The sequence below is a fragment of the Xyrauchen texanus genome, chromosome 18 (genome assembly GCF_025860055.1).
Source record: "Xyrauchen texanus isolate HMW12.3.18 chromosome 18, RBS_HiC_50CHRs, whole genome shotgun sequence".
NCBI lineage: Eukaryota > Metazoa > Chordata > Actinopteri > Cypriniformes > Catostomidae > Xyrauchen > Xyrauchen texanus.
In genome coordinates this window covers 21,081,131-21,142,078 of record NC_068293.1, presented here as the reverse complement: position 1 = coordinate 21,142,078, position 60,948 = coordinate 21,081,131, and the positions used below count along the sequence as shown (strand labels likewise).

The 60,948-nt window shown below is 39.7% G+C and overlaps 1 protein-coding gene across 1 annotated transcript; it reads right to left on the bottom strand.

Annotated features, from left to right (window-relative positions):
* Positions 1-7,731: 7,731 nt before the first annotated feature.
* LOC127659150 (transmembrane protein 163-like) lies at positions 7,732-50,798 on the bottom strand. Its single transcript, XM_052148820.1, has 8 exons — positions 50,457-50,798; positions 47,628-47,747; positions 25,343-25,386; positions 23,229-23,320; positions 18,575-18,671; positions 16,740-16,851; positions 11,726-11,867; positions 7,732-11,401 (listed from the first exon to the last, which is right to left on the bottom strand). Exons 1-8 carry the CDS (start codon positions 50,644-50,646, stop codon positions 11,341-11,343), a joined length of 858 nt encoding a protein of 285 aa, XP_052004780.1. The 5' UTR covers positions 50,647-50,798; the 3' UTR covers positions 7,732-11,340.
* Between the last annotated feature and the right edge of the window lie 10,150 nt (positions 50,799-60,948).

Sequence of the window (60,948 nt, the reverse complement as noted above, 5' to 3'; positions counted from 1 at the left end):
TCTGTCTGGGGTCTAGCCAATGACACCTGATTCTCATGAGCATGGTGCAGAACATCTGAGGCTTCAAGAAAAGATGATCAAGGAAACTGCATTTTGTGATAGTTTGGTGGAAGATCGACTACTTAACCTACTTTTGACAAAGTACAGAATACCTCACATCAGGACATGTGGCTACAAAGAACCGCAAGTACTAATCAAAACAGGAGCTGACACTATAAAACAATTGCGTTGAAATTGCTTGCATTCAAGATGCTGTGAAGGCCGTAAACAGGATTAATAGTACAATCGTACTGTCCCATTCAAAAGGATTTATTATATACCTGTTAGCTTTTTTATTTTACTCGCCCCCTCATGGGTGCTGCCAAGTTCAGAGCACATGACACTATCATGCAATTGATTGAGTAAAATAGTATAGTCCAGAATGATAATATTGATTAGCAGGCATGTGATCCACCAGATAGTCCAAACAGAATGAGTAAAAGTGAAAATATATATTGTCCAAAAAAACGGGACCCTGCTGAAGTCATGAAACAAACAAGTGCAAGTGTAGAAGTGTAGTACACTTTTTTTTTATTGAATATGAACTTTTCTATGTTTTATTTTTTGTTTTTGTTTTTTGCAATTGTCAATATGCAATTATTAATAATAATAAGTTAATACCACTAATAATGACAATAATAATATTATGTTTACTTTATAGGCTATAACACTTTTAGTCAATGCTTAGAAATAAAAGTACATGAAAACAAAACAAGCAAACCAAAAAAATAAAACAACAAACACAATATACTTATAGACAACAACAGAGCCCAAATCAACAGTAAAACAGTATAGTCGGGGACCTGGGTAGTAAAGATGCAGACTACCACCCCTGGAGTCGCAAGTTCAAATCCAGGGCATGCTGATGACTCCAGCCAGGTCTCCTAAGCAACCAAATTGGCCCGGTTGCTAGGGAGGGTAGATTCACATGTGTTAACCTCCTCGTGGTCACTATAATGTGGTTCTCGCTCTCTGTGGGGCGCATGATGAGTTGTGCGTGGATGCCTGGGTCTTCCCCGAGGACTCCTCCCAGCTGGAGGTGCCTGAAACACCTCCCTAGGGTCATCCTTACCAGTTGCCCAAACCACCTCAACTGGCTCCTTTCGATGCAAAGTTGCAGCTGCTCTTCTCCAGGCTCCTCACGGATGACAGTGCTCCTCACCCTATCTCTAAGGGAGAAGCCCGCCACCCTTCTGAGGGAACCCATTTTGGCCGCTTGTACTCATGACCTAGTTCTTTCAGTCATGACCCAGCCTTCATGACCATAAGTGAGGGTAGGAACGAAAATTGACCGGTAGATAGAGAGCTTTGCCTTCCGGCTCAGCTCTCTTTTCGTGACAACGGTGCGATAGAGCAGGTGCAATACCGCCCACGCTGCCTCGATTCTCCGGCCAACCTCCCGCTCCATTGTCCCCTCACTCGTGAACAAGACCCTGAGGTACTTGAACTCCTTCACTTGTGGTAATACCTCCTCCCCTACCCGGAGTATGCTCTCCATCAGTTTCCTGCTGAGAACCATGCCTCAGATTTAGAGGTACTAGTCCTCATCCCAGCCGCTTCAAAGTCAACTGCCAAGCGATCCAGTGAGAGCTGAAGGTCATGGACCGATGATGACATGAAGACCACATTATCTACAAAAAGCAGCGACGAGATCCCCAGCCCATCGAACCACACCCCTTCCTCACCCAGACTACGCCTTGATATCCTGTCCATGAATATAACAAACAGGATTGGTGACAAAGCGCAGCCCTGGCGGAGACCAACCCCACATGGAAAGAACTCGGTACGAACTAGGAACTAGGTCACGAGTACTTAGTGCCGAGGACCCGGACACAGCTCTCGCTTTGGACGTACAGGGATTGGATCGCCTAAGAAGGGACCCCTCCACCCCATACACCTGCAGCACCTCCCACAGTATCTCCTGGAGGGGCCCGGTCATACGTCTTCTCCAGATCCACAAAACACATGTAGACTGGATGGGCATGCTCCCAGGTCCCCTCCAGGATCCTTGCGAGAGTAAAGATCTGGTCTGTCGTTCCATGGCCAGGACAGAACCCACATTGTTCCTCTTCAATCTGAGGTTTGACAATCGGCCAAACCCTCCTCTCCAGCACCTTGGAGTAAACTTTACCAGGGAGGCAGAGAAGTATGATAACCCTGTAGTTAGCACACACTCTCTGGTCCACCTTTTTGAAGAGGCGAACCACCACCATGTTCTGCCATTCCTTGGGCTATGTCCCAGACTTCCACGCAATGTTGAAAAGGCATGTCATCCATGACACCCCCTCCACATCCAAAGCTTTCAGCATTTCTGGTCGGATCTCATCAATCCCCGGGGGTTTGCCACTGCAGATTTGTTTGACTACCTCAGTGACCTACCCCAAAAAATGTTATCTGATGATGTGGAGTGGTGGTGGTGCAGTGGGCTAAAGCACATATCTGTTAATCAGAAGGTCATTGGTTTGATCCCCCACAGCCACCACCATTGTGTCCTTGAGCAAGGCACTTAACTCCAGGTTTCTCTGGGGGGATTGTCCCTGTAATAAGTGCACTGTAAGTCGCTTTGGTTAAAAGCGTCTGCTAAATGTAAATGTAAATGTAAATGATCCCCCATCATCCTCCGGCTCTGCCTCTAGCATAGAGGGTGTGTTGGGATTTAGGTGTTCTTCAAAGTGTTCCTTCCACCACCCAATAACTTCCTCGGTTGAGGTCAACAGCATCCCATCTTTGCTGTATACAGCTTGGATGGTTCCCTGTTTCCCCCTCCTAAGGTGGCGGATGGTTTTCCAGAAGCACTTTGCTGCGGACCGAAAGACCTTCTCCATGGCTTCTCAATTCCCACACCCACTGCTTTGCCTCCCTCACGTCAGAGGCTGCAGCCCTTCGGGCCTGTCGGTACCTTGCAACTGCCTCCGGAGACCTCCGGGACAACATATCCCAGAAGGCCTCTTTCATCAGTCGGATGGCTTCCCTGACCACCAGTGTTCACCACGGTGTTCGAGGGTTACCGCCCCTTGAAGCACCTAAGACCTTGAGGCCGCAGTTCTCCACCGTGGCTTCGGCAATGGAAGCTTTGAACATTGCCCACTCCGGTTCAATGTCACCAACCTCCACAGGGATGCCTGAAAAGCTCCGCCAGAGGTGTGAGTTGAAGATCTCACGGACAGGGGCCTCCTCCAAATGTTCCCAGTTCACCCACAGGTCTCACTTGGGCTTCCCAGGTCTGTCCAGAGTCTTTCCCCACCCCCTGACCTAACTCACCACCAGATGGTGATCGGTTGACAGCTCCACCCCTTTCTTCACCCAAGTGTCCAAAACATATGGCCTCAGATCCGACGACACAATTACAAAATTGATCATCGACCTTCGGCCTAGGGTGCTCTGGTACCACATACACTTATGAGCATCCTTATGTTCGAACATGGTGTTTGATATAGGTAGTCCATGGCTAGCACAGAAGCCTAACAAAAAACATCCATTTGGGTTCAGCTCGGGTAGGCCATTTTCTTCTCAAATCTTAATTTGTGTTCTGCAGTGGAAAGAAAGTCTGCGATGGCAAGAGGGTGAGTAATGATGAGATAATTTTCATTTCACTTTCTCTTTAAGACACTAAATTTAGAAGTCAGTTGACTGTAGCTTATTGGATCTGACAATGGAGGTTTAGACAAGGTCACAGGAGATGAAGGGGCAGACCTGCAGCTGTGAGCTGTAGCTCACATGATCTTGTGTTGTGGTATGCATCACATCACCTACAGAATGCTGTTGCATTCTCTGAACAAATCTTTAACCCTGCTTTTAGGTTCATACACATCAGAAGGGTGGGATCTACTGTAGCAGCCTTGGAACATATTGCAATGAGAAATGTAAACCACATAAACTGTACTTATTAGTCACATCAAAATGCATGTACTGTAAGCATATGTAGGGATGCACCACACCTCTGCTGAGTTAACTATGTTCTCAACCAACCAGCCTTTTGGATAAACAAAAACACAACATTTTAAAATATTACTATTTAAAAACATCAAATGAGTCTTCAAATGACTTAAAAATTAGTGCTTCATTCTTAGCTTAAAACAGCAAAAACATTTCTAAACTAAGTAACTTTGACATGAGTGGTGCAATCTGGATAAGTCAAAGACGGTTTTGCATATATAGAACCAGAGTCCAAAAACAACACTGAACAGCTGTAACAGTCATTTCAAACATGTCAGTCAGGGATTTACACTTGAGGCAGGCTTGTGGGGGAGGAATGGATTGAGAGATTCCAACCAATCCCTGTGACTTTGGGGCAACAATTGAAAGCTCGACTGCATTCTGAAGCCCACTTCCAATTGCCCAAGGGAATTATACTGCTGTAGACTGTCTGTTACCATGGCTCCAAGCTTTGGTGTCCAGTGAGAAATCTGTTCATTCTGCACAGGCTGTCTCCAAAATCACAGAGTTTCTTGCAGAAGTGCTCTGAAATCCATGTGCTGTTTATAAAATCATACTGAATCTGTATAAAATTAAAGTATAGGAAAAGGTACTTTTAAAAGTTGATAATTTCTCATTAGCATCTTAAAGGGATAGTTTACACAAAAAAAATCAATTCATTCATTATTTACTCACCCTCGTCTAGTACCACATGTCCTGTTGTGAGGTGTTCTGTACTTTTTTTTTTCTTTTTGGGTACACAAATGGAGAAGTTCAGAATACAATTTCTACTCGATGTCATACAATGGCAGTTACATTTACATTTACGCATTTGGCAAACACTTTTATCCAAAGCGACTTACAGAGACTTACAGAGCCCTTATCAGGGACAATCCCCCCAGAGCAACCTGGAGTTAAGTGCCTTGCTCAAGGACACAATGGTGGTGGCTGTGGGGATCAAACCAGCAACCTTACATTTACATTTTTATTTATGCATTTTGGCAGACGCTTTTATCCAAAGCGACTTACAGAGCCCTTATTACAGGGACAATCCCCCTGGAGCAACCTGGAGTTAAGGACACAATGGTGGTGGCTGTGGGGCTCAAACCAGCATCCTTCTGATTACCAGATTACCAGTTATGTGCTTAGACCACTACACCACCACCACTCCACCTTCTGATTACCAGTTTTAATAAAAAACATCCCTTAAGCCATAAAACATCATCATAACATTCCCTTCATGAATTTTTATGTGGTTTAGACCACTACACCACCACCACTCCACAAGCCTCTTCAAGCTTCAAAAAGGATGCAAAAGTATAATTCAGAAATATAATAAATTATTCACTGTGACTTATACGTACTCATTCATGCACAAGAGCAGCAATTACACTGCCCTCACCTGAGAGAAGGGGCGTTCAATCGAGAATCCGTTTGTATGGTACAATAGGATGATCACAGGAGACCACTTGTTTTTACTGAAAATTAACTGGAAGAACCGGAGAGAAAGGCAAAGGGCACCTGGACTGGACTGGTAATATAGCAGATAGGGCATTTTCTCAGTGGGCCGATGCACTTTGGGGCCGATCGGGGGCGGACTGGCCATCGGGAGAACCGAGCAGGCCGGCCGCGAAATGTGCTGAATGGGCCGCGATAAGCTAAACTGAGCCACCACGTTAGGCAGAACGGACCACAAAACAGTGCTGCGATATGAGCTCAACAAGTTTTGGGCCAGTTGCCATGTAAAATCCCAGGCCGATTTCTTTTCCCTGTCCAGCTCTGGGCACCGGTATGTGTCACATCTTCTCCATTCTGTACCAGTGTGTATGTGACAAAATTACCAACTGAAGAGAGCAAGACTCTTGGTAGGTGTAACATTCAAACATTCTTAATTTCAGCAGAATTGTTAGATGCAGGTCAATATAGTGTCATGATTTCGGACCAGTGCCAGTTCATAGTGGATGGGGTTACCCGCCATGATGCCGTTATTAGAAACCAAGAGATCGGCAGAATGTCCCATCACTCGTCACGACTGGTTAGGACAAAAACTCTGATTAACATAGAAAAGATACCTTTTATCGTGTGTGATGCTTTGTAGTACATGGTCTTACTATGGCTGTCTTAGCCTCTTCCATCTCTCATAGGATTTCTGAGTACTCCAGTTCATACAAAAAAGTCTTTTCTTTAGACATGTTTTGTAAGTTCAGTTCTCTGGTTTGTGTGCAGCTATATCCTGTGATGAATGATTGTACCAAACAAGGGAAATAATTTGTACGAAAATGCTAATTTGCTTTGAACTGTTTTCCTGCAGAGGTCATGTGTGAGACACAAATCTGTCATCTTTATTTTTCTGACTCCTACTGGCTGTATTAAAGATGCATTCTCAACCATTTATGCTTGAAGGGTTAGTTCACCCAAAATGAAAATTCTCTCATCATTTACTCACCCTCATGATATCCTAGGTGTATGACTTTCTTTTCTCAGCAGAACACATTTGAAGAAAAACTTCAAATTTAGCTCAGTAGGTCCTTAAAATGCAAGTGGATGGTGATCTGACATTTGAAGCTCCAAAAAAGAACAGAGTCAGCATAAACATCATCCATACGACTCCAGCGGATAAATGTATGTCTTCTAAAGTGACACGATCACTTTTGGTGTGAAAAATATAAATATTTAAGTACTTTTTAACTATAAATCATCGCTTCCAGCTAGCAGTTATATGCAGTTTTGACCTGTAAACAAACAGATTCAAATACAGATCTAAACCAAAACCAACGGAGCTTCTGTACGGCGTTCCTCCTCCTCAGTCATAAACAGCGATGCTCTTCCAGTTGTGATGCACGTGCATCAGTTCTCACGTGTTTCACATGCCAACACGATTATGTCACACATGCATATTGCTGCTGAATGGCAGCAACGTTTATAGTTAAAAAGTGGTTAAATATTGAACATGTTCACACCAAAAATTATCGTAGAAGACATTAATTTAGTCGTATGGAGTTATGATGACTGACTGAGATTTTTGGAGCTTCAAAGGTCTGATCATTATCCACTTGCATTTTAAGGACCTACATAGCTGAGATTCATTTTACATCAAAGGGCAATCCTGCCACTTTGTAGGGAGGTACTTTTATTGCATGATATAAAGAAGTCTTACCAATTTTATACAAAACTTAAGCTTCTCAAAACTACGGCCATGTAAAGTTTTTTGTTCCACAACTTTAGAACAAAGTGCTGTTTGGGAATTAACTTTCATTTAAGATAAAAGATCCGAATCCCTCAGTCAGGAGGTTTACACTCACTGGTTTACACTGTTATGTTGTCTGAAGACTATTATCTATGCCGTAAAATTGACAGTTTAGCTTATAAAACCCCGCCATCTAGTGACCAGAAATTAAAAGTGTAGAACACCAGCCGCCGTCGGAATTTCAACTAGGCTACTTCTTGAAAATCATCTCTCCCGATTACACTATAGCATGTGACCATGTAACAGTTGTGATTTTTTTTACACTGTGTTTATTAATGAGTAAGCTATATAACCTTAGTTATGAATGACTTTGCTCCATTGTCATGCAAAACTTTCATAAAAAGATTAAAGTATGTTCATAAAGCACAACTGTAAACTGTAGGCTATGCTTTTAATTTAAAAGAAAAATAATTTGATATTCTGTTAAACTATAATCTGATGTACATATATTTGTTAGTTCTTTCACAAAATACAAAAAAAACATGTTGTACAAATACACAGGCCTACATTGTTACTGTATGTCCTATGTGATTTATTATGTCTTTGCTTACAGTTTTTATGTCGTATGTCTTTGATTATGTTTGTTTATATTTGGTGTGGTCATTACTCAGTAGTATACAGGCAAAAAATAGGGATGATTAGACACATCTGAGTAGTCCTTTATGCTAAGCTAAAATGCTATTTCTAGCCTTTTCACATGCACTTGTTACCAGGCACGATCATATTTCAAGAAAATTCACGTTGCATCATAATTTCTTTTTTTTTTCTCTTAGTAATAACGTTGATATTAGGGCACAAATCGTATTCTTGATAATAATTTTTGTATTGTTTCCTAGTAAAAATATCTAAAAATCCTTAAAAACAAGATCAATTAGGTTTTTCAGAGAATGTATTTTTAACCTGTGTATTTTGTCTTACAGTACTGGCAGAGTTTTTATAGTCAAAACAAGCGAAAAAAATCTAACAGTGCTGAAGAAGTAATCCAAAGTATTTAGAATACGTTACTGACCTTAATTAATCTAACAGAATACATTACAAATTACATTTTACAGCATGTATTCTGAAATCTGTAGTGGAATACATTTCAAATGTAGGCTAACCCTCCCAACCCTGTATGTATGTATGTATATATTCAGTATTACATTTGAAATAAATATACATTTAGAACCTCTCATCTATGTGACAGACTTTTAGATTTTACATTAGAAACATGCTGTCAGTATTTGCTTGTGCATGCGTGTGCTTCTGTGTCAGTGTGTTTGCGCAGCATTGTGAGTTTCTTTTCCATGCAAAGCGAAGCAATGTTAACCGTTAACAATGAGTATTGCTTAAATGCTAAGACTATAGCATTAGAAAAGAGAGGTGTACTAAGTCGTTACACTAAAACGAGGTCTAAATGTTTTTAGAAGGTTAACAGTTTTTCTTTGGGATACAGACTGATTTGTGATGTGTTCAACCATCACAACCTAAACAAAAGCAACTAATGTGATTTAACACATTGTGTGACCCTTATGATCTTTATCATATAGCAACTATAGCCACTACAGTCTATGACCAGAAATCACCATTCTACTACATATCACATCATGGCCAAACACATGCTTACAGATTTACAAACTACAGTAGCACAATATGCTTGTTGATAATGAGAATCAAAATAATGCAAAATTACCAATAAAAAAATGCCCAACCCGCCAGTTGTAACCTGACATCTGAATATTGTAAGTATCAATACCAAATATTATGTAAACATAATACAGCATTCATTCAGCACAGTAACATATCAGTCACCAGTGGCAGTCTACATATACAGTCTGGTCAATACAGTTATTATAGGATTATGGAACTGGATAACAATGAGTTTTAAAATATTCAAGTAATTAAAACATATATAGAATGAACAGATTGAACAGATAAATTGATTTTAATTAACAACTTTTCCACAACAATAAAAAGACAACAAATATGTAATATTCAGCTTTAAATTTTCCCTCTTCAGATGAGATCACATTCATCAGTACACAAAAGGCATTGTGAGTATGTGCTGCAGTTATTGGTTGCATCATGATTGTCTGATAAAATCTTATCATAGACATTTACATTCAGTTACATGTCCCCAATGTATAAGAGACAAAAAACAAATGTTAATATAACTTACTAATGATTATTCTAAAGCATGAGAGTGTAGCATTTCTACTATGTTTCTTTTCAGTATTAAATATGCAAATTATGGAACCCTGTGTCTGATACTGTGCTTGTGATACAGTACAGAAACATTTCTCACAAATGCCCCTTTGCTTTTAACAAACACATGAGCTTTTCAAGAATCTGTTTAGCTGTCGCAGAAAGATAACGTGCTGTGCTTGTCAGAACAGATTGGGCAGTTATTGTATGTTGTAACAACATATCATTTTAAAATCTGAATTTTTAATCAATCAGTTAATTTAGTTAATAACAATTTATTAAGTCAAATCAATGTGCATTTACATTTGCAGATGTGTTCTTACATATGGATAAAATCAATAGATTTTTTAATATACTGAAGTTCACAAATGCTTGTGCAAACATTTGGCTTTTACTTTAATATCTGCCAAGAAACAAATAAAAGGTAAAAAAAAAATATTATATTTTACATTAGTATTGTTAAGCAGTGCCTGTTAAACACTTAAACCATGTAATCTACAAAAATGTGTTTTGTTTTTCCAATTTGTGTTCTCCATAGTGAAATAAACTGCCGTCCTCAAATCCACCATAATACATAATAAATGTCTGCTTGAGCCCAAATTAATCATTTCTAAACCAGATGATACTTCAGGCTATACTAATATCATTCTATCATGACAGAAGTTAGGACAAATAGAAAATCTGCTGACGTGAAACTGACATGAGCAGTGCTTGCCAAGTACTCTTACTTGGCAGATCCTCACCTAGCAAAACTCAGATTATTAGTTGTTTGAATAATAAGTCAAACTGTGTTGCTATATACAGTAGCTACTGAAGGTATTTTGCCTTGACTCAAACAGTACACAGTACAAATGGATAAGAACAAGTAAATGAAAGGAGTTGACAATCATATTCAAATCTCAAATTCAATAATATTTCTCAAATTCTGTAATCGTTTCATTGATTTTATATATAATATGGTATAAATGATTCAATGGGCAAGAAGTCCAAAAGCAGTCATGTGTGTAAAACTGTTTCCAAAAAATTGTGCACGCTTTATTTTAAATTGGTTTGTGCTGGTTAGTCGTGTCCACTATTAACATATAAGGGCTCAATGTATGCGGAGATACCCGTGGGCCTTTTCTGTATATATTAAAGCAGTTTATAGGCCATCTTGCTGCTCCTGAATTATTGTTTTAAGAATTCTTTAATTAGTGTCAACCTGTCTGGCCAGTACATGTTTGGGAATTTCAATGTGCTTTCTTCACTGAAGTAATTATTACCTACACTGGAAATGCCAAGAGGTTTTATGCAATATTTTACAGTAAAATATACACATACCTTACATAGTGTATTTCTAATTAAATAATTTGAGGGGTTGACAGATGGTAAGATATGGTGTAAGTTTGTTATGATATCAGGTGTTAACAGAGAAATGCCAGCTTGACCTCCAAAAGTGACCCAAAGTGCAATAGAGAGGGATATAGTTTCAAATACACACCTGTCAGGATTTATCACTACTCCAGACCAAAAAAATGAATGTTTTTAATCTTTAAGGTAAAAACTAGATAGTGAAAATGTGACAGAAAAGAATTTCAAGGTTGTGACAAATGATGATCTCTCGTACAAACCTGTGCCTCCATCCAGGAGGACTGTGCTTGTTGATCTCCTGATTTTTTTTAAAACCAAGTACCTGGATACTGATCCTCCTTCCAGCTCAGTATTCTTCTTCATTCCTCCATCCTTCACCTCCAATAAGATGCTGTGCTGATTTAAAGACTTGGAGGACAGCAAGAGCTGGTGTGAATGGTGATGGTGAGTCTAAAAGTTCATGAGGCTGAACTGGATGACAGCAGACTTTATTCCGAGATGTGTTTGGGTATGTGTGTTGAGAGAGGGTCAGAGCAAGAAGAGAGAGGTATGGGTGTCACATCATGGATAGGTCCATACCATTGCCTTTAATCTCTGGACTATCATTACTCAAAACGCTCATATGGTCGAGTTTGTCTTACTCGTGGTATCATATCAATTAACAGCCTGTAATAGAAAGGAAAAATGGTCAATTTCCACGAGAGGCACACTGCAGAGAAAATTAACAATGCTATTTTTCCAGTGGTAACATACTTAAATGTTTCTCCTGTCCTAGCCTAATGTTCAGACTGAGACAACTATAAGCCATTAGTAGGTTGATTTCCTTGAAAAGTGTAAACACTAGGGGTCTGTGGCACTATCAAAACGTTGCTCTGTTTTTTTAAGCATCCTGACCAACCCAACATAGCAACATTGACCAAACTATTCTGCCTTATAGACACTAATGGTATGTTTTGTATGTAAAAAGATGATTGCATTGAATACACTTACTTGATCCCATAAGCTAGAATGATAAGTCCAATCAAGACCCCAATAGTTCCATCCAGGTACCAAACAGTTGAATTATGTTTAAACACCTCAGCACTAATGAGGATGGAAAAGCCCATGATGCCCCCAACCATAGAGTTAAAGCCTACAGAAAAAAATTATATAATTAGTATTTGAAAGATGAAAAGCCATATAATTACATTTTCTGTTTAGTCATAAAGTTCTGTGTGGAGTTTAGGAATCAAACAGATTCTAAATTACCATGTAAGTATATAAGTAAGTAAATAAATGCTAAATGAACAGCATCAGGCAATGATGTTTGATACTATTTACATACACTGCAATCGAATATGAGTGTGGATATGAATGGACATGAAATGTGAGACAAACGCATTTTTATTCTCAAACTAAGACTTTCTCGACACGTTTCATGTTTGGTCACTCCTCTAAACTAAATCCCACCACAAGTGGACAGAGGAGACACATTTAGGATGCATGTACATACCACGGGTAAACGGCAATCTGTCTCAGCTAACCAGTTTTGGTTTGATTTGTTCACCTGAGATGAATGTAAATACCAGGTGTAAACAGGGCCAAAGAGAAATGGTTAGGTTTTGCGGCCATATCTTTAGAAGTGTTTTTATCCCATAGAGATGTCCATGTTTTCTCTAGATCTCATTTGACAAAAGCAGTAGGCTAATTCTAGGTTGCATATAAACCATTTCAAGGATGTTAACAATAACAAAGGAATTAGAATGATACTGACCCTGAAGCACTTCTGGTATCATTACCGGATCCCTTAAATAAAGCTCTGAGTCAACATATTTTTTCAAAGAACATCAAACGTTTACCTGAAGTGACTAATCCAGATGTGCTGTTGATACTGAGTGTCTACACAAGAGAGGTGAAGAAATTGTATTGTAGATTAAATGCTTACAATTGTTTTCTCAGCGGACAGATCAGGAATATTGGATTGCTCCTATTATAATCAAGGAAGCCATTCAATAACGCTGTCTGCATAACCTGCAGACAAGATAAAGATTTATTTTCTTCTTTTTTTGTATTCTGACATAAAATGGTCCACATTTTAATATTTATATTTTATGACGATCGTGTTAACATAAGTAACGTTAATAGTGTTAAAGTCACTATTAATGAAGTGCCTCCCACTGTTGTTTTGAATGAGTTTGATTACTAGCAGTGCACTGAAGAAAGCTATGGGCTGAAACATTTTTTACTGGTCTGTTTTTAACTCTTTGCACTTTGCACTTTTTCACTATGCAAGTCTAAATTTAAAAAAAAATGTATTTTTTGATAGACCTTCTTGGTCTGCTCTTCATTTAGTGTGCGGACCACACGTGTTGTGGATTTTGATTACTATCGGGAAATGTTCAAGGAACAAAGACGCTACTTCCTTAAAACGATGAATATACCTTGAAAATGTCTATAAGCCTACATAATAGATGACTGAACAAAAGAGTCAAAAAGAGATAATTGGTTGACATTGGTCTCTATGACCATTTTTCATGAATATTATCTTTATGACACCTTCTCAGGTAAGAGTTTCAGAGACTTTTTTCTCTTCGATTCCACAGTTTGACAGTTATTTTTCTTCATTTTCGTTTATCTGGCTCTCCTAAATGACTTATGTGTTCAATTCCAGCATAAAAATAATAAATATTTCCTATTATATCTCAATGGAAAAAAGAAAAGAAAACTTTAAAAAGATTTCTGGGCTAATATTTTTGCAAGACTTTGTGTGTGTTTTGGTATATATCAGGGGAATTTACTTAAAGTTCCAAGAGGTCCAGTCTCTACATTTCCTATCCAGCAAATATCTGGACAATAACTTACATTTACATTTATGCATTTGGCAGACACTTTTATCCAAAGCGACTTACAGTGCAATTATTACAGGGACAACCAGAACAACCTGGAGTTAAGTGCCTTGCTCAAGGACACAATGGTGGTGGCCGTGGAGTTATAACCTGCGACCTTCTGATTAACAGCCCTGTGCTTTAGCCACTACGCCACCACCACTCCAACACAACTTACATGGTGTCAGTATGATCATTAATTTAAATAATTATTATATATTTCCAAGTTGACAGCATTAGTACTTTGTAAAAGAAGAAAAAAAAATCTTAAAGTCAAAACATTCTTGTAACAATTCAGTGATGGAAAGGAAGAAGCTGGGACTGCCTTGACAAACATGAAGACTTTTAATAAACACTTTTCAGTGTATAACATCTCTCTCTCCCATCTGATACCAGATACCAGTGTGTGGACATCTGCACTGTGGATTTTACTTTGTGGATTATTATCCGAGCAGTGTTTACCTGTGGATTACTTACCTGGTTCCAGCCACCTTTGCTCCTGTCCACATTGATCTGCATCGTCACCATTACCCTCATATTGACTGTTTGTTTCTCCTCTTGCCATCATCGTGCAGATTTATTCTGTTTTGTTCTGTGTGCTTATCAATAAACTGAACTCATTTATTCACCACATCCTTGGGCCTTTCTGACATTTCTGAAAGTTTTCTGCATTGTGTTTTAGCGAAAGATGTCAGTTTCCATCTATATTACTTTTCCTTGTTTCTCCGCTGCGGCCGTTAAAATACTCTGCACGTGGCCCCACATGTCTAATAACGCATGCGGAGTGTGAAAGTGTATAAATGAAACCTGTTCTGTAATAGAAAAAATATTCAAGTATACACAGCTCAGTTGTTTTGTCTCAAGGTTAGAAATGGTAAGACAGGGCAGCCAATGTCATGAAGTCTTGCGGTCCAAATGGAAACACACTGAGGTCCGGATCCGGACAGCATACCGCTTATTGGTGACCGCTGGTATACAGTGTATCTGGAAAGGATTCACAGCGCTTCACTTTTTCCACATTTTGTTGTTACAGCCTTATTCCAAAATTGATTAAATTAATTATATTCCTCAAAATTCTACAAACAATACCACATAATGACAATGTGAAAGAAGTTTATTTGAAATCTTTGCAAATTTATTAAAAATAAAAACGAAAAAAAATCACATGTACATAAGTATTCACAGCCTTTGCTAAATACTTTGTTGAAGCACCTTTGGCACCAATTACAGCCTCAAGTCTTTTTGTGTATGATGCTACAAGCTTGGCACTCCTATTTTTGGGCAGTTTCTCCCATTCTTCTTTGCAGGACCTCTCAAGCTCCATCAGGATGGATGGGAGTGTCAGTGCACAGCCATTTTCAGATCTCTCCAGAGATGTTCAAGTCGGCTCTGGTTGGACCACTCAAGGGCATTCAGAGAGTTGTCCCGTAGCCACTCCTTTGTTATCTTGGCTGTGTGCTTAGGGTCGTTGTCCTGTAAGAAGATGAATCTTCACCACAGTCTGAGGTCCTGAGGTCCTGAGGTCCAGAGCTCTGGAGCAGGTTTTCATCAAGGATGTCTCTGTACATTGTTGCATTCATCTTTCCCTCGATCCTGACTAGTCTCCCAGTTCCTGCCACTGAAAAACATCCCCACAGCATGATGCTGCCACCACCATGCTTCACTGTAGGGATGGTATTGGCCAGATGATGAGTGGTGCCTCATTTCCTCCAGACATGATGCTTGCCATTCAGGCCAAAGTGATCAATATTTGTTTCATCAGACCAGAGAACTTTGTTTCTCATGGTCTGAGAGTCCTTCAGGTGCCTTTTGGCAAACTCCAGGCGGGCTGTCATGTGCCTTTTACTGAGGACTGGCTTCCGTCTGGCCACTCTACCATACAGGCCTGATTGGTGGAGTGCTGCAGAGATGGTTGTTCTTCTGGAAGGTTCTCCTCTCTCCACAGAGAAACGCTGGAGCTCTGTCAGAGTCTCCATCAGGTTCTTGGTCACCTCCCTGACTAAGGCCCTTGTCCCCCGATTGCTCAGTTTGGCCAGGCGGCCAATTCTAGGAAGAGTCCTGGTGGTTCCAAACTTCTTCCATTTATGGATGATGGAGGCCACTGTGCTCATTGGGACCTTCAATGCTGCAGAAATGTTTCTGAACCCTTCCCCAGATCTGTGCCTACAATCCTGTCTCGGAGGTCTACAGACAATTCCTTGGACTTCATGGCTTGTGCTCTGACATGCACTGTTAACAGTGGGACCTTATATAGACAGGTGTGTGCCTTTCCAAATCATGTCCAATCAACTGAATTTACCACAGGTGGACTCCAATTAAGTTGTAGAAACATCTCAAGGATGATCAGTGGAAACAGGATGCACCTGAGCTTAATTTTGAGTGTCATGGCAAAGGCTGTGAATACTTATGTACATGTGATTTTTTCATTTATTATTTGTAATAATTTTTCAAAGATTTCAAACAAACTTCTTTCACGTTGTCATTATCGGGTATTGTTTGTAGAATTTTGAGGAAAATAATGAATTTAATAAATTTTGGAATAAGGCTGTAGCATAACAAAATGTGGAAAAAGTGAAGTGCTGTGAATACTTTCCGAATGCACTGTATATGGTTTACGAGGAAACTTTATTAGGTCACATACAGGTAATTACGAAGGCTATAAACATGGTTTATGAGAACACCCCATAGTGCAGGGCCACCCATAAAAGGGGAAAAAGGGGACAGCTTTCAGGGGCCCAGACACTAAGGTGGCCCAAGAGAGATAGATCAACACCCCCGATAGTGCTATGATGTCCGGAGTTCGCCCGGTACAGATTGCATGAGCGTGCATTGCCTGTGACAAATACCAGCGCTCCAACATATAATGCCGCAATATATGATAATATCCCAAACTTTAAATGTGTGTGTCTGTTTATGAGTACATGGTTTTATGCTATAAATGTGGTTTATGAGGACGTTTCTAGTATCCATAATTCAAATTGCTTAAAAAACATACAAAACAATGTTTTTCTTTTACTTTTGTGAGGGGTAGGTTTAGGGTTAAGGGATAGAATATATAGTTCATACAGTATAAAAATTAAGTCTATGGAGAGTCCTCATAAAGATAGTCGCACCAACATGCGTGTGTGTGTGTGTCATACCATCAGTGATTAGGGCTCTGCTGGTCAAAACCCTGCCCAACATGAACTTGGCAACAGCAAGAACGACACATGTGAAGCCACTGACAATGGAAACACTAAATAGGAAATCATCCTGACAGAGAGACAGATAATAACAAGATAAAAATTAAAACTTTAATTTTCATGTGATAGCAGAAATGTTGCAGTGATAGATTTCAAAATTGATTTCAAGAGAAAGTGTCCATATGTCAAAATCATAAATGTTCACATAAAAGCCAGAAGCCTTGAAGGCTAGTGGAAGTAAAAGAGCAATACATAGGTACCCCTTTATAAGAAAATTTAAGCAATATAATACTAGCAATATAAAAAAAAGACTTTAAGTTCTGCACCTTTGAAAGGGAATACTCAAAGCTTAAAAAGCTATTACAGATAATCCAAATGCATAAATGACCCCCATTTTCAGGTGCATCAGAGATTAACTACTGCTATTATTTGTCACTTTTGCTTCTCCATTGTATTTTCTCTTCAGACTAAGAATGTCTACTTTCCACCCACACAAAATCCAGAACCATTTCTCCCACATTTCTAATCAGACTGTCTGTTCAGTGGCCTTTATCTCTGAGTAACAGCTAAGAGCTAAATTCAGAGTCAATAGTTGAGACTTTCCTCTCATAAGCTGTAGACTGTCTAGATTAGTCTGCCAATTTAGATGAATTGGATTACACAGCTATTTAAAAAGGACACATCAGAGATTCAGAGTGGTGGCCATATCAAAGGTGCTGAAATGGAGAGGCCAGGTGATTAAATTAAAATAGTAATGAATGTTAGAAAGGAACTGCAAGACGATTGAATAAAAAAAAAGACAGGGTATTAGGGGTGGAAGCCCATTTCCTAATCATCCATCCCCAGTGGATAGATGAAATAGATGGCTTACAGCCAGCAGAAATTCACCATTAAAGCAGCTGCACTGCAGTGTCATTAGCTCTAATGGGGCAAAACAACATGGTCTGAATGAAAATATGAAAATGCCAATGTCTTTTCATTATCCCCTTTAAAGTTGTTGTTAAAGGAATAATTTACCCAAAAAGGTAAATGCTGTGATCACTTACTCACCCTTATCTTGTTCCAAACCTGTATGACTTTTTTCTTCTACTGTAGAAATCAGATGGAGATGTATGGCAGCTTGAAAGCCTCAGCAACCATTCACTTTCATTAAATTAAAAGGCTTGACTGAGACTGATAACTATCTACAGTTATTTCTCCCTTTGTATGATCCACAGAAGGAAGGAAGTCATACAGGCTTGGAACAACATAAGGGTGAGTAAATGTTGAGAGAATACCATTTTTTGGGTGAGTTATCCCTTAAAGATTGACTCATACCTTAGTCTTGACCCCCAAGCTGTGCTGCTGCATTATTGCAGATCCCTGAAACCTAATGTTTACCACAAACAGTGACCTGTCACTGACATCTACTGTATGTCTGCCTTCAGATTATTGCCATTTCCTTGAGTTTATTAGTATTTCAGGCTGAGGAGATGAAAACAGTGAGAAGTGCCAAGAGAAATAAATACAGAGTAAAAACACTTTGTAAAAAATGCTAAATTTAGACTTTCTCTGACTAATCACAATGAAGGTTATAAATATATATTGGAATGGAGCCAGTCTTTCATTTATTAATGGAAAATGACTAAACATGATGCTGTAACCTGAGACTGTAAAATCCACATCTGCCCTGATTTACAGTGTCTGTAGTGCACTGTAGCAGTCTCAAACATTTTCTCTGTGTCACTTGCATCATTATATTCACTGAAGGAAAAGTAAGAAATACTTAGTAATACCATGTACTATGAACTTACCACTTCAGGAAGAAGTTTGGTGGCCAGGTCATGGATGGCCTTTCCCAAAATACACATAGAGGACAAGATAAAAATCACTCCCAGGATCACACAAGCTCTGAGGATGAAAAAAGCAGAAAACTATAACATACATTCAATTAAATGCATGAGTTTTTCTGTAATATATGAATTTCACCACACAAAAAAAGTCAGTGTTTGTGTATTTTTGTCTAAACATATATCCAAATATACTGTACATCTGTTAAATAATATACATTTATGTGAGAAGCAGAATTGTGTAGATCATTTCAGAGAATCAGAATCAGAATCAGAATCAGAATCAGCTTTATTGCCAAGTATGCTTACACATACAAGGAATTTGTCTAGGTGACAGGAGCTTCCAGTCAACAACAATACAAACAATACCAAAAAAAACAGCAGCAAGGCATAGGTAATTAAAAACAAAAAAGAACACAAAATAAATAATTATACATATACGTACATAAACTCACCTTCATACATACCCACATACACACACGTAGTGCAAATCTAATACAATCTGTATATAAAGAACAAAAAACAGTATATTATGTACAGAGCAATGTAAGTAATGGCAGAAGTGGATAAGTTGGATAATATAATTTAAATTAAAATTAAACTGTGTATTGCACATAATTATTGCTCAATGGGGGTAATTTAACTGTTCATTAGATGGATGGCCTGAGGGAAAAAACTGTTCCTGTGTCTGACGGTTCTGGTGCTCAGTGCTCTGAAGCGCCGGCCAGAAGGCAACAGTTCAAAAAGGTAGTGGGCAGGGTGAGTGGGGTCCAGAGTGATTTTACCAGCCTTTTTCCTCACTCTGGAAGTGTATAGTTCTTGAAGGGAGGGCAGGGGGCAACCAATAATCCTCTCAGCAGACCGAACTGTCCTTTGTAGTCTTCTGATGTCTAATTTCGTGGCTGCACCAAACCAGACAGTTACTGAAGTGCAGAGGACAGACTCAATGACCGCTGAGTAGAACTGTTTCAGCAGCACTGGTGGCAGGTTGAATTTCCTCAGTTGGCGAAGGAAGTACAACCTCTGCTGGGCCTTTTTCACAATGGAGTCGATGTGTATCTCCCACTTCAGGTCCTGTGAGATGGTAGTGCCCAGGAACCTGAATGACTCCACTGCTGACACAGTGCTGTTTAGAATGGTGAGGGGGGACAATGTTGGGGTGTTCCTCCTAAAGTCCACAATCATCTCCACTGTTTTGAGCGTGTTCAGCTCCAGGTTGTTTTGACTGCACCAGACAGCCAGCCGTTCAACCTCCTTTCTATACGCAGACTCATCATCATCTCGGATGAGGCCGATGACAGTGGTGTCGTCTGCAAACTTCAGGAGCTTGACAGAGTGGTCCTTGGTGGTGCAGTCATTGGTGTACAGGGAGAAGAGTAGTGGGGAGAGCACACATCCCTGGGGGGCACCAGTGCTGATGGTACAGGTGGTGGAAGTGAATTTTCCCTGCCTCACAAGCTGCTGCCTGTCCGTCAGAAAGCTGGTAATCCACTGACAGGTAGAGGTGGGAACAGGGAGTTGGTTTAACTTAGTCCGGAGTATATCTGGTATGATTGTGTTGAAAGCCGAGCTGAAGTCCACAAAAGGATCCTTGCGTATGTCCCCGGTCTGTCCAGATGTTGCAGGATATGATGCAAACCCATGTTGACTGCATCATCCACAGACCTGTTTGCTCGATAAGCAAATTGAAGGGGGTCCAGAAAGGGTCCAGTGATGTCCTTCAGGTGGGCCAACACCAGTCTCTCAAATGACTTCATGACCACAGATGTCAGGGCGACAGGTCTGTAGTCATTAAGTCCTGTGATTTTTGGTTTCTTAGGGACGGGGATAATGACTGAGCGTTTGAAGCAGCATGGGACTTCACATTGCTCCAGTGATCTATTGAAGATCTGAGTGAAGATGGGGGCCAGTTGGTTAGCACAGGAACGAAGGCAAGCTGGTGAGATGCCATCTGGTCCTGGAGCCTTCCTTGTCCTTTGCTTCCGAAAGACACGGCACACATCGTCCTCACAGATCTTTAGTGCAGGTAGTGTAGCAGGAGGGGGAGGAGGGGGTTGCAGGAGGTGTTAATGGTTGTGTGAAATGAAGGTCCGAGTGCATGTGGGGTGTGAAATCGGGCCTTTCAAATCTGCAGTAAAACACATTCAGGTCGTCAGCCAGTCGTTGGTCCGCCACAGGGTTGGGGGTAGGAGTCCTGTAATTAGTAAGTTGTTTCAGGCCACTCCACACTGATGCTGGGTCGTTAGCTGAAAACTTGTTTTTCAGCTTCTCAGAGTAGCTTCTTTTAGCCACTCTGATTTCCCTATTCAGTGTGTTCCTGGCCTGATTATACAAGACTCTATCCCCACCCCTGTAAGCCTCCTCTTTGGCATGACGAAGCTGTCTGAGTTTTCCTGTGAACCATGGTTTATCATTGTTGAATGACAAAAATGTCCTAGTAGGGATGCACATATCCTCACAGAAACTGATGTATGATGTCACAGTATCTGTGAGCTCGTCCAGGTCTGTAGCTGCAGCTTCAAAAACACTCCAATCAGTGCAGTCAAAGCAGGCTTGTAGTTCCAGCTCTGCTTCAATAGTCCATCTCCTTATAGTCCTTACAACTGGCTTGGTTGATTTTAATTTCTGCCTGTAGGTCGGGAGAAGATGAACCAGACAGTGATCAGAGAGACCCAAAGCTGCACGTGGGACAGAGCGATATGCATCCTTTAATGTAGTATAGCAGTGGTCCAGTATATTCCTGTCTCTGGTGGGGCATGTAATGTGCTGTCTGTATTTGGGCAGTTCGCGTGTGAGATTTGTTTTGTTAAAGTCCCCAAGAATAATAATGACTGAGTCCGGGTATTGTTGTTCTGTGTCTGAGATTTGATCAGCCAGCTGTTGCAGCGCTAAGTTCCCAGACGCGTTTGGAGGAATGTAAACACTCACCAGAATAAACGAAGAAAACTCCCGCGGCGAGTAGAACGGCTTACAGTTAATAAAGAGCGCTTCCAGATTAGGACAGCACATCCTCTTTAGTGTTGTTACATCTGTACACCAACTTTCGTTGATGTAAAAGCATGTTCCACCACCTCTCGTTTTCCCCGTTAACTCCGCGATGCGATCCGCTCTGAACAGCTGGAAGCCCGGCAGATGTAATGCGCTGTCCGGAATGGCTTCACTCAACCAGGTTTCAGTGAAGCACAGTGCAGCAGAGTTTGAAAAGTCCTTATTAGTATGTGTGAGGAGATGTAGTTCGTCCGTTTTGTTGGGAAGAGAGCGGAGATTCGCGAGATGAATGCTCGGCAGTGCTGTTCGAACGCCGCGCTGACGGAGTTTAACCAGCGCGCCAGCTCGTCTCCCTCGCCTGCGTCTCGTAGCGCATCTAAACAACACAGCAGCGCCTCCAACTAAAATGTCCAGCAAAACGTCCGAATATTGAAAAACCGGGAAAAGATTATCTGGTATGTGCTGCTGAATGTTCAGCAGTTCGTCCCTGGTAAAACTGATTGGTAAAAGATTGCTAAACACAGGACAAACTAACAAAAACAACAAAAGAATTGAAGAGCTCCACACCGAGGCGGCCATCTGCGGCGCCATGTTGTATGACAATTCCGCCATGTTGTATGACAATACAACTTAAGAATAAATCTTAAATAATTTTATTTATTTTTACCCCATTGGAAATCGTTTTTAACTTGATTGAAGTATAAACCTAGCTACATTTCAGACTAAAGGTCTAATAACACCAAGCCTATTCTATATGCTTTGAATAAACAAACAGCCTCTTATTGTCAGTTGACCTATATATTATCTATCTTTGGCAATTTTGTGTGGCTGGTGTTGGTTCATGGTCAAGCAATAACATTTACAGTTCTCTAAAGGTGACCTGGGAACTACTATATTAACTGAATTAAATGTATTTATAAATGCTTTGCTTTTATAGTAAAGCTACAGAAAACTGAACCGCTCTGAATCTGCCCACAATACTACAGAATAGTCCAATTTCCTGTCCATGGGTGCACCTACAGAGACATGCACTTTTTCTTCAGTGTTGTTCTATAAATCTTCCTCTCTGACACATCGACCTGTGAAATTAGATTCACAAGCCCCCAGAGACAGAGGATGAATCCAGCAGCAGAAGCCTTTAACAATGTAAAGCCACCCGAATTGAGACAGTCAAGGTGAAAACCAGAAACAAGAGATGTGTGATCACTCAATATACTTGATAAATTAAACAAACATGTTCAGCCTTTAAAATGCTTTATTGAATGTCTGGCAGAATTTAGGTGATAATAATTTGATTTCAAGATGTTTAATCACAATGTCAAGTAGCTTTTGACTGATTTCCACAGACCAGGTTTTGCACTGACCAGAAAAAAATCTAATATTCATAGATCCTTTATAAATAAATATCTTTAACATCAGTCTATAAAAGAATTAGTGCTGCTATTCGTGGTGCATATATTACATAATTTATAATAATGCAAATTTTTATTGTTTTAAGAACAGACTTGTTTTTAGTATTTTTGGAAAAATGGTTGCTGAGGAAGCATTTTGCATCAGTCATTTGATGCAGGCTTTCTGCACCATGCAATGCCCTACATATCACAAACAGATTGTTTTTTTGTTTACTCACATGTATTCTCTATGGGCAGAGTGAACTGCTGCAGCGTTGCTATAGCGCCATAGCACTATAATGGAGGAAAGAACATCTAACGTTGCATCAAACTGTAAAACAACAAGGATTCATTCCTTAGTGCTATAGAGATTATAAACATCACATCAACCAATGATTGTCCTGTAGTAGTCCAATGATACATTAGTCTAAAGAAACATTCCAAGATTTGCTTTAAATAACTAAACATCGTCAGTAAACTGCTTAAATATATATATACATAGCAAAATACACACTTTCTGACATCTTAAAATGTCTAAAGAAACAAAATCAGTTTCATAAAAGAAGTCATTACATGAGGAATACAATTTCCCTTGATATTTTGATCAAGAAGTCATTGTACTATAAAAACAATACTGTGAGTTTCAGAGTTCAAAGCTTCCTATCCAGTCCAAAAAGTGCATTTATTTTTTCCACTCTACAAAAATGAATAGTTTTGAGATAGGATATTGTGACATCACAGTGTAGTGTCATTTTCATTGTCCCGCCTCCACAACATGGACGTATTCATCACGGCTGGTGAGTTGACTGAGAGACCGGCTGGGATAGTGCAAAACTGAAAGTGGTACTACTGTAACTTTAGTAGTCAGGAGTTTATCAAATGTTTGGATTTTTGGATTCATGGAAGAAATTAATTCTTAATAAGAAACTTGTAACAGTGGCAACAAATTTGGACACAGCAGTGATGGCAGTGAGTAACAAGTGTAATTATTTATCTGCCTGTGTTTATTTGATATGTAATGAATTGTATATTCAACCATTTTTATAGCAAAATAAAAGGTGTCTGCTTTTCAGTGATGTTTGCAGACATGCATTACATGTTCACTGGCAAAAAATAAACATCCTCTCACAACTTTCAACTGCTTTTATTTTCAGCAAACTTAACATGTGTAAATATTTGTATGAACATAAAAAGGTTCAACAACTAAGACATAAACTGAACAAGTTTCACAGACATGTGTGTAACAGAAATGGAATTATGTGTCCCTGAACAAAGGGGGGGGTCAAAATCAAAAGTAACAGTCAGTATCTGGTGTGGCCACCAGCTCCATTAAGTACTGCAGTGCATCTCCTCCTCACAAATCGCACCAGACTTTTGCTGTGAGATGTTACCCCAATCTTCCACCAAGGCACTTGCAGTTCCTGGACATTTCTGGGGGGAATGGCCCTAGCCCTCATCCTTCGATCCAACAAGTTACAGATGTGCTCAATGGGATTGCGATCCGGGCTCTTCGCTGGCCATGGCAGAACACTTACATTCCTGTCTTGCAATCACACACAGAATGAGCAGTATGGCTGGTGGCATTGTCATGCTGGAGGGTCATTTTGGGATGAGCCTGCAGCAAGGGTACCACATGAGGGAGGAGGATATCTTCCTTGTAATGCACAGCAATGAGATTGCCTGCAATGACAAGCTCAGTCTGATGATGTTGTTACATGTGGTCTGCCACAGCAAGGATGATCAGCTGTTCTTCCTGTCTACCTGTAGTGCTGTCTTAGGCGTTTCACACTACGGACATTGCAATTTATTGCCCTGGACACATCTGCAGTCCTCATGCCTCCAAACAGCATGCCTCAGGCATGTTCACGCAGATGAGCACGGACCTGGGCATCTTTCTTTTGGTGTTTTTCAGAGTCAGTAGAAAGGTCTCTTTAGTGTCCTACGTTTTTATAACTGTGAGCTTAATTGCCTACCGTGTAAGCTGTTAGTGTCTCAATGACCGTTCCACAGGTGCATGTTCATTCATTGTTTATGGTTCATTGAACAAGCATGGAAAACATTGTTTAAACCCTTTACAATAAAGATCTGTAAAGTTATTTTGATTTTTACAAAATTATCTTTAAAATAAAATTTCCTGAAAAAGAGATGTTTCTTGTTTTTTTGTGCAAAAAAGTTTAACTAACATTGTGAGTGAAACTCAAGGAAGAAAAAAAAAAATATATATATATATATATAAATATAATGACCCCTTTAATGTACCTCTAAAAGGCTCCAACATGCCACAGATTTACCTAAATAAATTAACTTCATGAGATTTCATGACAAATAATCCATAACAATATAGATTACTTACAGCAAATCCAAATGCTGATGCACTGTGTCTCATGAAGGATACAGCTAGAGGAGAGCAAAACAAGAATAGGAAGAGAGAAAATGTAGCTATATTAATATAGCACTTTATAGCATTGACTAATGTACCTTCTGTTGGATGTTATTTTGTTTGTTCTTTTTCTTTTTTTAAATGATTAGCATGAAGTCGTTTTTGGCTACAAAACATTTCAATTTGATTTCGTCATGTTTTTTAACATTGACAATACCATGTTATTCCCTGAAGTGTAAATAGCATGGTATACGAATATAATCATTCAGTGACATATTGTATTAAAGTACCATCTGTATTACCATGATACTACCTTTGTATAATGGTATCAGCACAGTACTTTTTAGGGAAATCAATGAGTCACAAAAAATGTATATCTCTAATTGTTTTTCTTCCACTAAAAATCTCATTATTATACAGAAATCTGAAATGTGCCTTTAAGACCACATTCCTTTTTCTCAAAATTGTGAAATTCTCTATACATCCAAGTTTAAAATCACATTCCTTTAATAAACTGAATTGAAGAGAAACTGAACAGCAGAAAAGCAGAGTCTTTAACAGTCTTTTTGACGGGCCAATTCAGTGTTGGTCAGCAGAGGGCATCAGACAATGCTTCTGGAAAGATTAGAAAGGAATTGTTACTGTTGTGAAACAGTAGTGTTTCAGATTCACTAAAATATTGTGAAGTAATTTAAAATGTCATTTGGTAACACCTAATTTAAAAAAAAATGTATTCAAGTAAAACATTTTTAATATGACTGAATATGGTTTTTACAGTGTAAAGAAAATTACTTCAATGATCAGCTCTGAGCCGAAACCTATAGTATCCCAAGTGTTCACATGGAAGAATGACCACATTTTGTCTAATGTACAATGTTGTACTAAAATTCAGTACTACTCTTTATTAATATAGAGTAACTTAGGGAGGGCTTGGGTAGCTCAGTGAGTATTGACATTGACTACCACCCCTGGAGTCATGAGTTCGAATTCAAGGTGCGCTGAGTGACTCCAGCCTGGTCTCCTAAGCAAACAAATTGGCCGGTTGCTAGGGAGGGTAGAGTCACATGGGGTAACCTCCTCATGGTCCCAATTAGTGGTTCTCACTCTCAATGGGGCACATGATAAATATTGCGAGGATTGCGGAGAGTAGCATGAGCCTCCAAGTGCTGGGAGTCTCCTCGGTGTCATGCACAACGAGCCACATGATAAGATGCACGGATTGATGGTCTCAGAAGCAGAGGCAACTCAGACTAGGTGAGTAACCGAGCCACCGCAAGGACATACTAAGTAGTGAGAATAGGGCAATCCGAATTGGGGAGAAAAAGGGAGAAAATTTAAAAATATATAGAGTAACTTACATGTTAGACACAATAGGGTCAGTTATTTTGCTTTGAAACCAAAAATCGTTCCCAACGCAGCTAAAGCAGGGTCAATTGGTGATGACAAGCAATGCACAGACTGTAAGCTTATTTGGAATGCCACTAACAAAGACAAGCAGAGTGATACAAACAGTAAAGAGCTCCGGTGCTATTACTGTACTGTATGTTAAATATCATAACTCAATTAGATAAGTGGACCTGAACTAACAGTGTAATGAATTGAAAAAGGCCGCCCACTGTGCTCTTACAGAACTCTTTTGACAAAGCTCTCTGACTATGGAGATGTTTGGCTCTCCACTTTACCAGCCATGAGCTTAAATTTGTGAAGCTCTATTTGCTGCCCCCTCTTGGGTTGAGAACCTCTCACTGTTCTATTGATCTCTAACTTTAAAAACTGACTCTAACACCATGTGTCATAGCAACAGAGGGGCTAGACACCACATGATATCTTCCACTGTGCTCCTCCCTCTGCCTCTTTGTCTTGAACAGATTTGACCAAAACCAAAAACCTGGATCTGTTGTTATGTATGGAAACAAATGTAGGGATTTTTGTTTTCTTGTTTTCCAGCAAAAAGTTGGACTGACGAAGGCAGTAACCTGCAGTTGTTACCTTAAAGCGATAGTTCACCCAAAAATATAAATTATCTTCATTTACTCATGCCATCCCATATGTGTATGACTTTCTTTCTTCTGCAGAACACAAATTAAAACATTTTGTAAAAATATATTTTAGCTCTGTAGGTCCTCACAATGCAAGTGAATGGGTGTCAAAAAATGTTATGCTCGGAAAAGCACATAAAGGCAGCAAAAAAGTTATCCATATGATTCCAGTGTTTTATCTCCAGAAGTGATATGATAGGTGTGGGAGAGAAACAGATGAATATTTAAGTAACTTTCCCTGCCCATTAGGGGGTTATATGCATGAAGAATGTGAATCACCAAAACCACAAGAAGAATGTGAAAGTTAATGTGGAGATTGACTGAGCGGGGAGCAGAATTTATAATAAAAAAGGATTTAAAAATGATCTGTTTCACACCCACACCTATCATATCGTTTCAGAAGACATTGTTCCCCTTCTGTCGCTCTCTCCACGTTGTGTCAGAGAAGCGACACTAGGGGTCTCTCTTGAGCGCCGATATTCACCTCTGAACTATGAAAAAAGGCCAATGAGAGTTGGCAACCAGTATTTGCATGTCCCGCCCCCGGACATACGGGTATTTAAGCGGCGCAAATACGGGAGTTCATTCAGAAAATGTCTTCGGAGCCGATGGTCATGTTTGCAGACTGCTGCATTTACACACCGAGTTCCTGCTATCCTCTGCTGCATGCTGTTGGATTCTACGGCGCACAACAGCGGCTTTCTCCTGTTTGCACGGCTGTGCACTTCCTGCCCCTGAGCGCATCGACAGTTGCAGATAAGAAAGATCTCTCACGAGTTCTTTCATTCATAAAAGAGTGATTTTATTTAAAAGAGTAATTTCCTCTAAAAGAGCAAAAAACACAGCGGCGTTGAACGTCCTTTTAAGGACGCGTCTTTATAAAGATGCCTTTCCGCCCCTGTGTTGTTCCTGGATGCGGTAGAGTACTCTCCGCTTCCGACGGCCACAGGCGTTGTCTCGTGTGTCTGGGCAGTGATCACACTGAGGCTGCGTTTGTGGATGGTTCATGTTCTCATTGCGAGAACATGACCATGACAACGTTAGCGATCGCGGCTTGCTTACAACCGTAAGCAAGCCACTCCAGCCGCCCCCCGCGTCGCTCCTTCTTCCCACGGGATTGAGGACGATGCGGCTGGCGATGGAGGCGATTCGGGGATGGCAGCAGGTGCAGCTCCGCCGGGTACGCCCCCTCGGACCACCCGCGCCCCGGCACGCTCGTTGACTCCCGTCCCCGCTCGAGGTGGCGGCGACTCGCCTCACAGCCAGTCTGCCTACCCTCTTGCGATGGAATCAGATGAGTTCGCCGCGACATCAGAGGGTGTGGGCTCTGATGCTGAGGGTTCCTCTGGGCTGCCGCCTTCGGGCTTGCATGCCCAGGAGGAGGCCGACGCACAGATGTCCGATATGCTTTCCCGGGCAGCCAACAGCGTGGGCCTGGATTGGAACCCTCCATCCTCCCCACAGCCATCACGGCTGGACGATTGGTTCTTGGGCGTGAGGCGCTGCTCACAGCCTCGCCCCCGGTTCCTTTCTTCCCGGAGGTGCATGATGAGCTGACGTCTTCGTGGAGAGCACCCCTCTCCACTCGTCGCACCGCCACCTGCTCATCCGCCCTCGCCACCCTCGACGGCGGAGCGTGCCACGGGTACACGGAGATCCCCCAGGTGGATAGAGCTGTTGTGCTCCACTTATGTCCCGGAAGCACTACCACCTGGCAGGGCCGCCCTGTACTCCCTTCCTGGTCCTGTAGAGCAACATCCTCGCTCACCGCGAAGGCCTACAGCGCTACCGGACCTGCAGGTTCCGCCCTGCATGCCATGGCTCTCCTGCAGGTCCACCAAGCCAAGGCAATTCGCAACATGCACGGGGGTTGCCCTGATCCCGACACGCTGCAGGAACTGCGCTCAGCGACCGACCTCACCCTGAGAGCGATGAAGGTCACAGCGCAGGCATTCGGGCAGGCGATGGCCACTCTGGTGGTCCAGGAACGTCAGCAATGGCTGGACTTGGTTGAGATGCGTGAAGCTGACAAGACTCGCTTCCTCAACGCCCCTGTCTCCCAGTTCGGCCTCTTCGGCGACACCGTTGAGGACTTTGCCCAGCAGTTCTCCCTGGTGAAGAAGCAGACGGAGGCCATTTCGCACATCATGCCGCGCCGCAAGCTTGCCGCCACGGCCCAGGCCCCACCTGCTCGCCGAGGGCGTCCTCCCGCGGCCAGAAGACCTTCTGCTCCGCCCCAACCTGGGCCCAGCTCTCAGCCCCGGCGTCGAGCAAACCGCAGGAAGCGTACGCCCCCTGCCTCACGGACCCCTTCGAGGACCCGGAAGGCTCCCAAGCGTCCCTGAGACAGCGGACCCAGAGGACGAGAAGTTAGCTCCGGAGGTGGTAAGACCACTCCGTCCCCCGGTGGAGGGCCGGGAGGAGAATCTTTTGTTTTTTCATTTGCCGCACCCCCTGACGGGGGCTGCGGTACCCAAATTCTCAATAAAAGAGCTATTTCCTTTACCTCTGGGTCACATGGCCCGCAAATGCCGTTCTCACGGCACTTTGCTTTCAGGCCTCAACAGTCTCGGCGCCCAGGATGCGGTGCTTCCGCCCTCAGCCCCACGACTGTTCCCCGGCCGGCCGGTTCAGACGAGTCCAGAGGACGCCAGCATCAGACCTCCTCCTCAGTCACGAACCCGCCCCCTGCCGGGTGCGCGGAACAAGGTAAGTGCTTTGAGTTTATTCTCAGCACCAGAGCCTCGGGACGCCACAGCGCCTCCCGACGCCGCGTTACCTGTTCCGCACCGCTGCGAAGCCCCGCCGGGTACGTCCAAAATACTCGTCCCCTTGGTGCCCCTAGCACGGAGCTTAGAGGCATGGCTTTCACTGCCCAGCTCGTCACGGTGGCTGCACCGGACCATCCGACTCGGTTACGCAATTCAGTTTGCCAGGTCTCCGCCCCCCTTCGTGGGCGTTCGTTCCTCCGCAGTGCACGGCGAACATGCCCACTCCCTGCGTGAGGAAATCGCCTCCCTTCTAATCAAGGACGCGATAGAGCCTGTCCCTCCGACCGAAACGAAGAAGGGTTTCTACAGCCCTTACTTCGTTGTACCCAAGAAAGGCGGCGGCATACGACCGATCTTGGACCTGCGAGTTTTCAATCGGACCTTGTCCAAACTCCCGTTCAAAATGCTTACCCAGAAACAAATTCTATCTGGCGTCCGGCATCTAGATTGGTTCGCAGCGGTAGACCTGAAGGACGCGTACTTCCACGTCTCAATTCGCCCTCGGCATCGACCCTTTCTATGGTTCGCGTTCGACGGCCAGGCGTATCTGTACAAGGTCCTCCCTTTCGGCCTGTCTCTGTCCCCTCGCGTCTTCACGAAGGTCGCAGAGGCGGCTCTTGCCCCGCTACGAGGAGCGGGCATAAGCATACTCAATTACCTTGACGATTGCCTCATTTTGGCCTCCTCGCAGGAATTACTATGTGCACACAGAGACCAGGTGCTTGAACACCTCGGCCGTTTAGGGTTTCAGGTCAACTGGGAAAAGAGCAAGCTCACCCTGGTCAAGAGCATCTCTTTTCTCGGTTTGGAGTTAGACTCAGTCTCAATGACAGCACGTTTCTCCAACGAGCGTGCTCAGTCAGTGCTGGAATGCCTCGCTTCTTTCGAACCAGGCACTTTGAAACGTTTCCAACGGCTCCTGGGGCATATGGCATCCTCCGCGGCAGCCGCGCCACTGGGGTTGATGCATATGAGACCACTTCAGCATTGGCTCCAGACTCGAGTCCCGAGACGAGCATGGCGCCACGGCACGCACGGCGTGGAAGTTACCCCCGCCTGCCGCCAAACCTTCAAACCCTGGACAGACCTCTGCTTTCTACGGGCAGGAGTACCCTTGCAGCAGGTGTCCCTCCGCGTTCTGGTTACAACCGACGCCTCCAAATTGGGTTGGGGCGCCGTGTGCAACGGGCGCGCAGCCGCAGGCCGGTGGAACCGAGGCCCGCTGCGCTGGCACATCAACTGCCTAGAGCTGCTGGCCGTTTTTCTTGCCCTGAAGAAATTTCTTCCGTTGATTCGTGGCAAGCATGTCCTAGTCAGGACAGACAGCACCACGGTGGTGGCCTACATAAACCGCCAAGGCGGAGTACGCTCCCTCCACATGTCACAGCTCGCCCGTCGTCTCCTCCTTTGGAGTCAGCAGCGACTGGAGTCACTGCGCGCCACTCACATCCCCGGCAACCTCAATGTGATAGCGGACGCGCTGTCAAGGCAAAACTTGCCCGGCGGAGAGTGGAGGCTCCACCCCCAATCGGTCCAGCTGATTTGGGACAGGTTCGGCAAGGCCCAGGTAGACCTGTTTGCCTCCCAGGAAACCTCCCACTGTCCGCTCTGGTATGCCCTCACAGAGGCTCCCCTTGGGACAGATGCTCTGGCGCACAGCTGGCCCGCGGGGCTGCGCAAGTACGCTTTCCCCCAGTGAGCCTTCTTGCACAGGTGCTATGCAAGGTCAGGGAGGACAAGGAGCAAGTCACTCTGGTGGCCCCCTACTGGCCCAACCGGACGTGGTTTTCGGATCTCACGCTCCTCATGACAGCCCCTCCCTGGCGAATTCCCCTGAGGAAGGACCTTCTTTCTCAGGGACGGGGCACGCTCTGGCATCCGCATCCAGACCTCTGGAATCTCCACGTCTGGTCCCTGGACGGGACGCGGAGGATCTAGCCGGCCTACCTTCGGCCGTCATAGACACTATTAACCAAGCCAGAGCCCCTTCGACCAGGCATCTTTACGCCCTGAAGTGGCGTCTGTTCGCGGACTGGTGTTCTTCCCGAGCCGAAGACCCGCAGAAGTGCGCAGTTAGGTCAGTGCTCGTGTTTCTTCAGGAGAGGCTGGAGAGGAGGCTGTCCCCCTCCACCCTCAAGGTGTATGTTGCCGCTATCGCGACCCACCACGACACGGTAGACGGCAAGTCTCTTGGTAAGCACGACTTAATCGTCAGGTTCCTAAAAGGTGCCCGGAGACTCTGTGTTTTCCTTAGGCAGTTACAGCTGCCTCGGGTGCCGTGCTGTATGCTTCCCCCCTCTGCGAGGCTGGATCTACCACCGCACTACTGTTCCGCATAAGACCTAAGTATAGGCCATGCGATGTATTTGCCACTCAAAATTTGCCTCCCCTCCCGGGTAGGTGTGGCCCGCTCTAATAAGGGCTAAGACCCCCTTCCCTCAATGCGTGTAAGGGCCCCAGCCGTAGTTGCTCTATGCGAGAAACATAGAGAGAAAAGAGGCCCAGCCAGGCTGGCCCGTTCCCATGTTGGCGGCCGTCACCTTGTTCCCCCTCCAGGGTAACGATAAGGAATCCTGATGGCTTAAATGGGGTATTGGGAAAGGGTACGTGCAGCCTGATACAGTTGGTCGTTCTGCACGTAGGAATACCTGCTCGCTCCAGTATCAGCGGATCACGTACACGGCTCAGCGCATGGCTCTTTTTAAGTGGACCCCTAGTGTCGCTTCTCTGACACAACGTGGAGAGAGCGACAGAAGGGGAATGTCTAGGTTACGTATGTAACCTCCGTTCCCCGATGGAGGAACGAGACGTTGTGTCTCCCCTGCCACGTCGCTGAGCCGAGCCCCTGTTGTGGCCGGACCATTTCCGGCTCCTCAGAAAAATCCTGAATGAACTCCCGTATTTGTGCCGCTTAAATACCCGTATGTCCGGGGGTGGGACATGCAAATACTGGTTGCCAACTCTCATTGGCCTTTTTTCATAGTTCAGAGGTGAATATCGGCGCTCAAGAGAGACCCCTAGTGTCGCTTCTCTGACACAACGTCTCGTTCCCTCCATCGGGGAACGGAGGTTACATACGTAACCTAGACGTTTTAACCACTAGAGACGTATGGACTACTTTTACGCTGATTTATGTGATTTTTGGAGCTTACATTGTATGGACCAAAAGAGCTGAGAAATTATTCTAAAATTCTTAATTTGAGTCCAGCAGATGAAAGAAAGTCATACACATCTGGGATGGCATGAGGGAGAGTTAATAATGAGAGAATTTTCATTTCTGAGTGTACTATCCTTTTAAGGTGCTATTTCTACCTGATCTAACCCTTTTTGTTGGTGCAACCTAATGTAGTCCAGTTATGTCAGACATGTTAAACAATATATTTTTACCTTGAATAAAACAGTTATTTTAGATGTTACCACATTAAGCGCATATTTTAGGCTAACATGTTTTCAGTGTAATATTAATTAACAGAATACCTGCAAAGTGCAAATAATCCTAAAAGCCCTAAACGTGTGTAATTATTTGCTGATAAAATGCATAAACTTGGAAAAAGTTGTGCAAATATGGACAAAAATCAAGTACTATACAGGTATCTGCTAAAAAAAAATTCTATAAAAACTGTTTTTCTTTTTTCCAAATACACTTCCCAGAATGCATATTGGCCTATATGTACAGTATAAAATACTTTCTATATAAATCTCTGCACACCATAGGCATGAATGTGTAGATCAAAGAATCCAGCTTTATGTCAGTGTAGTATAGGGAACACGCCTGAAGAAGTAGGTCAAGAAAAGTGTAAATGCCTCTAGTCTCCCATATTAGTTCCAAATTAAGTATTAACCTGTAAAACACAAAAGGATTTGTCATTCTCTGCTGTCTCTCATAAAGGCTCCATTGGAGATTTGAGGTTGGCGCAGACAATTGACAAAAAGCAGCTTTGACTCAGAGAAACTACTGCAAACTTAAAGTTAGAACTCAACACTGCAACACAGACAAATATTCTGTCAAAACCCACACCGCTCTTTTTCTGACAAAGCTAAATGAGATGAGACTCACAGCTAGGTGTTTGCTAACAAGACACAAGGCAACTAGAGCAAGAGAGTAAGAGAGAGAGAGTAAGATGGCTGGCACATCTATTCTGGTTCTCACTTTACCTCAATTTCACTTTCAATTGAAACTGTCTCAGGTGTATGGTCAGGCTTGCTGTACTTAGTGAATATGACAAAGTTTAATTAGAAAACATCTGTAATTGTTTCTGCATTTTTACATCTAATCAGGGAAAAAACAATTATCAGGTTAAAATAGCATGTTACCACTCACATTTTAAATTAATCTTTTCACTGAAAGACTCTTTGTAATGAATGAGCAATGGTTGGAGAACCCCTCTCTCAGTGCTTGGGGCTGATAATGGCCACCACTCCACACCACAGTTTCATCACACTAATCCCTGTCTCGAAAGAACTGAGCTGACTGGGGATGTCGTTCTCTTACAAGACTGTGTTTGCAGTGAATTTCAATGGAGAGTAGGGACATCAGTGAAATAGAAAGTGGATTTTTGTCCTACCTGCTTTCTAATTATTTGATTTCACAGAGAGAGTGGAATTGATTTGCTTTGAAATTTCACCATCAAATATACATGTCAAAGCTTTACTTTTTATTTCAGGTTGTGATTGACTTGACATGTCATGATGGGTAATGTCATGATTCTTTTTTATAATAACTGACGGTTGTACAGAGCAGCTAATTCTTTGCTTTGAGAAGAAAGGAAATAATCTGCCATCCATTTTCTGACTGTGGAAATATATTTAGAATGGACTGACTCATTTGTCACCCAGTGTCTTACTTGTTCTGGTGCAATCTATTTGCAATCAATTTTTGAAGCACCACAGAAAGTGATATTTTGAAAGACTGTAGGCTAATTTGCAATGCAACTGAATGCAAACTCTTCAAGAAGTAGCCACGCTAAGGCACAGTAGCTATCACAACAATTCTCTTCCTCTGCTCTGCTGCAATATGTTGTCTTTAATAATTCACGTCCAGGGACATTTAACAAATGCAGAGTAGAGTTTACCACACTCTCAGCTCCAGTGCGGCTAACCAGCCTGATCTCACAGTGAACTCAAAAGAGTAGGTCAACTTTTCTTTAGCAAAAATTGGTATATGCCGAACGAAAATGAAAATGCTGCCCCTAGTGGCCAAGGCGGGAAGTGTCATAGAGCGTATAGACATGGGTGAGCTTTGTTTATGTCCAGGAGAGGTTGCCAAAAGCTAGTTGTGAATCAAGTTCTTTTCAGCTGTACAGAATGTAATACAATGAAGAGGAATGCATATTTTATGGACTCTACCCCCCAACCCAAACCTAAACCTAACCAGAAGTGGAGTAAAATTAAATGTTATGGGGAAAAGTGCAACCTCCAATTCATGCTCATCATTGATTATGCAAACATGATTACCTCCTGGTTTCAACGTGGATAGGAACCTGGGTCTCTCACCCTTCTAATGCAACACGCTGCCAATAGAGCTACTTTGAAAAGTAAATACACTGTAACCGATGCAAAAATATCTGGTTGGAAATGCCTCATGTCAGTGAGTTGGCATACTGTCGCTAATCTTAGAGTTCCAGAACTTTTGGAAACAGCATGCAGACTTCTTGTGTGATCGTGTTGGGCTAACCTCCCCTGTCATCAAATTTGGGAAATGTTTAAAAATTGTGGGTGGATAAAAAGCTCCAGTGTTTTTTAAAGGAATAGTTCACCCTATGTCATAATTTTCTCACCAGTATGACATCCCAGATGTGTATGACTTTCTGTCTTCTGTTGAACATAAATTAATTTTTAGAAGAATATCTCAGCTCTGTAAATCCATACAATGAAGTGAATGGGTACCAAAATTTTGGTTAAACCATTATCTTCAGAAGCTATATTATAGGTTTGGGTGAGAAACAGATCACTTTCACATTCTTTTTCTTGTTTTTTTTGTGATTAAAAAACAAGAAGTTATTCTGGAAAGGAGGAAGAATATCTAGGAAAAAATTAATAAAATATTAATCTGTTTCTCAGCCACACCTATCACATCACTTCTGAATATATGGATTAAAACACTGGAGTTGTATGGATTACTTTTATGATGTATTAATGTGCTTTTTGGAGCATCAACATTTTGGCACCCATTCACTTGCATTGTATTGACCAAAAAAACATTTAAATATCCTTCTAAAAATCATAATTCGTGTTCAGAATTGTCATTTTTGTGTTAAATGTCCCTTTAACAAATGGGCTCATCTAAGCTGTAGTTTCCGGGTGAAGTTACCATAGAGTGGTGCCAAAAGCAAGTTGTATTTTTAGATTTAAATCATGTAATACAGTCAACAGGATATTTAATCAGCCATAGCCCCAAACCCAGGGCTGGACTGGTAATTTGGCTTACCAGGTATTTTCCCGGTGGGCCGACGCACTTTAGGGCCGACCAGGTGCGGACTGTCCATCGGGAGAACCGAGGGGTCCGGTCGGTTGGCCGCGAAACAGGCCAAAAATGAGCCGCCGCATTATGCAGAACGGACCACAAAACGGTTTTGTGATATGCAAAAAAATGACATAGCAATGGCCAGTTGCTATGTAAAATCCCAGGTTGATTTTTCTTCCCAGTCCCCATTAATTATGTGAACGCAATTACTTCCTGGTTTACATGAGACCACAATCGCAGATTGTCTCGCAACACCCTATCAGTGAAATCAGGAAATGATGTCACAGTTCAGTCAACTTTGAAGGGCTTGGTAGTTTGTGCATTCAGGTGGTGCTATCAGCAAATTAGAGTCGTGATGATGTCATTTTCTTGTGGCTCCAGAGTGACCAATCACATTGCATTCATTGTTCAGGTCAAATCAATTCCATTACTAATTTAATCCTAGGGGAACAGGAATACAGCATTTCCAAACAGCTTACAGTGTTAGCAGGTTTACCCAGAAGGAATAAGGCACTCTGCTTGTCACCTACAGCACATCCATACAGTAGCTGTAAATTACACCATGGCTTTCAATGGAACATTTGTACTTCTAAGACATTTTTTCAGCACAATGAGGGCTGCCTGATTTGACTCCTACCCACTAAATGCTGACAAATTAGGAAATGAATGGCCATGAAAGAGAACAAATAAACTGACAAAATGTAGTGAACCAGTTTATCAGTTACTTATTACCTCTGAGTGTTGAAGACAAATACTAACAGCGACTTGATATCTGGAAAACAACAGATCTCAGTATCTCATGGTAAAACTCCCTAGAGGAAGTATGACCATGTTTAGACCTGGTATTAAGCTGTGTTTTTGGTGATCTGAAAACATGTGTTAAAACATGGCTAAACACAGGTCTAATCAGGGTCTAAAATGTTTTGAGATCGGATCTCAAAAACAACATACAAAGGTAGCCAGGTAGTCAATATAGGTAGTTACTGTAGTCCCTTATAAGCATTGAGTGGGGGGAATGATGCACCCCCTTTAGTGGCGCCCCTATGTGTTGCATACCTTGCATATATGTTTTTTGCACCTCTGCACAAGATGCATCATAATACCTAGTGTAAGCAGGGTTCATGAGTATTGTTCACAATAATGTGACAATTTCTTCTCACATGGGATAGTCTGTAATTCGTTATGTAATCAGATCAGTATTCAACTGTGTGCTTGACTCTGAGAATTTGATCTACACAAGAATTTACACATTACACAGACTTAGCTAATACATAAAAAAAAAAATTCCCTAGCATTATTCATAGAAATGTATTCCCTCCTGAAGGACCAACATGCTCTAAACCACACGACCGGCTTGCCTTCAAAACCTCAGCATCCCTGTGGTTCTGTAGGTTCCAGAGCCCTGATCTAGGTTGATTTATTGAGGTTACGCTCACAGAACATGCAGCTCACGTCTGAGCTCGGCTTCCAGGGGCCCCTTGAGACTGGAGACGCCCAGCCAACATGGCCGGTCGAGCACATTTGCTTGGCTGCTGTTGCCCTGCTAGCAGGACAAGCACTGCACCTGCTTTCTGCTGCAGAACGCTATCACATTTATACTGATATAGCTTCAGTAAGTATCAGAATAAGACTATTACTAATGCAGTTTAATGGTTTGTTAAATGTTTCAAGGCATTTAGATTTAATACTTTGTCTGTGAAACATGTGGATTGGCAAGCCCACTGAAGCATCTGCTCCCTCAGCCAATGCTAACTCTCACGTTAACACCCCAGTGGTCTTCTTTGGCTTAACTATATGAATTCTGCAGAAGTGAAAAGATGAATGTCACTCAGTGTACACAGTAAACTTGTTAAATTAGAATAAATATATGTTAATTATTTCTGGAGGAAAGAAACTTGTAAAATATTTATGTTTATATTTTAAAGGAATAGTTCACTCAAAAATGACAATTGTGTCATAATTTACTCACAATTTCTGCCATGGAGCAAAAAATTAAGTAGGCAGACTTTTTGTAGATCATGGAAGTGAGAAAGTCATACGTGGTTGGAACAACATGAGTGTAAGTAAATAATGACAGAATATTATTTTTGTGTAAACTATCCCTCGAAATGGAGCTTGTGACCATGTGTGTCTAAAATGCAATATGAGCAAATTAATATCCTTGACATTTCTGACTGACAAAAAAACTGCTAGATACTGAATAAAATATAATTATTTGTTTTTCTCTCCTTCCGTTGAAATGCTGTTAGACTTCTCTGACTCATTCCCCATTTTCTTATTCCACCCCCAAAATCCCCTAAGCATTTCTGGATGGAGACTTGCAGAGTGCCATGAGAGAAACAGATATGGTGGATGACAAATCTTTCTGATATAATCTATTACATTAACGATTTCTGTTCAAACTACTACTTCTACTACTTCAGTTTCTACTTTGTTGATATAGTGACTTCATATTACTCAAAAGCCTATTAGACTGTGCCATGGTGGAAACTGTAATTTCATCACAAAATTTTGAATTACATTGAAATATATTTAAAAATAAAGCTTACAATATTGTGGCTTGAAATGTATTATACTGAATTTCAATGGCTTAAATGCACTCTCACATACACTCATGCTGAAGCTAATGATCATATTTTGATGCTTTTTTTCCCACTCTAAATTAGTATTGCCTTTAGACTGAGGCACAGGCTGAAAGCTGACCAGATGACATGTTTTAGGAACGTCTGCCTGGCTGCCCTGAGCATGTACACATGCCTTGTTCCATGGCGACAGGTTACCAAAGGAGCAGCTGTTCATGTACATGTTCTAACATAAGCAGGACAAGAGTTTTTGAGGGTTGAGGGGCTCAAGTGAAAAAAAGGGCACTTCTCCTAATTATTTATTTAAAGAAAAGTTTTAAACAAAATGTTAAATATATTAACACAACGCTGACTTCCTTACCAGTTTATTTTAACTCCATCACACTCGCGCAATTGTTTCAAACCCAACAGATTATAAATAATAAACAAATAATTTGTTTATTTTGCACAAGGCAATAAATCATAAAAATGTTTTTGGTGTTATTGGAATATACCATATGCTTTATGTGTGATATGCTTTAGTTATTTTGTTTATCCTTTTCACCTGCAGTGCCTTGTCAAATGTATGCAAATTAGTGCATTTTAATTAGTTAACGCCTAATTTGCATATCAATATGGTGATTGTGATGACGTTATTAGACATAAATTGTATGTATTCACCTGATAGTGTCTCCATTAAGTATAGTACATTAGCCTGTATGGCCATGATATATTGCCTTAGCTAAGCTTTAGCTAACTTATTACATTAGCTAGTAGCTCATGAGTCATGCATGTTAGCAAGACACAAGTTAACTATATTTGTCGTTTGGCTTTTGGCTAATTAGCTGTAAAGTCGAGGCACTGGTAGCTTAGTATTTTGTTCATCAACACTCACCTCCACATAAGCCAAGAAAAACACAACTGGGATAGGAGCTGGGAGGGGCTGCTGCCTGCCCGTCTGCCTGTCTGTGTGTCTGATGCACCGATGTGTGCTGCACTGCTGCGCAGAGATGCGGAGAGAGAGAGAGAGATGGAGAGAGAGAGAGAGAGAGAGAGAGGGGAGGGAGGGCATCGGAATCGGATCTCCCGACCTGATATTCAGATTTGTTTTTTTATGAATATATTTGTTTGACATGGAAGCTATGTGCAAACAGGAATTCCCTGAATGAATATATATATATATATATATATATATATATATATATATATATATATATATATATATATATATATATATATATATATATTATGGCTGTCAATCGATTCAAATTTTTTATCGAATTAATTACATGGTGTCCCATTTAATCGAATATAAAAATATTTGCTGAGAAAGCTCCTCATATAACAATAATTCAATATATAATGATGAAATAATGATACATAGTTATCCTTAAATATTTTACAATTATATATATATATATATATATATACAATTTAAAAAAAAATCTGATAATTAAAATGCATTACATTCCTGGGGCTGAAGAGTTACTCATTGATAAGACCATTCAAAAAGCAGCTTTAGAATACAATGTATTGTTTACTACCATATTTTTGAACATAAACCAATCATTCACATATAGTTCACAGCAATCCATTTCACAAGTGAATTTGTCAATCTGTTGTAGATTTATTATGAGGGCTTGTTTAAGGACCCGTCAATTTACATCTGCTTCAGACATGCTTCTGTAGTGTCTCGGGTGCGTCACATCATAAACATAAAATGTTTAGGTCACTGTGTCAAGTTAAATATAGTTTAATACTTAGAACACATCTTGAGATCCCTTAGTTCGGATTTGCGCTCCATCAAGTGCTTTGAACGCAAGAATGTGTTTTCTTCACTGTATAAACTGCGCATTGCCACACAGCTGAAGTTTCACTTACTGCCATCTGGAGTAAACAGGTGGTACTACAAGCTTGCATTTCTCAGGAATCTTCAATATTACAATCGCATTGCGATTAATGGCATTTTTAAGGCATTATTTTTAGTCAAATTAATAGTAAGGAATTAACGCGTTAAATCGACAGCCCTAATATATATATATATATATATATATATATATATATATATATATATATATATATATATATATATATATATTCATTTATTTATAAAAAAAAAAGCATCCCACAAAAAAGGTCACTTTCTCTCGAGGAACAAAAAGGGCAGGTGCTCAAGCCCCCTTTGATGTCTAAGTGTGCACGTGCCTGCTTTCATGCATCTAGAAAGCACCATTGCTTTTTATAGGGTAACAAGATTAGTGCTGAAACATTTCATGTCTTGTTCTAAACCACTTTTTAATCTGTGTACAGTTTACTGCTTTATGTATAGTATCAGATAGAAAAAAAAAACCTAATTCTACTTTAATCCTTTTTAATCAATATCCCACTAGCAAGAGCACTGTTGAACTGTTTATCAGCACATCTCTGATTCGGCCGTAAATGTGATTTTGCTTTTATCTCTAAACAAGATGTTGATGTCAGGTAATTTACATTCTACACACATTATTGCCAGTTATTTGTGTATTTGTAGTCTATTTTTGCTCTGCTAACAGAAATAGTTCCAAACAAAGCTAAAGCAGAATGAACCGTTGCATGTCACTGAGGAACACACAAGCTGGCAGCAGTGGCGTAACTAAAGGCAGTGCAGGGTGTGTAGCCACACTGGGGCTCGGGGAGAGAGGGGGTCCGAAATGGTACAACAGAAACAACTGCGAGCCTGGCGGAACACCCCCCGCCACCCATTCCCACTAGTGGCAGCATGTGTGAAACACCTCATACACAGGCCTGCAAAGTGAAAGAAAAATCAAAAAAGTGTCCCAATGCTGTTAAGCCAAATATTGGTACTCTTGGTGCAATAAGATTACAGGGCTCATAAACGATTCATAAACTGCATTTGCCAATTGCCATACAGGAACACGAACAGTTTTGAGGTGCCTGTCTTGTTCCTTTCAGCCTAAATGTTCTGGTAGGAGGACTCAGCACCAAGGCTTAATGTGTTTAGACAGGTTTGAAATGGAGAGATGGCATATGCATGGAGAGACAGGTTACAGGTCTAGCAGAAAACATACAATTCATTTAGCAAACCCTTTCTTAATGTTTTCGCAGGTCGAGGGACAGAAATATGAAATACTCTGCAGAAATACTCTACAACAGTGAGAACAAAACAATAAATGGTTATGGTCATCATATTGGCCACAGGCTGTTGAACAAAGTATTGATCAAATATGAGAACGTTGATTTTGAAATGAACTGAAATGACTTTGAAATGAGTGAACTGAATTGAAAATGTCATCAATAATTTTCATTTTAAAGGAGGACCCCCAACACCTCCAGCCAACTTCCCTTCACCCCACCCCCACAACTTTTACCATAATTCATACTCAACCTCTTGATTTGATTCGGCAGAAATATATAGTCTATATAGTGCAGTAAGTATAGTGAGACCCAATGCTTTAAAAAAATCAGTAAGTAGCAGTGTGCATGATGACTTCTCTTTCAGATAAAAGCCCACCTAAGTATCAAAGAGTTAACTATGTACAAACATACATTGTATTAGTTAAGGCACTTGCAATGTATAAACTATATGAACTGTGTAAAACAAATTCTCTTGACAACCAAAGCTTGGTTGAACTTGATATAAGGTTTCTGTCAGCAAAGACACCTGGGAATAAAGTAAGGCTGCAGTTCATTTATCTTCTCTGTTTTATAGTGGGAGAGGATATAATCCATTACACTGTGAAACTAATAGCTAGTGGTGCATGCCAGGACGGGGTTAATAAAGGCAGTGCCAGTGTAAAGATACAGCATTGAAACAACACCTAACAACCTCTCAGTGAAGTTGATCTAATAGGCGATATCACATATCACACAGGCATACACAATTTTCATATAACCATTATTTAACAGTGCTGCTTAACTTTGAAGAAATTGGCCTCAGTTGTCAGTTTAAATAAACAATGCTAAATTTGGATCCATTGTTGCCATAAATAATGTGGAATTAGTATCATGAAATATTCATATTGATATTGAAATTAAATATGACAGAGACAATGATAATGTTAATAAGCGTTGTGACTGCTGCAGTTATACAGCATCACACATTTCTTTGGTTCACTGTAAGGTTGAAATGACAAACTCATTTTATTAAATACGTTTATTGAGAAAATTTAGATGCTTCAGTGTTGAAAAGGACATTTTAGGAGTTGTGTACAAATCACTGATTAAATCTGAACTCACTTTTAACATTGTATCTTGGTTTAACTCTTTAACTGTCAAAAACATTAAATTATTGGAAAGCATAAAATACCACTCTGATCTTTACATTGTGGCAGTCAAAAGGAAAGCTTCTGCTATTACATTGGACATTTTCCACCCCTTCATGATTCATTTCAGGTACTTCCATCCGGCAGACCATATAAGGTACCCCCCCCCCACCCCCTCCCACCACCACCACCAATGGGGATGTTTTTTTTTTTTTTAATTGAATTAATGAATAATTATCTGCTCTCACTTTCAGTGTTCATTTAGTACAAAGCAAATCAGTTCCACATTTGAAGAGCTTAAAGGGAAAAATTCTGTCATTATTTACACACCCTTACATTGTTCCAAACACATATAACTTGTTTTATTCTTTAAAACAAAAGCGGAGCCTATATTTTAAAGAATGTCATGATCTCTGAATTCCATTGTAATAAAGTTAAATGGAAATGTATTTAACATTATAAATAATAGTATAATGATTAACTTAAACAAAAAGACAAACACAAACACATGCCGGGCAGCTGTCCATTGTTCTCTCTCTCTCGAGCTGACACCTCCGGTCGCCTTTATCCCACTCGGGCTTTATCAGATTGTTTAGGGCTCGGGTGTGCAGCATCACGGACCGGCCCGGCCCTCCGCCCTCCCACATCCTTGCAATAGCAGTTCATAGTGACTCACTTCATAGCTTATTAAATCATCCAAATGTGTCATAAAAGTAGTCCATACAACTCATCCTTCATATTTCAAATGCCGTTATAATAAATCCACCCATACTGCCTGTCTGTCTATTCAGTTACAGTAATTATAGATTTAAAATGTATTTAGTGTTGTGTTTCCAGATAATAAATGCCAGCCAGATTAAAATGTAGCTATTATGAGAAAGGTGACATTGAACAAAATAAATAATAATTTGCAGAAACTCCAAACATGAGCACTGAAGGCTCCTCATTACCACAGAAATATCATATCAGGCTGATAGCAAGATAAAAAATAAATACATTCTAATAATGTTATTTTTGACTATTGAAATGATCATAGACATCATATCTAAGTCCAGTACAGTATATGTGCATTTATGTGTTGTCACATTCCCACAGAAGTTGAATAATTATGCAAAACTTAAAGATACAGTAAATGTGAGACTTTCTAGAAAATTATTTAATATTCCTAACAGATTTTAAGTTATATATAAACCTTAGATTTGGAAGTTCTGGGGGTAGCAACAAATTATTTGAAATTTTACAAAATATATATTCTAAAATTATCTGCCAACATGATCGACACATCCAATTAAAATGTAAGATGCTATAGCAACATAAAAACCATATCTGCCAGGAATATCGGTAGTGTTTCTGCGCCTTATTGTAAAATCTCTGCTGGGTAGAGGCACCAAACCGCTTTGCATGACAGTGACTGATGGGAGCATTACTGATGCTGAAAAGATATGCTTGTAAAAACAAATTGAGTGGAACTAATAAGACATAGGGTTATTTGTGAATCTTGCCTAACACTCAAATAACATCTTTCCGCAGGAAGTTTCAAATAGAGTGTAGATATACAGTAAGTATCTCAGCATGATTTCAGAAAATATTTCTCTTAAGTTCTCTGTTCATGCAATCAAAATTGGAGTTTTGAGTATATTAGTCCATATTTGTTAGCATTGAAGCCATCCATATTAGTGTTTTCCTGAGCATTGATAAAAAACAAATAGACAAATTTAACATTTACTGTCTTTCCCTTCCATGAAAATGAACCAAATATATTGATGGCTCATCTTGTACTCACTAATTTTGTCCAATAAAATACTCTCAAGAATAAGAATGTCCCTCCCTCTAATACCAATTCTGACAAACAATAGCAAGTAACAAATCATGTTCATGGCTTTGACTACAGGCAATTGGCTAATTTCATATCAGGGCCCTTTTGAGATGTCCCACCCCTGTTCCTGTTTCAATAGGAAATACGTGTGATGCTCAAGCAATCTAATGGTCTGTAATATTTTTAGAAATGGGAATATTCTGACTTACATTTAATGGAAATGTGTGGAACGATCCTGCAGAAACTCTAGTCTCAATCAATCTCTGAGATTGCCAAATTAGACACACGGTCAGAACATTGTTTTTAATTTTTCTTTATAATTTAAAGGAATAGTTCACCAAAAAACTGAAAGTCTGTCATCATTCATTCACCCTCATGTTGTTCCAAATCCATATTACTCTTTTTCTTTTGTGAAACCCAATAGAATGTTAGGCTAAGTCACCATTCACTTTTAACGCATACTTTTTCGATACAATAAAAGTGAATTGAGACCAAGGCCCTAATTCTGCCTAATAACATCTCCTTTTGAGTTCCACGAAAGAAAGTCATAAATGTCTGGAACAACATGAGGGTGAGTAAATTTCCCCAGATCACTCATAAAGTAACTGAAAACTGGAAGTATTCCGGTCTAACCACAAACATAGGGAAAACAAAGCTGGGTGTTCTTCTGCAAATCCAAAGACAGTCACAAGCCCAATACATCTGGCATCACAGGCGACCTTATGTCTGTTTAGTAAAGAAAAAAAATTGTGCTCACAGTATGACACTGCAGTATTCAGTCATGCTTGAGCAGTAGAACAGAGACAGTAGTGACTTCTGCCACATGGCACATCATTATATGTGACAAAACACATTGAAAATGCCAAACTTGCTATTTGAGCTTGAGACAATCAGCCCTCCTGTGGATAGATGAGCTATAAGGTTTTATGTAAATTAAGGGTAAAGTTGTTTGGTATAAAGTCAATACAATTGGTACAAAGTCACAGTCAATACTGACTTCAAAACTGCACAAGCAGCTTTTGGATAGTTCAGTGCCTCTGACAACACAGTAAGTATAGATATTATGTTAGATGCCCAACGACTATATGCTTTATCACTGAAGACAACTCTTGATAAACTCACTGTCTGCTGTGTATGGGCCAACTGCCAACTTTCTGTTCTCCCTTAAAAGGCAAACTATGAAATACAGATCACAAATAGACATGAATCACATAATGAAAGTGTGTGTGTTTGTGTGTGTGTGTGCGTGCGTGCGTGCCTGTGTGTGTGTGTGTTAGGAGAGTGTAGTATGTGTTATTGTAGTTTTACAATGTAATGTGTGTGCTTTTAGGTGTAGTGTGGGTGTTTGTAGGGTGTTGACATATGTATAGTAAATTAAATTGACTCATAGAATAATTATAGGCTTATATTACTAAACTAACATAGTCCTCAGAGGAGAGACAACACTCTTTTCGTGCTCTATATGACTACATTATAAATTCTCCTCCCTGCCCACTAGGTGGCGATATGCACAAATTGGAGATTGATAATAAAAAAGGACTCATTTAGCTTTTGAAGACGTTTAAGATTTAAGCACTGGAGTTGTATGGATTATTTTAAGCAGCATTTATGTGGTTTTGGCATTTCAAACTTTTTGTACCCATTCACTTGCATTGTGAGGACCAAGTTTCTTTCAAACGAAGATTCTTAGGAGAATATGTCAGCTCGACATATTCTTCTAAGAATCTTCGTTTGTAAGAAAGTAGAACGCTTGGCATTTTTGTGTGAACTATCCCTTTAAGGGGTCTTAAAGATCTACATTATAACAAGTAAAAATATGCAAATATATTTATTTAGAATAAATATACATTAATTTATTTGTTCTAATATTTTTGTAATGGATTCATGTATTAAAATAGAAATGTAACAGATTCGAAAATATTTTCCAATTTTAAAGCTGTAATTATGTAAAATATTTCATGTTTTAGATGCTTTCAAAAAGTTAATTTTGTACGATTTAGCATCTAGCCAAACATACAAAAAAAATTACATTTAAATGCTACAAATATTAATGTACAAATAGCTACATATAATAATGAGATCAGGCAGAATATTCTGAATTTCCATTCATTTGTTCATATGTTCTTTGCCGATATTAGCAAAGCATAATGACAATTACTCAGCTGCACATCCTAAACTAAAGCACACAATAACTAACTAACAATATGATATAACAGTGGCCAGTTCTAGCCTAAACTTGCTTTATGTGCCAAAACTTTACTAACGTTCAATTTGATGTCTGCTACTGCCAGTTAAAGCCAAAAACGTACTGAAGGTTGCCACAGATAAGCATCACCATGAACTTACTGAAGGCTGCCACTGCCAGGATCAGTGTTACTACTATGGAGATCCAGGATACCCACAGAGCTTTCTTCCTGTAACTCTGAGCTTCATGAGGCTTCAGGTGCATGCTGCTCTCCAACAGACCTGTCAGCAGAGTAAATAAAACACTGGTTAAAGGCCATTATACAATTAAATGAACTACACAAGGGGAACAAACAACACAGGCTGATTATTTTCTCACTGAGCCATGACAGGCATTGAGTCCAGGGAGTGTAGATATTGAAAAGCTTCACAGGGGCAATAGTTCTGTTTAATTAGCTGAGCAAAATTATTTTAACAAGATTTAGTTGTCCCAAATAAAGTCATGCAGGATGTGATTTTTGTTTTTTTTGCAAGCAACCTTATACCAGTGGCTCAGTAGCAGGCTTATAGCTACAGAACATGGACAGTTTGAGCAGAATTAGTGCCCATCTCAAGCACAGTTACATGTATTTTCTGTCTGTGATATGTTATGGTATAGTGCCTAGTAGATTACTACACCACAGGTCAAACATTTAGTCACTGAGACTAATTATGAATGAGACTATGTGAATTGTTGGTCCACAGGAGCCATACAACCTGTTGGGTGTCTATTGTCTAGTGTGGAAGCAATGTTTATATTGTGTTCAAATAATATATGCCTGTGTCATCTGTTCAAAATGAATGTAAGCCATGTCAATGTGACAGTGAGTGGCTGTGTATCTTCTCTGGCTATACTCCAGACTGATCTGTGAGCCTGTAGCAGTCACATGCTGAGGGTTATGAGTATGGAGTTAAAAGTTGGTCAGAGGGATTGAAAGAGCTAATAAACGGAGCTGAGGAATTTGGTCTCTTTTCCACTCACATGATCTATTTCCCCAGTCAGGATGGGGAGCATGTGTTGCACTCCCACAAATGTAACTCATAAGTTCTAAAGTATTTAATTTTCAACCCAGTGACACACTTCAGTCAAGCTGAATTTTAAGTTTCCTCGTGATTTATTGCTAAACAAACATTTCACACAGTAAGGTTGCTCAATTTGCACCTTCACTTACAAACACTATACGCATAAAACAAACCAAAATCCATCACCACCACACACACACACACACATACACACACTGACACACACTGTCTGCCTGCTGATCACATGGAAGCAGAACGTCCACATGATCCAGCATTTCTTCCATGCTTAATAGGGTTTGCATTAAAGAGAGAGAAACATTCCTCTCAAATGCTTATAGGACATCAGATAAAAGATTAGCTTTTCATTCAATTTGGAGGATGAGCTGTAAGAAAAAAATAGGTCATTTTGATATTAATTATATACAATAAGTTAGAGAAATAGGATATAATTATCTTCTCTTACATATCTGCATCATCTCTGATGAGGGATGCATCTATTAATTCAATTAATTAATTTCAAATTTAAATAAATTTGAATTGGCTTCATTTTGGTTAAAAACTTTAATTAACTGTGACCCTCTGTGTGTTTAGATTATTTGGAACAGATAAATATCCAAGTAAGGAGCAGTTTTGGTTTGTACACAACATACTAGTGCAATTCTTTTAATGATAAGTCATGTTTCTCCTTACTTTGTAATTTCACCCTGATAATATAACTGTTCAAACTGATTGTGCAAAGGGGGTGTTACAGCAACACTCAGATCTTGTCAGTCAAGACACTGCAGATCAGGTGGAGAGACTGCTTAGGGGTGGACATGATGCGTCTCTGAATAGCTCTACTTATTTACAGAGTTGAGGTACGGACATAAACACCAAAGACGTTGAGGGGGGCACGTACATGTTCACCTGTATGATTTTTTAAATGGATAATTCCTAAACAATAACATTTGCTTCTTCCATTGAGGAGTGATGCATCCAGCTGTAGGGGTTGTTCAATGCCTAAAATATAACATATGCTTCCCCCAATCTTCAATATATGGTCACAGTTCTGTTTAATACTAGCCTACCATTCAGGCTGTGATCCTTAAAAGGCATTCATAAAAGGACTGCAGAGGAAAAACTTGTACTATATTAGTACTGAGGCAGATTTACTAAAAAGCAAATATTACTATTATTATTTGTTATTATCATTATGCTAGGCTACTACAGAAGTAGTATGCTAATTAAAACAACAAACAATACATAATAATAATATTAATGATTCCATAGGTATCATAATGACGCAGAAAATGGAATTGTGATGTAAGACACACCTGCGCCGGCTACGTCACAGCGCTGACGGCAACACTGCATAACATGTTTATGTTTACGAAACATAAATTAAATTTTATGAGAGTAGCCTAAGATGATGAACGAAATAACACATGCGACATGCATAATGTTCGCAAAAACTCACTGAGACGCTTTGCGATGTGTCACTACGTGACGAAACTGAATGGAACAGAAATTAAACTGTTCTTTTGAAGCAGACATTGACTAACTGGGAGGGAAAAAACAAAACAAAAACAAATTTCAGTGTAGGCCTACTTCCATTTGTTCACTTCAAATCTATTTGATACTAATTCTAGTTAAATTTAACTCTGAGTTAAGAGTTTTTAAGACCTAAAAACTCATAGATGTTTACTATGTTCCTTAACTTAAGATATGAGTGTTTTGTGCTCACCTGAATTATTAATATCGTTCAGAGCACCATGCGTGCTCCATTGGACCGCAACCTTCACCATCCTCTTTTGTCTTATTCACATGACATCCCAAAATAAATGAGCTATTTTCAGTTAATTTCTTTGTCTTTTAAATAGATTTCTGAAATAACTCCAGAAAAGTACAGAATTGTTGTTGTAGTGATTTGCAAAGATTAGGTGTTTTTACCTTGGCCCTCAACGCTATCTGTGATTTTCATCTCCTGGTCCCGGTCCACACTGAAGGGATCGCCCTGGCTCCCTCTCTTGGGTTGGTTCGGGTCCTGTGCAGCGGCGCATTGTCCGTTTCGTACAGCCGACGGGTCCACTATGGTCGGGTTGGGAACAGGGCATGGATCTGAAGTCGTAATGTCTGTCATGTTTTTTTCGTCGCTTTTTTCTTTTTCTTTTTTCTTATCAGATAAAGCCCTCGATAAATGATTTCACGTCGAACAGCGACGCGCAGCCACACATGTTTAACATTAAAGGAACAGAGCAGAGATGCGGAGATAAACGCAATCTGCCCAGCATCAGCAACGGACCTCAACCCCACCCTCCCACCGAGAACAACTCCAATCCGACCGCAAGAGCTGTAGCAGCTCAACTGTAATAAGACAAGGTGGAGTTTGTCACTTATTAGATTCCTCCTGTCTTGACATTTAAACTCATGATTTGATCTTAGCAAAGACCACAAAGATTAATTGTGGTTCCTCCTTCAGATAGACATGAATGTGAGAAGTTTTGTCATTATTGGGATACTTGCCAAAGCCAACTCAGATCTTTCTCGTCAGATCATGAATAACTTTCTAATGTTAGACTATATTTTTTTGTTACAGTATATGTGGTTATTCCTCGTTTTATTCAAGTATTAAAACACGTGGCCAGTTGTAATATTGTGCCACAAGGCTTTGTCAAATTTGATCAAGATAGAATTACAGGTGAAATCAGTCATTTTTACCTCATTGAAAAAGTTATAATAAAGAATAAAATAGTATTTTGAAACATATGTATTAAATTATGACCCCCTCATTGAGATGAAGACTTCAAGGATATCAGTGACCATTTAAATAGAGTTTACATGGAGAGGGTCCCCTCAGTGGGGCTGCCATGTTTCGATCACATGACCAGCCAATTTAGATATATGTGATATTCTGTTTTAATAAATTATCCTTTAGTAGCGTCTGCGGCAATAAATGGATGCAGCATTCTTCAAAAAAGTTGAATAAACAGAAAACAATGATAAACATAAAATAAAATGTACATAAAATAAAATAATTTGGTTAAACCTTATTGTTGTATTTAGTCATTAATGTTTTTACTGACTGGTGTTTTAGTGTGCAATATACAGTCAGCATTAGTTACAAAGACATTAATTAGTTAGGTTAGACAATTCATTAAATGCATACAGCATTTTAAAGCCACGTTTATTTAGATCAGTTATAAAGTTAATGTTGCCTGGCATCTCTTTTCTCAGGGATTTTAAAGGGTTAGTTCACCCAGTAATGAAAATTCTCTCATCACCCTCATGCCATCCCAGATGTGTATGACTTTCTTTCTTCAGCAGAACACAAATAAAGATTTGTAGAAGAATCCATCAGCACTCTAGGTCTGTTAATCAAATTATTATTATTTATTTACAAGACACAGCTTCAGCTTTACTCTTTCAAATGTATGCGTATGTAAACATTAATGAAAGGGCTTGATTAGAATCCCTAACCTTTATTGCTTGTTTATCAGGGCAAGCTAAAGAAGATACTATTAATCATGTCCGAACAACTTAATGTATCAAAACTGTTTAATAATTTTATACATGTACTGTATGTATACAAGCATATGCATGTATTTTACAGTAACAGGATATACTCTTGAGCCTTCACACATCTGCACAAAAAAATGCCTATTTTTAAGATGTACTCATTTGAAATACATTTTATTCAAATATGATAGCATAATCTTTAACAAAATGCAGTTAATGAAACTTCAATTAATTTTAGCTGTATTCACTTAATTTTTTTAAAGACTACACAATTCATTTTAAGTTTTATTAATTACATTTTGTCAAGATTCCGCAATTCAATTTGATGGAATTTTGTTATGAAACTGAAATATGTAAATAAAAAGTTTCACAGGTTTCACAGGGGTATAGGTATTATGGATTCGTTCAACTCCACCATCACTGTAAAGTAAGGGTTTTTATGCAAATATCTGCATTTTATGTTTATATATATATGTGTGTGTGTGTGTGTGTGTGTGTGTGTGTGTGTGTGTGTGTGTGTGTGTGTGTGTAGTTTGGGATATGTAGAGTTCTATAAAGAACACTGTTTTGTATTTACAAATTAATCATAGTCAGAAAACCAATTATCTGGAGAGTCACAGTATGTTTCTCAGTTGCTCATGGAGAAACTGGGCTCAATCTACAGTTTTAGTCTGATGATGGGGAAAGAACACCAGCTGGATGGAAAGGGCTCAGCATGCTTGGCCATGGACCCTGCTGGCATGGTCTCATGTGAGCTCTTCCTGAGAGAGAGAGAGAGAGAGAGAGAGAGAGAGAGAGAGAGAGAGAGAGAGAGAGAGAGAGAGAGAGAGAGAGAGAGTAAGAGAGAGTTTTATTTTAGTGTGTGTGTGTGTGTGTGTATTTATCACTTTGTGGGGACCAAATGGTCCCCATTTATAGTATAGGGTATAGTAAATAAGGATAGTAAAACCAAAATGTTTGATGTTGTGGGGACAATTTGTCGGTCCCCATGAGGAAAACAGCTTATAAATCATGTTAAATTATGTTTTTTGAAAAAGTTGTGTGAGGGTTAGGTTTAGGAGATAGAATATACATTTTGTACAGTATAAAAACAATTATATCTGGAAAGTCCCCATAAAACACGTAAACCCAATGTGTATATGTGTGTGTGTGTGTGTGTGTGTGTGTGTGTGTGTGTGTGTGTGTGTGTGTGTGTGTGTGTGTGTGTGTGTGTGTATGTGTGAGCGTGTATTTATCACTTTGTGGGGACCAAATGTCCCCATAAGGATAGTAAAACCCGAAATTTTTGACCTTGTGGGGACATTTTGTCGGTCCCCATGAGGAAAACAGCTTATAAATCATACTAAATTATGTTTTTTGAAAAGGTAAAAATGCAGAAAGTTTTCTGTGAGGTTTAGGTTTAGGGGTAGGGTTAGGTTTAGGGGATAGAATATAAAGTTTGTACAGTATAAAACCCATTATGTCTATGGAAAGTCCCCATAAAACATGGTAACCAAACATGTGTGTGTGTGTGTGTGTGTGTGTGTGTGTGTGTGTGTGTGTGTGTGTGTGTGTGTGTGTGTGTGTGTGAGCGCGCGTGTGTCGGTGAATGTGTTAGGAACCCAATGAGGAATAAGTGGGCAGGAGGATGTTAAAGCATCTGCTATTAACCTGTGCATCTCAGATGGTTTCAGGTCTAATCAGTTGCTCTGTGTATTCTGTATTTCAGAAGAAACAATTAAAAACAACTGAATGATTGCTTGAATGAACACTTAGAAAAAAAAATAAAGATATGATCAGTATAATTCAGTGTTGTAAATTGGATCTTGCGGGCCCCAGTGCAAAGCAACTGTCGGGCCCACTGTCATTTTTATGGTTTCTTTTGGTCGACCCTCTAGTTACACCCCTGGCATACGTTTTTTCTGCCCACAATTGCATTTTTAACCTAGCATAAATTTAGTCATGTGAATCATAGTAGCAGTGCCACTGACAAAGCCAACAGAACAGCCCAGTTTTATACAGTTTTTTTTTTTTTTTTTTAAAGGGGACCTATTAAGCTAAAATCACTTTTACATGGTGTTTGAACAAAAATGTTTGTAGGCAGTGTGTGTACACAACCACCCTATAATGATAAAAATCCACCCAGTCCTGTTTTTTAATCCCCCTTAATCATAAGCACTGTCTCAGAACAAGCCGTTCACAGATTCTGTACAAAATGACGTCACTTTGTACAAGCCCTGCCTACGACTGTTGACTGACACTACCAATGGACATGTTTGTTTGTGTGTGTTGTTTCGTTGTAGTGCATAGCGAACGTTGTAACAGTATTTGTGTGTGTGTGTGTGTGTGTGTGTGTTGTGTGTGTGTACATTTATCAAATAGCCATTCTGAAACTTCCTGGTTCATTCTCAAAGTTGTTACTTCTGACAGAGTCTCTCCCTCATCAGTGTCTAACTCCAGTTCACACATATAGGGCTGAACACATATTGCTTATGATGCCTAGTTATCTGAAGCAGAGATGTCAAAACTCCACCCTATTCGGGGAGCATCAGCTCATTTGCATTTAAAGGCACACACACAAAAAATAGCTCGATTTTAATCCCACCCAAAAATTGGCATTTTCAACATGGTATAATAAATGATCTGTATTGGGTATTTTGAGCTAAAACTTCACAGACACATTCTGGGGACACAAAAGATTTAAATTACATCTTGTGAAAAGGGGCATAATAGGAGCCCTTTAAACAAACAAAAAACAACCCTTTCTTCAAAGCATTAATTCTAGAGCATATCTGCTGCATATCAGGTGCGTCAGTCTGTGTGGAAAAAGAGGACAGCAGGCCTCCCTGGGTTCCTTTTCTAAGCAGCTGTAGAGCTCTGCATGGGTTTTAGCTTCAGCAGAATATCATCCTAAAACCGGATCACCTTGAGCTCACAACAACAACACTGCTGCTGAACATACTGTATATAATAAACACATAAACGTGGACTTCCACTTCTTACCATTTCAACCATGTCTTATAAACACTGTACATAACTATAGTATTGGAAACAACAATAAAGTATATTTCTCTGGTCTCTAGCAATTATAACAAACTTCTCTTTCAAATGGTTATACTGTATGTCTAATTATCTACATGAATATATCATTTATAATAAAGTAAGTTAATATCCTCTGAACTACAGATGAATTAATTGCAGATTGAAATGTGCTTATCGCACAAGTCATCCTCTTATTCTAAAGTTCATTGCACTAATTTACAATATTTGTACTTGCTCAGGACTGCTACCAAGCGGCTAGAATAGTAAGTGGGAATGTGGGAATGTTGAAGCTTACTGTATGTACAATCCAAACATTAGATTCTAGTTTAAAAAACAGATTAGAACACAGCGCAGATGTGTTTGCATGTTCCAGAGAGAAGCCAAAATGATATGGTTATTTTTCTGTGAAAATGTTTCAGGGTTTTGGTAATCAGATACTTACATTTTCATATTGTAAAATTTTGACATAAAATGATCACATGCTCTCTTAAAAGTTTACTTCACTCAAGAATAAAAATTCTGTCATCAATTACTCACCGTCATATCACTCCAAACCCATACAACTTTACTTTCTTCCATTCTACACAAGATTAAAAATTTTGAGGAATGCTGACGCTAAAGTCCCTGACATTCTGTCTAACATCTCCTTTTGCTTCTCAATTTGGAAGAAAGAATTGTATGTGGTTTGTGAGTGAGTGAACAGTGTCAGTGAATTTTCCAATAAAGATAAATAACACAATGAAGTCTTTGGATTCCTTTCGCCATCAGAAGAGTTTATTCAGCCGGGGAAGAAGTCACTCGAACAAAAGAAGTCTTCCAACAATCATCTCACTACACATGAGTTTTATACTATTTCAAACAAACAAGATCTTATCACATTCAACTAAAACTCTGATTGGTTACTTTCTCCTGCATAAACACATGTCACTCTATCAGGTTGACCCAATGGCTAACTTATTCTCTGGCCTATGCCACCTCACTGTACGTGTTTGCCTAAAATGAGACTATCAATTAAAATGGGAGATGGCTATGACTGGTACAGTTAGTGAGGTATCACTTAGAAGTCCTACATCTAAGAGACAGTAATGCAACAACACAGATAAAAGAAGCAAGATACCAGAGTGAAACTGGAGTAAAGGTTAAATATTAGAATAAACATGTGAAATACATTTTTCTCTTACAACAGTGTTTAAGTGTACTAATCTTCATACTGCCTTCATCTGCAGATTATATTTTCATTAATTGTCTGATTTATTACAGAGATGTGTTTTTATGTTCTTCAGGAGTGGCAGTACAGGCCCTCTCTACTGTGCCTGTAATGTTCAGCTGCTGGATAAGAAACCTTTACTCCCCACCTCACACAGTTTCTTCAAGTACCTTTTAATGCTTGTCCATTAGTTCTGTCCTGACAATCCTCTCCTTTTCTGAAAGCCAAACCCCATGACACACTAAGCCTGTGTGGGATTCTGATTGATGATCTGGCAGCTACTGTGAAGCGATATCCAAAACGCTTTTTAGGGCTGGGTACTTTTTGTGTGCAAATATAAACAAATGGGACCTTAATTCCCCAGAGCTGTACCCTATCCATGGTGTAAGTCAGGATTTGTTGCACCTAGAAATACTGATACAACTTAATCTGAATCATATTTGGATTGGAATTCTAATATATTTTTTTCTGCTTAACTGGTCTTTATCATTTTACATGGCATAATAACATTCTAATAACTGATAACAGCAGTATTTTCCCATGTTTGTCTCGTTGTGTAGATTATTTTAATAATAAAAATTAAAAAATGTCATACAATAAAAATGAATGGTGACTTAGGAAGAAAGAAAGTCATACCGGTTTGGAACAACATGAGGATCTATCTCTCTACACATCTGTTTTACAAATGTTTTGGACTACTTCATATTTTATTTCTTCTGACAGTTATGCCATCGGAAACAACGATGGCTGTTAGTTCCATGATTTTTGGAGGTGTTTTTGAAAGATTCTCCAAACTTAAGGTCTGCTTTGCTCATGGGGTTAGAAAAAAATACTCATGTCACTCAGACAATCATTGTGAGAACAAAATAGTTGAAGAGCAAACAGTGAACCATGAAGATGGGCTTTTTCAAGTTACACATCTTGAGGGATGCAGTATCATATTTCATACTTTTGTTTCAGGTGGTGCTTTTCCTTACACCATCGGTCGAACTGAGCACAGGTTTAAGGTGCGACCTGATCTTTGTGCAACCGACAACCAGATCAACCCACACAAATACTTTTTACACTGAATCGCTTGTGCATGACCCACTCTCACTGAAGTTACTCATGGATGCCATAGGAAAGGATATAATTCTCATATCATCAATGATGCCAAATTTCATTATAATTCTATAATCTTAAGATAAATTTGTATATGAGGGATAAAGTCACACATCATTACTGCATTGTTTAGTTAGTGATTTATAACCATTATAACCTCAGTGAACTCCAGCTCAGTGGTTCTCAAACATTTTTAAACTACAGCACCCCTTTATAGTGTTTTATTTTTTACACACAGCACCCCAACCACTTAAAAATAAACAGATATGTTATTGTAAACACTCCTTTATTTAAAAAGTGTATTATGAATATAAATATTAACAAACCAAATTAAAACAATGTAGCCTTTGTGTGTTTCTTAAGTAAACTTTGCTTCAAGTTTTCAAAGTAGTTACTGTATTCAAGAGCCAGTTATGAAATAGAGTAATACAATTTAGAACGGAGTAAATAGTGGCAATTAAACATTAAAAAAAATAGTAATTTTAGTTCTTATAAAAGTGTCACATTCTGTATCCCTCGTGTTTCCTAGAACTCTTATTTTGAAGTGTTTCCCTGGACTACATTGCCCATCATGCACTGCCTGTTTTACATTTCATCATTAGCTTTGTTTTTGTATTCCTTTTTCAGTTCTTGTTTGTTGTTGTTTTGAGTTCCTGTTTGTTTGTTTCACTGTCAAATTTTTTATTAAAATCCTGCAAATAGATCCTACGTCTCCAGTCTTCTTGAAGGATAAAGTTATGTTAGGAACAGATTACCCATTTCCACTATGGGAACTGGAGCCAGGAGCATTAATTGAATCCATGGATGAGTTTCATAGCTTGCTAAAGGTAATATACTCTATACAGTAAACGCTGGAGCAGCTGCCCCCGCGACCCGACTTCGGATAAGCGGTTGAAGATGGATGGACACATCTATTTAAGTGTAAAGTAAACACACTGGATTTTATTTAAGATAATTAAACAGCTTCCTTAGAATATTAAACAAAAACTAAAAAAGTAGACTGATAAATGGAAAAATATAATTAACAGCAACTCTAGGATAAACTGCTTGATGGGAATGCCCTGGAATTTTTAGGACTGTCAAGAAAAAAAAAAATGTTGTGACTGATTGTATCTGTTCATCAGAGAGATTATACTACCAGAGATTTGAATCATAAGAATTTAAAACCTTAATTGATTTGTTTTCTATTTATTGATATTATGTAATTAAATATGCATGAATATTTAATGTGGGTTTTGGCAAACTTTCCATCCCATGTTTTATTTTTTAATAGACAAAAAGTTCCCTGTGATAGATTTTAATTTTAAAGATGGTTGGTTAAATAAAAAAAACTTTATTAATTAAATTATCTATTTTTAACCACAATAAATATGAAATATGTATTTCTGTCTACACAATATGTATGTCGGTTTCACAGGTATAATGCCCCTCTTTAAAAGGGAGTCTGCACTTTTAACAATTGAAGGGTCTTTAATCAGTGGTGGTTTTAGACTATTATAACCATGGAGGCCATGCTGGGACCGGATGGGCTTGTAGGGGGGCAACTGCATTATATATTAAAAGTCCTCTGTACTGTACAAGTATAACACATTAGCTTTTTTAATATTTGCTAAAATAATGCTATTTTTGTAAACAAATAAATATTTAACAATTACATTTCATTAAAATTATGGAAATTGATGAACAAAAGGCTTTGAGTCATGTTGCCATATTGTTCTTTAGAATAACAAATGCAGTAAAATAATTGAGTAAAAATGAATGCCACAGCAATATTTATTAGAATTTAAGCAGTATAAACAACGTGTACAGGTCTAGTAAATGATTGCCATTTCCTTTTAAGATTGTTGCCGTGTTTAAGCACATTTTTACTTCACTAGTTCATTGTAAATGGTCTAGCAGTGTAACAAATTATTTTTTAAAAGTTCAAATTGTATTCCATGTATAGGCTCAATTACTATGAGGTTCTAAAAACTGCATGCATATTAATTATACTAAATTAGAAAATGTTTATTTTAGGCCATCTCCCATCAGATCTTTTTGCATTGGCTTCAGCGATCACAGCCAAATTAGTTCTCTGCTATGGTCGAAAATGATCATTATGTATGAGCACCTTAGCAACGTGGTCTAAGTCAGTCTTGAGCTGTCACAGACATATGATATCAGAATATGTTTGATATTATAGCTACACAATCGCATTGCAATTAAAGAGATACACTTACAACTGAAAACTGCTCCAGCCAATCACATTTTATCTTGCATCTTTATGTACATGAATGGAAGGCCACAATTTTATCATAATTGTTTTTTTATTGTAACAAACTAACAAGGAAGATTTTTTGATGAATAAATAAATAGTCTAAACACTATAATTATCACAGTGCTATTGTATGTTTTAATTACCACCAACTCTTTTTGCAAAACAGACAGCTGCTTCTTTCAGCAGTCATTTCTGCAATATTGTCATTTTCGTCTCTTCTTTTGTTTAATAATAATAATGATTAAAATCAGTGCACAGGACACATAACATGGACCACGTGCTGATTGTGACATCCAATACTGGAAAAATCTCTCGATCTTTTCTCGTGTGAGTTTATGTGAGAATATGGCTTCTCGCTGTTGGTCGAGGATGCCTCTTGGCAAAGATCTTGTAATTTGCGCACCATTCTGCATTATGTTGCTATGACAACAGATGACAAGAATAGGCCTACTTGCTGTGTAATGTAAGCAGTACCGCAATTTAGGTCTGACAGTCGTGTAGTAACGAAATGGCCTAAATGCTCAAGCGCACACACATTCATTATCTAGAATTTATTTACGTTTTGTAATACAATTATATATGTTCGACTGTTTTCTCAGACTAACAGCCTCACCGCCTCACCTGTTGTTCCTGTCAATCAGACACGCAGCGTCAACCAATGAACCAAAGATGCAAGAGGGAGGGCGGAGCCAATTTATTAAGTTGCTCAGATTGTATTCGTTTTGAATTGTTACATTTATATGCACTTTGTTTATATACATTAAAAAATGTATACTTTAAATGCGCATGTGAAATAGCATCCTTCTTTTTTACATGTATTTCAATTTATGGAATGCTGCAGTTTTTCAAATAAATAAGTCTAGACAAAGGAGTAAACAGCTGATTTAAACGCATGTGATAGTTTTGTCTTTGTCTAATGTTAACCATTTAAAATTCGCACTGAACTTCGAACTCAGTGGATGTTTGTTTTTCTGCATCTTACACGATATGACGTCCCTCTGTTTACTATGGGTCAGAGCCATATAGAGAGAGAGAGTTGCGACAACTCCATTGACTCCAATGGATCGTTTTTTTTTACAGCAATGGCGGCTCGTGGAGCCTCTCAATAGTTCCCGGAAGTACCAGCAAACACATGCCGCGCCGTAGAACAAACGCACTTTTAAAAGGTGAGACGTTTAAAGAATAATATTATCAGTACATCTAAATAAAAATAACTTGTAAATTAAAACCTTTATAGTTGAGTATTACTCATTAAATTAGGAGATAAGGGATGTTATCGGATAACTAACAGATTAGGCAAGGATTGGAGCTGGATAATGTTAGTAACACCCTATTAATTG

Excerpts from the sequence above, each read along its gene's own strand:
- LOC127659150 (XM_052148820.1), bottom strand. The coding sequence starts at position 50,646 with ATGACAGACATTACGACTTCAGATCCATGCCCTGTTCCCAACCCGACC. Across the intron at positions 18,672-23,228 it reads TCTGCCCATAGAGAATACAT|AGCTTGTGTGATCCTGGGAG; the intron begins GTGAGTAAACAA and ends TTTCATCCTCAG. Across the intron at positions 11,868-16,739 it reads CAGAGCCCTAATCACTGATG|GCTTTAACTCTATGGTTGGG; the intron begins GTATGACACACA and ends TTTTTTCTGTAG.